Genomic DNA, 72,089 nt, shown 5'->3' on the forward strand with positions numbered 1-72,089 from the left:
GAGCGTTTCCACCGACAATTCAATGCAGCCATTATGTGCCACCCGGACTCAACCTCGCTCGAGGCCATCCCAGCCGTCATCCTCGGTCTTCGCGCCACCTTCAAACCGGACATCCACGCTACACCAGCAGAGCTCGTCTACGGGGAACCACTCGGGCTCCCAGGGAAATTTCTCGTCGCACTGCCATCCAGCACTACGACGTCAGATCCCACCGACTTCATCGCCCGGCTCCGACGCACCATCGCCGCCTTACGCCCGTCACCTGCAGCACACCACTCCAAGCCTACACCTTTCTTCTTCAAGGAGCTAGCATCGTGCACGGAGCTTTCCTCCGCGACACCGTGCGCAGGCCTTTCCAGCCACCCAACAGTGGACCCTACCTGGTCGTCCATCGCCACGACAAAAACTTCACTCTGCGCCTGAACGGGAACGATGTCCGCGTCTCGATTGACCGGCTCAAGCCCACATACATTACTGCGAACGATCCAGGCAGCGCCAGTCCACCCTCAGGCATCTATCCACAGCCGCCGACCTCGCAGCCCGCTCCGGTCACGACACGATCTGGACGTCCGGTACGCCTCCCAGATTTCTACAGGCCCTGGGGGCTCTGCATTCCGCGAGGGGTGATGTGGCAGTACACTGCGCACAAACCGGCGCAGCCTCCGCCTCGTCACTATCTAGCCCGGCGTGACACGGCTGCATGCTACACCACACCTCCGATAAGGGACGGCGCCACCGCAGCGTCTCCGGAGGCTTACGTCACCGACGGTGGCTATACACCAAGCTGCCAAGCTCTGAAGTGATCCTTCCTTCGCGACCAGACTGAGCGCTGCGTTGCTATGCTCATCGCGCAGCTGCTCCTTCGCTAAGAACCAGTTGTTACGTTTATGTTGGGATGCGTCCTTCCATCGACACGGCATCCCACACATCGCAATAAAAAGGCGAGGACGCAGACCAAGGATGTGGCCAGCGCTCGTGTCGTCACATCCTTGGTCGGTACCCTTGTCTTTTTATTCTGCTGATCATAAGTTGGGGTTGGCATGGGATGCTGACTCGGGACTTCCGCGCCGTTTGTGGAAGCCAGTTCCTCCCTCATGACATCACGTAGGTTGGCACCAGTTGGCGTCGTAAGAACCTCAAGATGGCACGGCGGAGCCTGTGCATTGCATCAAAAGCAGCTGGAGCTCGCACTCATGTAGCTCGACGGCTCGTACGCACAGTTCTACATCCAAGAATTGTATACCAGGCGTAATTTCAAAGTTTAACTTTGGCGCAGCTGGCACATTTGGAGACTATTAACCGTCATGCCATGCGCACAATAACAGCGTTACCCCGTATCACCCCGATACCAACTTTACAGGAGCACGCCCCGCTTAACGCAATTGCAGAGCTAATTTCGCAAAGGAAAAAAGCGCCTGAAATAAAAAAGCAACTTGTTCCGGTTGTTGCTGCGTTGCATGCCCACCTTCAACGCGGGTTGCCCATTGACCGCCAGTCCGATATAATGCCTCCCTGGGAATTCACCACCATTGCATCTAATAAGACAACCAAGTTACGGCGCAGCGATACATCAGCTATTATTGACGAACGCTCTGTTATCGAAGCACCATGTGCTAACGTCCGCAAAGTCTATATAGATGATACAATCCTACAAGACAGCGGACGGGCATCATTCCTATGTACCACGCATAATTTCATCAGTGGTCACCAGCATTATCTATCTGCGGAACTAGTCGTCTTGTAATTGAACTTCAAGCCATCCATGACGCAGTGCGGGATGTCACCTCTAAGCTGTCTACAATTAAGCAACTTGACGTATTCATCTATTCTTTAGTGGCTGTCGAGGAACTCAAGAAATTTCACAAGGTGATTGAAATCTGCGAGGCGATACATAAGATCAACCGTAATACAGCCACTTCCATCAGGGTACAATGGATTCAAGGCCATGCTGCCAACCTTCACAATATTGCTGCTGACGAACACGCACACTGCCTTCCTAATACAGACCTCCCATCTATTCCCCTTCCACCTCAACCCCTAAATACACTCCGTGCCCATAAAAACGTTCTCCGGCAGGATACACGCGCTCTTATCCCACCGTGTGTCTGCTCTCTTCCCCTTCACCTTACAAGGGCGGAGGAAGTCGTGCTTAGGAGGCTTCGGGCAGGGGTGGCCCTTACACCAGCTGTTATCTCAACATGGAATAGGTCGCATTTACCAGTTGGTGCTACTTGCCCGTACTGTTCTGTTCCGGTGATGCAAGCAGATGCATACCACCTTATATGGACATGCCAAGAATCACATTCGGAACGCTCCCGGCATTTCCTGCAAGATGGTCTTCGCTAAAGTAACACAAACAGTTTTGACCCGTGTATACATGGCAGAACATTCCACAAGACACTTCTTCACTTCATAGACAACACCGGCCTAACGGCGCAGATTTAACACATATATACACAACAAATATTATGCCTTAAGGGCAAGTCTATGTTGCAAATTAAAAAAAAGTAGGTTGGCCGCTGTCTAGACATATCAGGTTGCAGACGTGTGGTCAGACATGTCAGGTTGCAGCCAGTACTCATCGAGGCGCTGACAGGTAGCGACAATATCCGCTATGATCGTGGGGTTTTGCACTACGAGAGCATTGAAAGCGTCAGTCCCAATACCTCTGAACAGGTGGCGCAAACAGTCATTCTCTGCCGTGGAACTGTCGAGGTGGCGTCAGACGGCGAGTACGTCTTCGATGTAGGAAGGGTAGGACTTGCTCGTGCGGTTAACACGCCCAGCAAGCGTCTTCTTCGGCATGTCTAAGCGCACAGACGGGTTGGCAAAAATCTGGCGTAGCTGAAAAGTAAAAAAGGTCTAATTCGGGAAGTCTATAGCATGGTTGAAGAACCATGTCTTTGCGACTCCTTTAACGTAAACCGCAACATGGGTGAGTTTCGCACGTTCATCCCAGTGGTTGATGGCACTCACGCGGTCATACTGGTCCAGCCAATATTCAACGTCCCCGCCACGGAGCCCAGCGAACATCGGTGGGTCCTTTTGAGGGCTGAAGGGGTTGCCATAGCGAAAGCATTGGGGTTGCTGCCAAGGCGGGCTGCTCGTCTTGCGACATCGCCGAACGCAGAGGGTGTAAGCGGCTTCCCGAACGGAGCTCTAGGGATGTGTTCGCGGTGAAGTTGCGAGTGTCTGTTAAAATAGAAGGTGCATGGACCGGACGCCACCACCACCATTGAACAAACGATGGCTGGTCGTCCTCTTAAATTTATTTCAAAATTTTATATATTATTGCCTGATGACTGGAAAGAAGAGATCCGCAATTTGTTTTTCTGGCAAAAATTTTGTTCGAAGCACAGGAAATCAATAATGACGAAGAGGTGGAGTGGAGCGCTCATCCGCTCTGCTGTTTTGACCAATTTTCGTTATGAATTGCACAAAATATATTAAAGTTAGGTAGCTGAAATTTCTTTAACTAAATGCATGCATGTTTTTGCTTCTGCTCAGGTATTTTTAGTTTTTATACGCATGTTGTGTAGATGTTTTTATAAAAAACCCGAAAATTGGTTCAGGAAACGTTATTTTATTTAATTTGACCGTCTTCATCTCAAAAAAACCTTGTAGCAGAGCGACAAAAATTCCGCATTGCGCTCTTCGCATCCTTATCTACCAAACTGGCAAATCTTACATTTATGTAACGTTTCAGTAAAGAGATATCATAGGGCTAATTTCAAGATAACACCGAACAATGAACACTTCTGACGACAATTTAATAAATCCCATTTTCTATATTTCTTAAACTTTGTCCACTTATTCTCTTCCATATCAGCTTTCACAATCATTGAAAAGATGTTGCATAATGCCGTTGCACTAATAGTTACGGCGCCTCCAATGAGACCTTTAGGCAAGGATTGGTAATTCCGACTTCTTGCCCAGCACGTGTATAATGTGCAGGCCGGATTGAATTTCTTTTTATTCAAAGGCCAGCAGGTACCGAAAAAGGTGTCACCGGCACCGAAGACGTTAATTTTGAAATTATTTGGTCACTGCAGCGGCCACGAGCGTGGGGCTACCGAGCAGGCGCGCGGACACCCGAGATACTCGTTGTAAGAGACGGCGCAGTGAAAGCTCGTTTTCGCGTCCTCAGACCGACTGAGTTCGAAACAGCAACACATCTCGGGTGACTTGAACGCACGTGCACTGGAGCTTGGCTATTCTATCCGCCCTCTGTTCGAATCAACTTTACTAGATTAGCTTCAGTTTGCAAACTCCGCCTGAGCCGCGCGCGCGAATGTGTCCCCTTTCCGTCTCCTCTCGCGGGGTGGCGCTGCCACCTCTCTCGGCCTAGGGTGCCTTGATGCCCGCACGCTCCGCTGAGGGTGAGGACAGGCGCGTCGTCTGCTACGACGGCCGCCATTGCGAATCCCGCCGCAGCTCGGCGGCATGCGAAACGCGCTACACAAAGCGCTTGTGGTGCGCGAATACGTCGGGAAATAAGTGCACGCTAGTGAGCTTTCTCTTTTTCTTTTCTTTTTTAAAGCTTGGGCAGCTTTTATTGCTGTTGTTGCCGAAATGTTTATTAAGGAAGCATGTAATTCATGTAAGCTGACGGCCTGTGCATGTGTTAAACGCTAGGGGTAGACGTAGACTCTGTGATGTTTAAAACGAATCCTCTTCCATACGCCGGAAACTACAAACTCTAAAGCCTTACTTAATTTTCGCGTAAGCTCTGCATTCCAAATACACAAACAATCGTTTAAAGTATTTGTATACATGTCAGCAGCAGCAGCAGTATATGTATCTGAACACACACAATTGAGTGTTGCGAAGCTACCTAAGCGCGATTAAGGTGGCTCATTTTGCTAAGTTTGCTAACAATTTACTCGTTTATTATAAATGGCATCATACATATTGTACACAGAATAGAGGGCCACGGGGAAATATGGTGCGAATATCGTGCTAAAATGAAATGAAAGCTTCTTTATCATTAGTATTGCTGACATTTCTTGCTCACAATCTGTAACCGCTACTGTATCGGCACTCGAGTTGCACGTTGAGTTCTTATCAAAACGATGGATACGTTGTTGAGTAGTATGCCGTAAAACTTTGCATGCGCGCAGTATCAGTGCGTTTTTCCTTCTTCTTTTTGTATCTGCAGTTCCTTTTTCTGTATCTGCTGGTTTTCTCGCATGCCCAGTTGCATGCCCATATTAATGAGTGTTTCCAATACTGTTTTATACTTGGCGCGGCAGATGCACGGCGTCATTTATTTGTCTCTTTTACTAATAATAATACTGGGGTTTTACTTGCCAGAACCATGAGATGATTATGAGGCATGTCGTAGTTGAGGGCTCCATGAATTTTGACCATCTGGTGTTATTTACCCTGCGCTGACATCGCATAGCACACGGGTGTCTAGCATTTCGCCTCCACCTAAATGCGACTGCCGCGGCCGGGATCGAACCCGTGACTTTCGGGTCAGCAGCCGAGCTCCGTCACCACTATACTACCGTGGCGGACGTATTTTAATGCCACAGCCTTAAATGCCTCATCAAACGTGAAATTTGACCGTCGGCGTCCCGCGTCTACGGCGTCAGCGTAACAGGACATCGGGGACGAGGGATGAAGAAAATCATCGTCACGGAAAGACGTCACCATATGACGTCATCATGACTTCACAAATTTTGGCGTGACGTCATATGATGCCGTTATCACACGACATCGTAGCTTGGTCAAAAGTGGGCAGATCACAGAGGCAGTGCAAAGCCAGTTGATGTGCCTCCGATTTTGGAGGCAATGCAAAACCGCGCTAGGTGCGCAAAAAAATTAAGAAGATGGCTTTTGCCTTCGAGTCGTCTTAAGCGAACGCATAAGGGACCCTGTGAGTTTGTTTCATTAACTGGTTTTCCATGACGTACTCTTTGTACACCTTGACTTTGTTTCTTGTATTTTTTTACTGACATAGCGTGCCTACTGTACACAATGCTTCCCCATCTTCTTGTTGTTTACATGCGTCTTCTTTGTATAGACGCTTCGCAAGAACTGTTTGTATGCGCATTCCTGTATGAGCCTTCAGTGCTTACTATATTAATAACTAAATAAATAAATAAATTATGCTTGCTCAAAGAAATAAAATACTGAATGTGTGTGTTTGTATGTGCGTTTATATCCAGTTTACAGTCCATTTATTTGTGCGCATTAATGCTTCGCCGACAGAAGCAATTACACAAGTAACACGCAAATATTACAATAAAACACAACTGCCACTAGTCGCTTCACAGTGATCGTAAATGAATAAATAAACAAAAGCTGCGTAATTATTTAAGACAGGACGAAAATGTAACCTTGAAACACAGAAACAGGGAAGGATAAAAAACATGTAACTGCACACATACATACATGGGCATCAGACCAGCACAGAAGGCGTACTTGAAACACGGAAAGGAATATAAAAAATAGGAACCCGTCGTGGCTTTAGTTATGGTGCTTGACTGGTGACCCGAAGGTTGCGGGATCGAATCCCGGCCGCAGCGGCCCCATTTCGATGGAGGTGAAATGACAGAGGCCCGCGTACTTAGATTTAGGTTTACGTTAAAGAACAACAGATGGTAAAAATTTCGGGAGCTTCCAACTATATACGGCGCCTCTCATAATCATGTCGGGGTTCTTGGGACGTAAATCCTCACAAATAATTATTATTAGGAAAAAAGTTGGATCCGATCTGCAGACAAACACGCATAATATATTCCATGATACATTTGAAATCAAAGGCAGATACAGCACCAACCTAGTGCAGTAAAGAATGTTTGCGAAGAGAAATGCAGGATTCATGCACACGTGAACCAAAGCATTTTAAGCATGTAGCTGATAGTTTGTCCATTTATTACGCAAGGTTAACACCGGCAGAAGTTATCCTTGCATGTGCATTCGAAATACCAGCCGGAAACTTACCCTGCAAGTGCATCATATGTTCTTCGGATGCCGCTTGTCACGTTTGATTTTTACTGTCGAAATAAACCTCATATCTTCTAAACCGATACAGCTCCCAACGTTCTTTGAATGATTGGTGCACTGCGGCACGCAACACCCGGCCATGGTGACGGTAGCGAGCGCATAAAACTGGTGGGAAACGACCACCGAGCACGCGCGCCACGCACAAGTGACCGGGCGGGGCATTCAAAATGGCGGCCACGCTGCCGCCAAGGCCGAGGAGGCGGCAACTGCCCTTTCAAAAGCTGACACCACTCTGAGCGGGGGCGCGCGTATCGAGGCACTCTATCTCAGCTGTAAAACCGCGTTCGCTTGCCTTCGCGGCTGTCTGCGGCCGCCTGATCCGAGCGCGTTCCAGTGCGTTTCGTTTGCAACACGTGAATTTTTATTTGCTCCGCGATAAGATTGAAGTACAGACCTCAGGGATGGCGAATAAATTACATTAACTATACATCTGCGGTAATGCGAAGAGTAATGCGAGGGTATGGACTGACGTGCTATTCAGCTATAATCGCGCTAGACGTTCAGTTAAACTGCTCAACACAAAAATAGCCAATCTCGTTTGTTATTTCGGTGTCTTAGTGAAGTTGTTAATTTGACAGCATAGTGTAAGGCCAGCGATATCGTTTCCCATCTTTGCGTAAGTTACGAGACTCCGCGTTCATTTCGCGTATTCGTTGCTTGCTCGGGAGTCTGGACGAATGAATAAAAGAGAGCTTGTGTTTCGATTGAACAAGTAATTTATTCCTCTGTAAAAGCACAAAAAATTTGATGCGGCCACTTGGCCATAGATAACGCATTAATCTACAGCAAACGGGCCTTTTTATTCGCCACGGCGGCTCTCTCGCTATTCTCAAGGCGGCGATTCACATCCCTAGCGTAGAAGTACATCCTGGTAACTATAATAAAATTGAGCACCTGACATGTAAAGGCCGCCTCATGCTCTACGCATCCAAGACGGCCGATGTTCTCCATCTCCAGCTCATCAAGCACGTCCCAAAAGATGTCTGATGTGACTTGATCCCCGCTCAAAGAATGTGAAACTGCGCGGTTCACAATTTTCACGAAGTGCAGCATTTTTATCGAAGGATGTTTCAGTTATCCTTCCTTGAAGCTTCTGCAAATAGTGAGGTAAGCATCTTTGCCTACAACTGGCTCAGTGGAGCTTATGTCTCCTATGCACGAAGAGCAGGTGGTGGTCTTTGTGAATTTATGAACCACATATCCTGACAAATAGTACAGGATGCTCTCGTCTACTTCACCTTTGAAATCAGCGTGGTCGCTGTCTTCGTGGGAGTCCCCTGGCCATGTGGTTAAGTCACGCATCCTAGCCTCAATCAGATCACGCAACTTGGCCTTATTCAAGCTACCGTCTTCTTTCGTCCTTCTCAGAGTATCTCGAACACCAACGAGCACAGCACTTGGTGCAACTTCCACGCTCCCGCGCAGAGCTGTTTTGATCGGTGTATACAAACTCAGAAGCCGGAATATTTGAGTGAAGGTGACGACTGTTGGATGTGATTCATCGCCCCCAAATGAGCGCACTAATCCGAAGTGACGCTGAAAAAAGTAAAAGAAATCTGTCAGTTCTATTGAACTTGAATAAACACTGCTTTTGCACTCACCTCTAGGGGATCTTGGTTAAGCTTGGCTGTCAAAATATAGTGAGCACCCTGGCCAAACAAGTATTCAGTGATGTCAAGCGCTGACAGCAAAGTTACCCGCATAGCCTCTGTGGTCATTTGTGATGCAAAAAGCTTCAGGCCACTGCAGACAGCATTTCTCTCGGTCGTATTAAGGAGAGCCAAAAAAACTTTGATGACCTAAAGAAGAGTGGCATAAAGAGGGATATGAGCAAACGTTTTAGCAGAAATCTGAACAGATTTAACATGAGCAGAAGACATTTTAAAGCAAATATAACGAGCTGATTTATCACCTGTATTTTTTCCAAGCCAGGCCTGACTCCTTGGGACGGCAACTTGACGTTCAAGGCATCAAAAAGGTCATTGATGATTTTGGTGAATGCTTGTGTTCATTCGCTGTGTTCGAAGCCCGCACTTTTCCTCCTCGGTACACTTTGATTCCAATTGATGTAGAACGGCTGAAGAGCTGTCAAAGAAACGCTTGGCATTTCGGTTCTGTGGAACTCCGCAAGCTGGAGAAGCGTCTCATTTGAGTTGCAGCTTCGTGTTACTCGTAGGTGGACAATCCCGTATAAAATAAACCTCATAGACAGCATCGTTTGTTTTATTAAAGTTTGTCCTGGTCTACTGAATCTGCGATTCTCAGAAACTGGGAAGAATACTTTTTTTATAGTTTTGTGCTGCTGTTGGATGAATGAAAAAATTTCTTTTCCATAAAGAAACATTTATCTGTTCAGATTTGGAAGCAAATATTATGCATTGACTATTAGGCGAACTATACCTGCGTAGCAAGATAGACGCTCATTTTACGGAGATTGTCGGGAGCCACATGAGCTCTTGTCAGCTTGGGCACCACTCGCAGTTGCTTGTTCTTCTCTGTTTCATAAAGAGTAACGTAATGGTGAAAATTGATTTGATGATCACCCGCCTGAAAGAGAGAACATGTCAATAAAGGTTTGTTCATTTGTAGTGCGCCGTTTGCTCTTACCATTCCGTAGGCGTGTTTCTTTAGGTGATTTCGGATACACTTGATGACATGTGGGATATCACAGATGAAATAGATGTTCTGCGATGGTTCCAAGGGGTGCTCGATGAAGTGACATAGCGAATTCAATTTTCCCGATATTCCGAGCTGGCTCCACATGGAGCGGTTATTGCCAGCTCCATCACTTATGACAGCCAGCACAGAAGCACCATGGTTATGGAGTTGTATGACAGCACTGATTACAAGCTCGGTCAGGACTTTTCCTGGTGCAGCTCCTTTGGTGGCAAATGTAGCAATAGGTTGTACCCAGTCTTCAAAAAGCGGGACAAACATGAGTACTAGCCCATGACCCGCGAGCTCATCCATGCCTGTCGCTTGCTCATGACCATAGTCCACAAATCCATCCATTTTCTAGGAGCTTCGTTGAATGCTATAGCCTGCTTTAGTTTTATCTCATCAACGAGGAGCACACCACAGCGCCTCAGATGGCTCTTGTCATTTAGGTGCTCCTCGATGCACCTCAGTGCTACTTGGTTGTAGCCATATTTACATGGTATTCCACTGATTATTTGACGCAATCGTGCTTTAGTTGGAGGTAGCACCAGGTGCATATTAGATATCAAACTGTACGCCTTCGAACTGGACATTTGAATGAGGAGACACGTCAACAGCCACTCTTGGTCATAGCGCCTTCCAAGCTTTGATTTTGCTTTTGCTCCCATGAACACAGTTTCGAACACAAGTTGGTGCCTTTTCGGAAGTATTTGAACAACTTTATTAATCTTTGAATCCGACAGTGTGCGGAACTGCTTCTTCATTAGGAGGATATCCTGCCTTGCCGTTTCTCGCTTCAAAGTAGCACGAATAGCCTTGCGCCGTAGCGTTTTCACCAGAGTGCTCTTCTGCCTAGGTTTCCTGTGCATTTGCCTGTTCGTGCGCTGCGAAAACAGCTTGCCTAACAGCCTGCATTCATGACACGTGGAATTTAAGGACAGAGTTGCGCACGTGTTTCGTCGCCATGTGTTGCCATCCTGAGTAGCCACTGAGCTTTTCGATATAGAAGGGTACAACTTCGCAGGGCAGCCTTCACAGAACTTCAATTTCTCTACATACCCAAGAAAACACTTAAATTCTGCAAGTGTCTGCACGTCAACATTTTCATTTTGGCGTACACTACGGACGCCACAAGTCGCCCATTGGCACTCACAGAAACAGTAAGTGTCCTAGACACTACAACAGCCTTATCAACCCTAGGCACAGCATTTTCCATTTTCAGCTTGTACACAACAACACTGGCGTCAACAACTTCAAGAGACCAGCCTTCAATTTTCTGGTTTGTTTTTGCCAAATACACGAGCTCGCTGTAGAGCGACGCGACAGCTTCACACACAGGGGAGTTACTTCCATCATCGCACGGGCTTGTAACATAACCATCACCTTGCCTTTTGCGCACCTTAACGGGAGGTGCCCTCCGCACAGCTGGTCGCTTATGTTTCCTCGCGGGTTTCGACAGGTATGAAGGGCAGTTCGGGAACAAACGGGAAACAGCGTCGTCCTTGAGCGCCAAATTGTCGCGCGGAATGATAACAACGTTCCCGTTTATATTGTGCACGAACTCCTTCACTAAGTCACTGTCCTCGAAATGGAGATCGCACACAACGCAAGAACTTGTGAGCTGCTTGTCCAGACGTGGAATCGCACGCTGCCACACTTGAAGACGTGAGGAATCTCTAGGCGCCCGGAAGAAGTGCCGCTTCTCGGCAGATTTTTGAGAATCGTAACCGCTTTTGCAGCCGGTTAAGAAAAAAACGCGGCATGTCGATTGGTCACGATACAACGCCACTTAAAAAGTCAGACGACTCGAGCATGATGAACAAAGCACACGAACAAAGCACACCACCACAGCACCAACAACAACAGTTCGCGCAACGTGCTTCGACCGAGCGGCCGAGCGTGTCACTAGCGCCACCACGCCGCAGGAGACGGAAAGGGGACACGCGCCGCCGCGAGCTTTCAAACTGAAGCTAATCTAGTAACGTTGGTTCGCATCGCAGCTAGGCCCTGATAACACGGCGGAGACGGAAGCAAGATGAAAACGCTATGAGCGCTCGCTTCACGGACGCTGCTGCCAGAGAAACTGCGCTGCGCCAGTTGCGATCAGTGGAAAGCATGAACGTGGCGCTATTCGCAATGCCCACGAACTATAGGTGGCGCGCCGTGCTTTTCAAGATGGCGCCAGGAGGAGGGTCAACCCATTTGTTAGCATAGGAGCAGATAGGACGTGCGGACGTACGGCCCGTGCCACTTTCACCGGATGAAGTCATGAGCTGCGCTGAAATGGATATGAGACTAAAATACTTTCCCAATCCATGGAGAGTGCTAAGTACTCGCCACCTAATTATTTGCTGCGGTGTGAAAGGTTATATTTCAGCTCCGTTACCGTGCATAACGGTGCTTCGCGAAATCCTGTGCGTGCTACATAAAACTGTATGAACTAGAATTGACGTATGAGCTGAACGGCACTCCGAGGTATAGTATGTATCGAGCCTGCCTGACGGATTTGCGGCAGTAGTAGGCCGCCAGCGAATAGCGCTATCGCTGCTGCGCGGGACCATACGTTTAACGTGGTGATGGTTTGCAAACATAATATGCCGTCGTCATAACTTGCGCAGTCGGGAACGCGGAGGTACGTCTTCAACGAAACACAAGCATTTAGCATCCCATTCAGTAGCGCTTGTGACACAGCCATGCTGAGACGCTAGCCGTGTGCAATTCACTTCCCTCGCTTGTTGCGGGTTCGATCAGCGCGATCGAAACATGAATATCGAAAAGAATGCACACGTATGCTTTTCGCAACGTCGAAGAAGTTAGTCGAGAGGCGTGGATTGTGGCCGTGACTGCACGTTCCATCGCTCTAACCATTTCGCTTCGCAGGTCGAGCTCGGGCGGGTTGGCGGCATGCGGCGCTCCATAATATCCACAACAATTGTGATACATGCAATGCACAAGATGAACTATGCTTTTATTTTGATCTCGCTCAAGGTTATTATACATTAAATACAATCAAAGTGACTTACGAGCGTGAAAGAACATTAACGCACGAGGGGACATGAAGTGCAACTCGCTAATCGTGAGTTAGCAGCTGGTGGTTCATCGTCGCTGTCACTCTAGGTGCTTTCACAGTCTTCTACGTCCAGTGAAAAATCCTCGTCGTCAAGATGGTTTCTTTCAACATCACTGCTGAAAGCAATCTGAAGAATTTCCTCCGCCGAACGACTTCGACCACTCCGCGTCACCACGTTTACTATGAGAGAGACGTCTGGGCGCGAATAACATTTTGCTCTCAGACCGGTCAACAAGCAAATCGCTTGCAGTGTGCTGCCACCTATCAACAAACGTACAAAAACAAGCGGCGCAGCGGTGGCTATGAAACCCAACACACTGGCGAAGGACGGCGTGGATGGAAAGCGTTCGCTCGACGAAAGGCGTCGAGCAGACGCGTCCTCGAATGATTGAAACGTCGCTCGCACGATTAGTAACAGCGCTCTGCTGACAAAAGGATAGAGGCCCTATTTTAATGTATCGACAACTTGAGATCGCTCAGTTTTACAAGAGCACATCGCGAGCCCGCGCGACCTCCCGCGTACAGTGTTATGGGATTCATGCACTACAAGAAACACTGACCAATGCTATATGCAAGTAAAACAGGGTGAGCTTCAACTGAATATATCAGACGATAATATTTAACTAACCTACGTGGCTACAGAAAGCCTCGTGAAGCTGATAGTATGTGTACGCTCTGGGCTAGGATTGAAAGCGCGAGTTGCCATGTATTTTCATGAAAACTTCGCGTCTCGCAAGCACGAATCAGATTTCTCGTGTCGCGGAGGGCCCAGTTTGTCCACTGATGCAGGGAACATGCAATGTCGTTGTGTTCCTTTCTTGCCAACGCGTTAACACGGAGGCTAGCACAGCCGAACAAGGGAGCGACTGCGTAGTGCTGCCATTTTGTCGTCTACTAACCCTCCTCGAGAGGACGCTCTTGAATCCGCTTGGCGGCGCGACAGTCTATGGGCATTGCGAATAGTGGCAAAGCAAAATATGGCATGTCAAAGCAAAGAAAAGCAAAACTATTGGTAACCGCATGGGCTTGCCTATCTTAGAATCGGCAACAGACGGCCTGAACTGGCCGCGCGTTCGGTGCGCTGTTCACACTTTATTCGGCGCAGATAGTTCTTGCGCTTTGCTCTTGCACTACTCCTCCTGTGCGTCTCATGGCGAGAAAGTATAGCTCTGAATGAGTGTATTGTGGAGACTACGTTTCGAAGCAAAAGCAGCTTAAAGGAGTACTGACACGAAAAAAAAAATTCGGATAGTTGCTCTAAATAAAAATACTGGTGTCGAGTAACCTAAAACGACTATTGTGGTGCCTGGGAATGCATCGTATATATTATAATTGGCTCCACCTTAAAAAGACACTTTCAGTTTCGATACCGAGGGGGTCGCTTCTGAGTGTCGTTTCATAGCAGTGTGACGTCACGGAGATACAGAAACTCGCGACGTAATAGCGGCAAATCCGACATCTGCCCTTGGTGTACATAAACAACGATGAGTGAATTGTCCAGTGACCCTAACAGTGATTTCTGCGATTTAGGCTGCATGCAGGACGCGGAACTCGCAAACTCTGGGGAACTGCCTTGACTCGCAAAATATAACAGCACGAGAGACGGGACTGAAGACACAAAACCACAGGACGAGCGCTTTTGTGTCTTCAGTCCCGTCCCTCGTGCTGTTATATTTTGCATTGTCGCACCAACTTGCCCACACAAAGTATCTGCTATGTCTTGACTCGTCGGGATAATGTCCTTAGTAGGGCTGGCTTGCAGATGCTCAGCGACGAAAACTTCGAAGTCAAATTAAAATATTTTATACGTGTTCTCCGACTCCAGTGCATGGACAGCGTTGACACTGCATACCAACGAAGCAAAAAATGTCCCTTTTGCGATGTCTCAAAGTCGTGTCAGTACTCCTTTAATTATTGCAAAGAAGCCAACATTTCGCAGTTACCGACCTAGACAAAAATGCTTTGAAGGAACGTTTAACGCCCGAAAGATCAGTGACGGCCAGTGAGACGGACTATTGTGCTACGCGTGCTTTTGCTACCACTGCAATAAAAGACCTTCACGGAATGCACAATTTCACGATGACATTCTTATGCCCCCTGAAAATGAAATCGACGTCATTAACAAGATCACTGCGACTACCGGTGCACATGCGTTCAAGTTACCCGAGAGGTGTTGCTGTTTCGAATTCAATCGGTCTGAGGACGCGAAAACGAGCTCTCACTGCGCCGTCTCTTACAACGAGCATCTCGGGTGCGCGCGCACCTGCTCGGTAGCTCTGCGCTCGAGGCCGCTGCAGTGCCGAAATAATTTCAAAATTAACGTCTTCAGTGTCGGTGCCACCTTTTTCGGTACCTGCTGGCCTTTTAATAAAAAGAAATTCAATCCGACCTGCACATTATACACTTGCTGGGCAAGAAGTCGGAATTGCCAATCCTTGCCTAAGGGTCTCATTGGAGGGGCCGTAACTATTAGTGCAACGAGATTATACAACATGTTTTGAATGATTGTGAAAGCTCATGTGGAGGAGAATAAGTGGACAAAGTTTAAGAAATACAAAAAATGGTTTTCTTTTATTTGTCGTCAGAAGTTTCCATTGTTCGGTGTTTTCTTGAACTTAGCCCGATCATATATCTTAACTGAAACGTTACATAAATATAAGACTCGGCAGTTTGGTAGATAAGCATGCGAAGGACGTAATGCGGAATTTTCGTCGCTCTGCTACAAGGTTTTTTTGAGATAAAGACGGTCAAAGTAAGGAAAATAACGTTTCCTGGGCCAAATTTGAGGTTTTTTATAAAAACGTCTACACTACACATAAAAACTAAAAATACCTGAGCAAAAGGAAAACATGCATATATTTAGTCAGAGAAATTTCAGCTACCTAACTTTAACATCCTTTGTGCAATTCCTAACTAAATATGGCCAAAACAGCGGAGCAGATGAGCGGTCCACTCCACCTCTTCGATATATATACGAGCTCGAAAATGACAAATCCGGAAAAGCCTTATCACACGATGGCTGGGCAACTTCGTATGCAAGAGGTTCTCGGTATCTTATATGAAGATCACCCCCTTCTTTATTTGGCAGTAAGACAAAGGCAGTAAACGTAAACTTGCTTCAGTCCTGTAGCGCTCGTGAAGCAATTTCATGGTAGTTTTCTATTTTAACTAGCAGAGAAGTTCTCCTATGCTGACATTTGCAAGAACGAGTGGGGGAGTTGAAAAGATATTCTACTATTTAAATTCATCCGATGCTCGCAATAGCCTTCTTCACTGTGATTATTGTAACACTGGAGCTTTAGAATCAGCCACACCACACAAAAAGGAAAGGCATCAATTCAATTGCGCAATAGCAAAAGCTAGTTAAACGCATGCCATCACCTGCAAGCCTAATAATCGAGCATGAGACATATTGCGCAGTGTATGGAGATACTGGGTGATCACGATTTTACTTCCGGCTGTGTGCTGGTAGCACTATGTGTTATTTCGGCCCATAAATTGTAATTTTGTTAGAAACATATTTTTTTCAACTGAATAACACATTAAAGTGATCTCTTTGCGTGGAATCGTAACAAAACCAGTTGAATGGCGTTATGCAACTTAATGTATTTAAGCATATTCAGTTTGCTTGTAGACATAACTAAAATAGGCGTCCCACTTTGTCAGTGCTGCACTTACCCACAAAAAATCTGCTCTGCACAAGAGTGAGCTCAAAAGAACAATAATTATTTTTCAGTGTGTGACAGGAGGAAAGTAGGCCACTGTATATATCCTCATGGTAGGTAGTATTTCTTTACGCTACTTCTGAACTCAATCCCCGTTTCGCGAATCATGTGTTATCTCGTCTACGTCTATCGAAAAATGACTATCTGTAAACAGCTGTGCGACATATTTTATTAGTTAATGCTGCGTATTATTGGCAAGCCACTCACAAGAATTATTGAGCGCGTGGTCCTCCATTGAAAAAGCTGCTGACAACGTCGGCGTGACGTGCTTGGCAGGATGAGCAACTGGGTCGTCTGCTACGGTTGCACAAACGCGCTCTGTATAGGATGGCGCATGGGCTGTAATGCTAATTAAATAGGAAGTTTTCACGCTTATGCTGTGCGCTTGACAACACTTGAAATCACTGCAATACGCAGTAACGGTTAAAGGCGGCTTAAGGCCGAGACCGACGGCATAATTTTCCATGCGATGCGACGTCCGACGCGGCTATGTGGCGGCTGGCCTGGTGACGTTTGATCGCATCGGACCGCCACATCGCATGCCCGGCGTGCATCAAAGCGGGCAGATATTTTCGTCGGCGCGTCGGACCGTCGGACGGCCGGAGCCATTGACAGCTCGGAATACGTGTGTCATCACGTCGCTGGAGGCGCCCTCTCCCTGTCACCGCTCTCGTCACCGCGGCGAAGGCGAGTCGGTGGAGTCGAGCCGTCGGCCTCGGAGCATTTGCCGACATCGCCACTCGCGGTGGCCTGGCAAACATCGAGTACATTTTGTTTGGGACGGGAAATAATTCCTGATCGAATAAAGTACTGTTTGAAGTGTGCCATTTCTGCAAGACAGCGCCCGTTTCCAAACCACTAGCTAGATCGCGAGCAGCGATGCAAGGCCATTTCGCAGGTAAACACAGAGACACAGGCCTCTCAGCGAACCCGCCCGCTTCGCTTCCACCTATGCTGTTCACATCGATGACGTCAAGAAAGATAATAGGGCATGCTAACACATTACGTGCGAGTGCAAAACTTAATCGTGTTGGCGAAAACACGCCTTCGCATGTGATCGCGAAGAGCGTAGGCGACGGCCGGCGTGCGCCGTGCTAGGTCTAGCTATTGGAGTCGTGAGTGACGGCGGGCTGTCGGGATGTGCTTGTCGTTCGCGAACGCGTAGGTTTATTGACTATTTTCTTGTAGAACGAAGCGTGGCTCTGCAAAGTTGTTTGTTCTGTACTTCCTTATGAGGATACAGTCTTCCGAGTGTGCATGCCGAGGCGCCGTTGTGGGTAGAGCCTGCGGCAAATGGCTCGTTCGCCCCTTGTGCGCTGAATCGTCGTGCGCCACATGCCGGACCATCCGACGCCGCACGTCGCATCGTATGAAAAATTATGCCGTCTGTCTCGGCCTTCATGCGGTCGGACAGTAGTCGCTGCCGCATTGAAGGACGTGCGCAACGGAGCCCCGTGTCAGCCTTCACACGTGCTTTGAGGGTAAGAAGCTGCGTTCAGCGATCGGCTACAACACGCGGACGCAGCCAGCACTTCCGCGAACAAAATTTCTGCTTCGGCGGGGTGCTGCGATGTTCGATGCGTAGCAGAAATCGCTCAATCAGACACGGTCACCCGTGCACGCTTGCCGGCTAACGCCTTTCTCCGGCAAGCTGGCCCGTCGGCCACCATCATATCGACCCTAACATAACGTTTATTCACTTCGAAATTCGAGTTATCCCAATTCTACCTTAATGTTAAGGTGCCGTATGCATATATTGTCACGTGGTCGTGACGACGAAGACAGCAGTCAGCACGTTCGAGATGAAACTGTTTATTTGGCCGAACTTGTGGCCGGGAAACTGTAAGTCAATCTACAGCAACACACTGATAGCGGCGGACAGAGCGTCGACCGTCGATCAACTGACAAGCGGTCAAGCGCGTCGGCTTTTATACAGGCGCTATGGAACTTTCCAGCAATATCGCTGGTGGCGGCGTTATCTCTCGACAAAGCTGGAACATTCGCGTGCGGCACGCAATCTTAACAAAACGATCTACTAAAATCGTGAAGCTTCTCGAACACTGCTTCACGGCCAGCGTCGAGCGTTGATAACCGTCCTTGCTGGTCAAACTCGAACACATCAAAATAAAAGAAGAAGCGGGCGTGGCATTGCCCCCCTCTGAAAAAGCATCGTCCCGATGCTTGCAACAGAACATGCAAAGGAAAAAACAAGTGCATGCACAAATAAATTACAATAACAAAGGAAAAAGTAGAGTTCTCAGGTTCGCTAACGCGCAAAAAACGGCTTAAGGCGCACGACATGGACGACTTCAGGTCGTGCGCGGCGTCGCTGGGAGTTCGTAATGCCGTCCGGGACGACCTCGTAGTCAAGAGCGCCGTGACGTCGAAGCACCTTGTATGGGCCGAAGTATCGCCGAAGAAGTTTTTCACTGAGCCCACGTCGGCGTATCGGCGTCCAGACCCACACACGGTCACCGGGTTGGTACTCCATGTGGCGTCGTCGAAGATTATAGTGACGGCTGTCGACCCTCTGCTGGTTCTTGATGCGCAGGCGGGCGAGCTGTCGGGCTTCTTCGGCGCGTTGCAAATAGGCGGCAACGTCGAGATCGTCTTCGTCGGTGGCGGTTGGTAGCATTGCGTCGAGCGTTGTTGCCGGGCTCCTTCCGTAGACCAGCTTGTACGGCGTCATTTGCGTCGTTTCTTGCATGGCCGTGTTGTATGCGAAGGTCACATACGGAAGGATGGCATCCCACGTCTTGTGTTCGACGTCGACATACATGGCCAGCATGTCGGCGATGGTCTTGTTTAGCCGCTCGGTGAGGCCATTGGTCTGTGGGTGGTACGCTGTGGTCCGGCGGTGGCTTGTTTGGCTGTATCTCAGTATTGCCTGAGTTAGGTCAGCAGTAAACGCCGTACCTCTGTCGGTGATGAGGACCTCTGGGGCGCCATGACGCAGGAGGATGTTCTCAACGAAGAACTTTGCTACCTCGGCGGCACTGCCTTTGGGCAAGGCCTTCGTCTCCGCGTAGCGGGTGAGGTAGTCAGTCGCTACGACGATCCACTTGTTGCCGGAAGTCGACGTCGGGAACGGCCCCAGTAGGTCCATCCCGATTTGCTGGAACGGCCGGTGAGGTGGTTCGATTGGCTGCATAAGTCCCGCTGGCCTAGTCGGTGGTGTCTTCCGTCGCTGGCAATCTCGGCAAGTCTTGACGTAGTGGGCGACGTCGGCAGCAAGGCGTGGCCAGTAGTACTTTTCCTGTATTCTGGCGAGGGTGCGGGAAACACCGAGGTGTCCAGCCGTCGGGTCGTCGTGTAGGGCCTGGAGGACTTCTGGTCGCAATGATGAGGGCACGACAAGAAGGTAGTCCGTTCGAAGTGGCGAGAAGTTCTTTTTCAGGAGAACGCCGTTCCGTAAGAAAAACGACGACAGTCCTCGCTTGAATACCTTCGGAACAACGGCGGTCTTGCACTCGAGGTACTCCATAAGGCCCCCCAGTTCCGCGTCGGCTCGTTGCCTTTCGGCGAAGTCGTCGGCACTTATAGTTCCGAGGAAGCAGTCATCGTCGTCGTCTTGCGGCGGCGCGTCGACGGGGGCACGAGAGAGGCAGTCGGCGTCAGAGTGTTTTCGTCCGGACTTGTACACGACGGTAATGTCGAATTCTTGAAGCCTCAAACTCCATAGTGCGAGACGACCTGAAGGGTCCTTCAAGTTAGCTAGCCAGCATAAGGCGTGATGGTCACTGACAACTTTGAAGGGCCTGCCATAGAGGTAGGGGCGAAACTTTGACGTAGCCCAGATGATGGCAAGACATTCCCTTTCTGTTGTGGAATAGTTGGCTTCTGCCTTGGATAGTGACCGGCTAGCATAACTGATAACCCTTTCAAGCCCGTCAGTCTTTTGCACAAGGACGGCACCGAGTCCTACGCTGCTAGCGTCGGTGTGTATTTCAGTGTCGGCGCAATCGTCGAAATGCGCAAGTATGGGTGGCGTCTGCAGGCGTCGTTTAAGTTCCTCAAATGCTTGCACTTGCTCCGTTTCCCACCTGAATTCCACGTTAGTCTTCGTGAGAAGCGTCAGTGGTTCGGCGATGCGTGAAAAGTTTTTGACGAAGCGTCTGTAATAGGCGCATAAGCCGAGAAATCGGCGCACGGCCTTCTTGTCGGTGGGAGGCGCGAAGTCGGCGATGGCTGCTGTTTTCCGCGGGTCTGGGCGCACTCCAGACTTGCTGATCACATGGCCCAGAAACAAGAGCTCGTTGTACGCGAATCGGCACTTTTCTGGCTTCAGGGTCAGTCCAGAGGCCTTTATTGCTTGAAGTACTGCCTCGAGCCGCCGGAGATGCTCGTCGAAGGTCGAGGAAAACACGACGACGTCGTCCAAATACACAAGGCACGTCTGCCACTTCAATCCGGCCAGTACAGTGTCCATGATGCGCTGGAACGTCGCAGGTGCCGAGCAAAGACCGAAAGGCATGACCTTGAACTCAAAGAGGCCGTCGGGTGTTATAAAAGCCGTCTTTTCTCGGTCTCTCTCGTCTACTTCGATCTGCCAATAGCCGGTCTTGAGGTCCATCGATGAAAAGTACGTCGCGTTGTGAAGTCGATCCAGGGTGTCGTCTATCCGTGGGAGGGGGTACACGTCCTTCTTCGTGATTTTGTTCAGGCGCCGATAATCAACGCAGAAGCGCAGTGTCCCGTCCTTCTTCCTCACTAACACCACGGGTGACGCCCACGGACTCTTGGACGGCTGGATGATGTTGTCGCGTAGCATCTCGTCGACTTGTTTCTTTATCGCGTCGCGCTCTCGAGTCGAAACTCTGTAGGGGCTCTGACGGAGTGGTCGAGAATCTTCTTCTGTTATAATGCGGTGCTTAACAAGGTGCGTTTGTCGTACCCGCGATGACGACGAGAAACAGTCCTTGTATTGCAGGAGCATTGTTTTGAGCTGGTCTTGTTTGACCTTCGCAAGGCTCGGGTTGACGTCAAAATCCGGTTCGGGACCTCTATTCGTCGAAGCAGGTTCGGCAGCATCGAAGAGGGCGAAAGCATCGCTGGCGGCTACACATTCGTCAATGTAGGCAACCGTCGTACCAATGTTGAGGTGCCTATATTCGTGGCTGAAGTTTGTCAGCACTACCTTTGCTTTACCGTCACGCAGTTCGGCTATACCTCTTGCGACGCAAATTTGACGGTTCAGGAGTAGTTGCTGATCGCCCTCGATGACGCCTTCAAGGTTCGCAGGTTTTTCGGTGCCGACGGAAATAATGACGCTGGAGCGGGGCGGAACGGTCACCTGCTCTTCTATCACATTCAATGCATGGTTCCCTGGCGTCGCGTGGGGCGGGAGCGCTTTGTCTGAGGTTAGCGTTATCGACTCAGATCTCAGGTCGATGACGGCGCCGTGGTCACTTAGGAAGTCCATTCCAAGTATCACATCCCTAGAGCAATTTTGTAGGATTACAAAGCTCGCAGGATAAGTCCGGTTATTGATGGTGACTCTCGCCGTGCAGACACCAATCGGCGTTATCAGGTGGCCTCCAGCTGTCCGGATTTCGGGTCCACTCCAAGCGGTCTTTACTTTCTTCAGCTTGGTGGCGAACGGTCCACTGAAGACAGAATAGTCGGCTCCGGTGTCGACGAGAGCTGTGACGCTGTGGCCGTCGATAAGAACGTCGAGGTCGCTAGTTCGTCGTCTCGCGTTGCAGTTAGGTCGTGGCGTGGGGTCACGGCTACGTCGGTTTGTTCCGCTGCTTCCCCGTTGCGTCGTCAGGTCTACTTCGGTCCGCGAGGTTTCATCGGCAGGACTTCGTCTGCTTCGCGTCGTGTTCTGCAGGTCTCCTCGCGTTGTCGTCGTCGGCGGCCGCGGAGGATCTTCGGCATTTCGTCGTGCAGCAACCGCACCTCCATCGGTTGCTGCCCTTAGTTTTCCGGATACGGGCTAGGCGACCGGCCCCGGTTTGGGCCAGTGTACTGCCGGCGGTGCGGTGACATGTAGCGGCCGGGCGACGGCGAGCGGGAAGGTCGTCGTTCTTGCCACTGTGTTCCGGTGAGGAAGTCGTCGATGTCGCGAGGCCGTTCGCCTGGCTGGGGGCGCGGCGCGTTGACGGCGAATCCGCGTAGCCCCATCTGACGGTACTGGCAGCGGCGGTAGGTATGGCCGGCCTCCCCGCAGTGGTAGCAGAGCGGGCGGTTGTCAGGGGCGCGCCAAACGTCGGTCTTCCTTGGGGCATAGCGCGGGGCATAGCGCCGGGCGACAGGAGGACGGTAGGGCGTTGGTGGTGGTGGCGGCGGCGGCGTCTGGCGGCCGAACTGCTGCGGCGGCGCGGCGTCATGACGTGGACGAGGAGCGGGGGCGTTGCGTCGGGCTGCTGCAGCATAGTTCATTGCTTGCAGCTGCGGCTGCGCTGCATCGGGGGTGCCCAGCGACTGCTGGATTTCCTCGCGGACCATGTCGGCGATCGAATCCACTTGAGGCTGCGCTGAAGGCAACAGCTTGCGCAGCTCCTCCCGCACTATCGCTCTGATGGTTTCCCGTAGGTCGTCGGTGCCTAGCAAGTGCGCTTCTGTGTAGCCTGTCGACAGGGTTGAGCGGTTGTATTGCTTCGTCCTAATCTCGAGGGATTTTTCAATTGTTGTAGCCTCCTTTAGGAATTCGATGACAGTTTTCGGTGGGTTCAGCACCAATCCTGCAAAGAGGTCTTGTTTCACTCCCCGCATAAGGAAGCGGACCTTTTTTTCCTCAGGCATCGCAGCATCAGCCAGGCGGAAAAGTCGCGTCATCTCTTCCGTGTAGATGGTGACCGTCTCATTCGGTAGCTGTGCTCTTGTCTCCAGCAAAGCAGCGGCCTTTTCCTTGCGGACGATGCTCGCGAAGGTATTAAGGAACGTCGTCCGAAAGAGGTCCCAGGATTGAAGGCTCGATTCATGGTTTTCGAACCACGTCTTCGCGGCGTCTTCTAAGTAGAAGTAGACGTGGCGCAGCTTCTCTTCAGTGTCCCAGTGGTTGAAGGCGGCGACTCGCTCGTACGTCTCCAGCCAGCTCTCCGGGTCTTCAAACGACGATCCACGGAAAGTCGGTGGTTCCCTTGGCTGTTGCATCACTACCGTTGTAGGTGGCAGGGGGTCTGTCATCGTCTCGGCGGTCGATGTGACGGTCTTCGGCTGCCTGGTGTTTTCGGGAAGGAGCCCGTACTCTGGTTGTAGTCCCTTCTGCCGGCGGCTGGTTCGAGGATCCGGGTTGTCCTTAGCGTCGTCTTCTTCTCGGCTTGGGCTTGGGTCAGCGCCCCGCGGTGGCGTCCGGATCATGAAGCAGCACCTCCACCAGATGTCACGTGGTCGTGACGACGAAGACAGCAGTCAGCACGTTCGAGATGAAACTGTTTATTTGGCCGAACTTGTGGCCGGGAAACTGTAAGTCAATCTACAGCAACACACTGATAGCGGCGGACAGAGCGTCGACCGTCGATCAACTGACAAGCGGTCAAGCGCGTCGGCTTTTATACAGGCGCTATGGAACTTTCCAGCAATATCGCTGGTGGCGGCGTTATCTCTCGACAAAGCTGGAACATTCGCGTGCGGCACGCAATCTTAACAAAACGATCTACTAAAATCGTGAAGCTTCTCGAACACTGCTTCACGGCCAGCGTCGAGCGTTGATAACCGTCCTTGCTGGTCAAACTCGAACACATCAAAATAAAAGAAGAAGCGGGCGTGGCAATATGCTTGCCCGTAAGCTGCCGCGACTCTTGCGTCATCGACACGATTTTACTACCAAAATTGCTGGAGAACTTACCACAAAATGCTGCGCATTAAAACTTTACAGTGCGGTCTCTAAACCTTGTTTTTAAGACCCTTTGCAGCTTTACTTGCTGGAATAACGTCTTACTTTTTCCGCGCATTTCCTAGCTCAAGCGGTTCCTTGTGTAGCGCTGCTGTTTGGAAAACAAGTCCAGCGAACGTTTTTGTGGGACATTTGTTCACGTTCCATTCGCGCGATGCCACATGTTTCTCCTCTTACACTTCTCGTCCTTCTACAGCAATCGCAAAGCCTACGGTCCTTTGCTTTGGTCTATGCACGTTTTCATTCTATAGATACTGTCAACTTGAATGGCATGGAAAAAGAGTGCTAGGAACCGTGTTAAAGAAGAATGCCTGCTGGACGACATATGATCATGTTTTTCTTAGCACCAACCAGTGAACGTACTAGGTTAAAAAAAAGACAGTAACGGGACATCGCTTGTTTAGTACATCGAGGAAGGTTCCCACCAGATTTCCATGGCTCGTGAATGAACGAATACCTGCGCATGAAGAGCCACTTTAAGCAAAGGTGCAACGGAATTTCTCTTACTGGCCGATGGTTTAAAGATCAGATATATGCTGCACTGCGAACAATTCATGATCTCAAGTCCTGATGATCTCACCGACTTTGATGCTCATCAAGACGCAATTCCTTCTTCTATTTGGTGGAACGACTGAAGTACCTTCGTAGCGACTATTTCTTTCTTATAAAGCTCTCAAGTTCCATATATATTCGCCTAAGACGACTCGAAGATGACAACCGTGTTCTTCCATTCCTTCTCAGTTGATCTATCGAACTACGGCCGCCTCCTTTGAAGATATATCTGCACCTAGAAGATATATCTGTACATTTACCTGGTTGAGCACTGCCTCCGTGATCGGCCCACCTTTGACTAAGTGACGATATCTCTAGCAAAGCGGCGTCGCCAGGATGCTGAGCGATGTGCCCGATCACCTCTGCAGCAGCAACAACAAGACGCCGTCGATGACGTCAAGGCTCGCCTGTCGACTGCCTATACTGTGGAACTTAGCGAAAGCGCCAGTGCGGCTCGGACCTTCGAGGCGCACTTCGTAAACAATCCGTTTGGATAGGTGTGCGACGTGTGTGAAAGACTATGGCGCATGAAATACTTGACGCCGCTAAGTAGTGCCATGCGTGAAACGTTCAGGTTAGTGGCGGCGCCTGAGTAGGGTGAAACCGTGGCGCGGGTTTAGACAACGTGCAAGAACTTTCTCGTTATGCACAACATTCCGCTATTTAGCGTTACCGATGGGTATCGTTACCCGGCCATGCCGCCAGGTCTACCGGTTCTGAACGATGTGGCCGAATGTGTGTCATTGGGGCAGCAGTAATCATGACAATCAAGCTAATCCTAGACAATCTGGAAAGCTCAGAATAATCAGCTCAACCTTTGCTAACGCTACGTATATCCTGGCATAGCCGAACTTTTTCTTAACGCTCTCGCATTTAAGTTACCAATGTATGTTCTTGCCGTTCCTGGGTAGATATAAATTGTCAATCACCTGTGGCGCCTACCCGTACACCGCGGCCCGTGGTAAACGCATATGTGCCACACGTGTCTGGAGGAAGTTTTGACGACGTACGCGACAGCATTTCCACGTTATTCATATCATGAACCGAAAGTCTTATTCGTCAAATCCGCTTACCCTCCCATGCCAATTTTGGTGTCCACCAAGATAAGGAGGCGATCATGAGAGCCCCCAAGCGTAGGCGGCTAGATTGATAGATTGATAGATACGTAGACAGAAACGCTCTAAATGCCAAAGTTTCGTCAAGAAATGCTTCGCATTTAATAAAGGCCTGCCGTTTGCTCCTTCTGCTGAAGGCTGCGCTCTTCGACACCGCTCGCCTCCTATCCTTACCTCGCTTCATTGCAAAACGCCCACAATGATGCATAGAATTCACCTCGTGCTGTTGCCCTAGCACTCTATGGTACTCGGCGGTGGTGTTGCTTAACTGTGATAACTGCGTTGGTGGTCATGCTTAAAATTTTGTCGTATACGACAAGGATCTACCCGGTAGTACGTTGGCAATACAGGACTTGTTCTCTTCTGGAAATCAATGCGACTAACGACTTTGATGCTTCTTCACCTCTCCTACCATCAGCATAGCTCCCACAACCACCACCCCGCCCCATAGGCTATCGCGTGCGAAATAACATGCGGTAGAGTTTGGAGGGCAAGCAGCGTTACTTGCAAAGGCTGAGATTCTTTAACCTACTTGGCCCGAGCAGTCGGATATCCCTAGTTTAGCTGCTGCCCTAAACTACGTTTTATAGTGGTTGTCTAGACGACATATAAAATAGAAAAACAATCATTTATGAAAACAATGCATCTTTTGTGTTAAGCGCGCCATATTTCTTTTAGCATAAAACCGCACTCGCCAAATTTGGCATTTCTTGGCTTGTATTTACTAATGATTCTAGGATACGCTGTTCTTAAAAAAAAATGTAGCAGCTACAATGATTTTAGCAATCGAATTAGAACTTGAGGCATAGTAAACCACACTACGTCATCTATTTTACAATGCGTCCATGCTTAAGTGATAATGAAAATATATTCTATTGCACTTATAATTCTTTATTGCAGCTGGACGCACACATTTGTATTTATATCGCATGTCTGGCTGAGAGTAATCTGCAGGCATAGCTTTGCAAGTTCCTGTTTATTATCTTTAACAGAAATTTACAAATTGCAAAAATAAGCCCAGATAGAATCTGCATTGAGACGAAATTATATGAAATCGGGACCAAAAACTAAATATTTTATCTCGACCCTGGAATGTAATTAATATAGCTTTTCGAATTTTAGTTGACGCAACAGCTAGTCTGGTGCGAAATATTGGATAAAAATTTGGGGTAAAATATCCGTTCATGTACTGGGCACAAGCAAGCCGTCATCCAATGTAGAGTCTAAGCTAGGTAGTGAGTAATAGTACTGGTCTCTGCACATAGGAACGTTCTTCACTTCCATTTTAGTGCTTGTAAAATCGTTTGTGAACAGTGTAATCCTAAGACATTTAACTTGCCTGGGAAGTATTCATGAACTGCGCTAGTGATACATTTTTACGGATCAAAAGAAGCGATGAATGCGTAAATATTAAAAGGTTGCTTGAATGTTTATCCATGGTGTATAAAAAGATAAGTTCAATCACCATGAAATACAATCATATACGTTTCGTCGTTGCTGACAAAAACCGAGCTTATTGAAATTATTTTGGAGTTGCCTACAGAGACGACACCTCTAAACCTTATAAAGACGCCCATCAATATAGAATTGTTACCTTTAAAACACCTTTATATGCGTCATTACTTTGAATATACCACCAGTGAAACATTAGCCTTTTCAGTAAGTTGGTGTGTTTGTGACAGTACGTGCTATTCCTTCGTATATAGGACTATAATATATACTAGAGTCATCATATGACATCTCTAACAGTAATTCGACCAAAAAACTGCGCCATCATCTCCGAGGTTATTATAGAAGGCTGCTACCTATCATTCTGCATTGAGAGGTTGGAAACACTTGTACTGATATTATCACCATATTGTAATTTTTATAGTTTCCTTTATACTTCTAATACCCGTTCTTCATTGTGAGTAGAACTTTTAATGTTGTGAGTTTAATCGTAAAGCCAAGAAAGCGAATTGCGCAGAGAATAAATCACCCCACATTCATATGAAAAAGGTCATATTTCTTATTTCTGTCCCCTTTTTGTATTCGTTGCCATGCCAAATTTGATAGTGTGTATTTATTTGCTGCGTTACTATTTTTGCTGTTCTATTTTACTGATATAATATTCATTTGTATTTATATTTCGTTCCCATTATGTTTAGTATTTCTTTTATTTGTGTAATATTTGTTCTTTTATTTTAATAATGTCCATGCATATTCCCGCCAGACATGCAAAATTGCGCATAACCATACCCCGCTACAGATTATTGGTAAAAGAGGCCTATGAATATATTGTTTGCAAAATGCACTTCTCCACCTTGTTAGTGACAGTCTCGCACTGTTAAACATCTAAGGGCAGGTGCAGTTCACGGAAACAGCGGCGGTATTTTGATGCAAATTAACTACAGCTATTTCCTATATTTATTATTGCTTGCACGCTAAGGAACGTGTGTGGTAGAAATTTTTCCGCAGCATGCAACTGCAGCGTGCGTCATACATACATACCTATTCTTCGAGGTTTATTGATGTGTAGAGAAGCATTGGAACGTTGTAATTGGCCGTCCTCTTCAGCGCCTTCAAGTGGGTCGCCCTCTTCGCCTCTTCTCGGAGAGCACGCCCCTCGTGCTCGTACTCGTGAGTCTGCGCTGTCTCGTGACTGTGGTGCATCGTCGCCGTCAATCCAGCCGTCAATAAACGCCTTTACAAAGTGGTGGAGAGTGCTGTACCGTCACCACAACTTCGGTCTCCATTCGATGCCCCTGGAGCTCCGATCCCGTACCGTGCCATCTACCATGCCGCAAGACGCCGCTCTGCAAACGCCGCCTCCTGCCCCGACCGCTTGTCCCGGCGTCCCCCGTATCCGCGACCCTCCTGTTTTCACCGGCGCGGATGGCACTGACGTGGAGGACTGGCTCGCGATTTACGAACGGGTAAGTGTTACCAATAAATGGGACGAAGCAGGCAAGCTGACCAACTTGGTTTTCTACCTCGCGGGTGTGGCAGGCATGTGGCACAACAACCATGCATCCGATTTCCCGACGTGGTCCGATCTCAAGACCGCCATCGTCAACGTGTTTGGCCGCCCTGCCGTTCGTAAGCTTCAAGCCGAACAGCGCTTACGTGAACGAGCTCAGCAGGCAGGGGAATCGTTCACGAGCTACATCGAAGACATCCTTGACCTGTGCAAGAAAGCCGACGCGAGCATGTCGGAGTCTCACAGAATCAGGAATGTTCTGAAAGGCATCGACGACGATGCGTTCACCATGCTGCTGGCCAAAAACCCTCGCACAGTGGCAGAGGTCATTACCCTGTGCCAAAGCTACGAGGAGCTCCGCCGGCAGCGCTTGATGACCCGTCGACCGCCATCACGCGATGCTGATCTCGCAGGCTTGTCGGCAATTCCTGACCAATACACCTTGCTCGCCGAAATCAAGTCGTTCGTGCGTGAGGAAATTGCCCGCCAGGTCTCTCTACTGGCTTTCACTCCACCGCAGCATGTTGACCAGCCGCCAACTACACTTCTGCCTCCTCTCCGCCGAGCGATTCAGCAAGAAATCGCGGAGGTCATTCCCGAATACCACCAGCCGCCTCCAGTGCCTGCACCACAAAGCTACGCGCAAGCTGTAGCCAGGCCGCCCCCAGCGATTCCTGTGGCTGGCCCGCGGAGTTACGCCGAAGCCGTCGTCGGACCACAGGCCTTCGACGCGGCTGTGCCGCCTACATACGTCGACGTCGTCCCCAGGCCCCGACTGCTGCCCACAATGCACTCATATCAGCAGCCGCCTCGTCCATCCCGTTCTGCGACATGGATGGGACCTGCGAACCGCTGGCGCACTTCCGACAACCGCCCCATGTGCTTTGCGTGCGGTTGCGCCGGTCACGTCGCACGCTACTGCAATCGCGTGCAGCCGCCTCGGGTCGCATCAACCCTGACCAGCTCATCAAGCAGCCCTTATTATGACCAAGCGCCGCCTATGTCACCGACGTCCCGCCCCGCACCATCTACCCGCCGTTCACCGTCTCCACGACGTCGCTCACTGTCGCCAATGCGGCCACGTCCGGGCTCACGCGACCAGGAAAACTAGTCCTCGCAGTCCACGAGGCAAGGGCTGCGACGCTATCGAACTGCGAAAGCCCTCAGCGAAGCCCCTCGAACGTGATTGACGTGCTTGTGGACAGTGTTCGCGCATCTGCCCTTATCGACACTGGAGCCGCCGTATCCGTTATGGACGCCAAGTTTAGCCGACTACTGCGAAAAGTGACGACGCCGCTTTCCGGGCTCTCCCTCCGTACAGCCAGAGCCCAAAGTATTCACCCAACAGCGGTGTGCACAGCTCGCGTCATTATTCAGGATGCTCTGTACGCCATCGAATTGATCATAATTCCTGCCTGCTCCCACGACGTCATCCTAGGATGGGATTTTCTCTCCCGCCACGACGCCGTCATTCATTGCGCACCAGCCGAAATAGAGCTCTCACCATTCTCTGAATTGGCGCCGGCAGACAGTCCATCGGCTGCGGGCAAGCTACTTGTCAAAGACGACACCAAGGTGCCTGCAAACTCGTCGACGGCGGTGTCAGTGTACTGCGCCAGTCTCTCCGACACCGTTGCACTTCTCTCGCCATCTGACCGTGTTTACACGAGGAAAGGCGTGTTGGTGCCTTTCGCGACCGTGCAAGTCACTCAGGGCAGTGCGTCAATTTTTGTTATCAACCCATCTCCGTACAGTGTTATGTTGGTCCGAGGAGAATGTCTCGGCAGCGTCGAACCCCTCGAAGACGCACAAGTTATGGACGAACCAGATGAAATGCACTGCCACAGTTCCAGTACGCTCGGCTCTGTTTCGACGTCTGGTTCATCACCCGCTGATGTCTTTGTTTCCTCCATTGCTGACGACCTTACACCGGTCCAGCGTTCCCAGCTTCTGGGCCTGTTGGACGAATTTCGCTCTTCTTTCGATGTCGCTCAAACTTCTCTCGGCCGCACTTCCGCCGTTACGCATCGCATCGACACTGGCGCCCAGCCGCCACTGCGTCAACGTCCATATCGCGTATCTCCCACAGAACGCCGTGTATTCAACGAGAAAGTCGACGACATGCTTCGACGAGATGTTATTCGACCTTCTAACAGCCCCTGGGCGTCTCCTGTCGTTCTTGTTGCGAAGAAGGACGGTTCTGTGCGATTCTGTGTGGACTACCGACGACTCAACAAGATCACTCGTAAGGACGTGTATCCACTACCGCGAATAGACGAAGCGATTGACAGCCTGCAAGGAGCAGAATTCTTTTCATCTCTCGATTTGCGCTCAGGGTACTGGCAAGTACCCATGGCTGATGACGCTCGACCGCCTTTGTCACGCCCGACGGCTTGTACGAATTCAACGTCATGCCGTTTGGGCTGTGTAATGCGCCCGCCACCTTTGAGCGCATGATGGATACCGTTCTGCGCAACCTGAAATGGCACACCTGCTTGTGCTACCTCGACGACGTCGTTGTTTTCGCTCCGGACTTCTCCACGCATCTTCAACGCCTGCGGCATGTTTTGACGCGTTTGAGCTACGCCGGTCTACAACTGAATCTAAAGAAGTGCCGATTTGCAGCACGGCAGCTGACAATACTCGGTTACGTCGTGTCCAAGGACGGTGTTCTTCCCGATCCAGCCAAGCTTCGGGCCGTGACCGAGTTCCCCAAATCAGCGTCCGTCAATGAACTGCGCAGTTTCGTAGGACTGTGTTCCTACTTTCGGCGCTTCATTCGAAACTTCGCGACCGTCATATCGCCGCTGACGAAGCTCCTCGGAAGTAACGGGTCCCTCAATTCATGGTCGTCAGAGTGCGACGACGCTTTCGCGAAGCTCCGTCGTCTGTTGACGTCGCCTCCCATACTACGCCACTACGAGCCTACGGCCCCTACACACAGACGCCAGCGGTGTTGGCCTTGGCGCTGTCCTTGCGCAGCGCAAACCAGGGTTCCCTGAATATGTCGTGGCATATGCAAGTCGTACGCTCACCAAAGCCGAGACCAATTACACCGTCACCGAAAAGGAATGCCTGTCGATCATCTGGGCCCTTACGAAGTTCCGACCTTATTTGTATGAATTAAATAGTCAACTTCGCGCCAAATTCACATTCACACAGAAGAAGAGACACAAGACAGGACGGGCGCTCCATTTGTATGGTCGCCCATTTGATGTCATCACCGACCACCATGCACTCTGCTGGTTGTCATCATTGAAGGATCCATCAGGCCGCCTCGCCCGCTGGGCACTTCGCCTACAGGACTACGATATCCGCGTGCTGTACCGCAACGGACGCCAGCATGCTGACGCCGACGCACTCTCGCGCTCCCCCTTGCCTGACGACAATACCCACAGCTCAATGTTTCACAATGCCGTTTGTTCCATCGACGTTCACACTGTCGCTACCGAACAGCGCAAGGATCAATGAATCGCTTCACTGCTAGACTTGCTCACTGATCCTTCGGCAACACCATCCACTCGCGCGTTGTGTCGTCAAGCCCACCATTTCGCCATTCGCGACGACCTCCTCCACCGACGCAATTACAACGCCGACGGCCGCCAGTGGCTACTACTAATACCCCGCAGTCTGCGTTCCGAAATATGCGAATCGTTCCACGCTGATCCGCAGTGTGCGCACTCTGGGGTATCGAAAACATACCACCAACGGTACTTCGCCAACGGTACTTTTGGCGAGGCATGTACCGCTACGTGCAGAAGTTCATTCGCTCCTGCATCGATTGTCAGCGCCGCAAAACTTCAATGCGCCAGTCACCACCAGGTCTGCAACCTTTACCTTGCCTTGACCGGCCGTTTGGGCGCGTTGGCATCGATTTGTATGGGCCACTCCCTCTGACTTCGGCTGGTAACCGCTGGGCCATCGTCGCTGTAGACCACCTTACGCGATACGCCGAAACTGCCGCCCTCCCAGCGGCTACAGCGCGTGATGTAGCCTCCTTTCTGCTCCGCCGGTTCATGCTGCGCCACGGTCCACCCCAGGAGCTGCTGAGCGATCGAGGCCGTGTCTTCCTGTCGGAAGTCGTCGAAGCCATCCTCAAAGAGTGCAACGCTGTTCACCGCAAAACTACTGCTTACCACCCGCAGACGAATGGGCTCACGGAACGCTTTAACCGCACGCTCGGCGACATGCTCTCGATGTATGTCGCCGCCGATCACACAAATTGGGATTCGATTCTGCCTTTCGTCACCTACGCCTAAAATACCGCCCCTCAAAGCACCACTGGTTTCTCACCATTTTTCCTATTGTACGGCAGGCACCCGTCGCACTCAATCGACACAATCCTTCCATACAAGCCGGATCGATCTGAGTGTGCGCCTATTTCTGCCGCAGCCAGACTTGCTGAGGAGTGTCGCGAGCTTGCGAAGACCTTTACTACGCAGGACCAAGAGCGGCAGAAAAGCATCCGTGGTGAGACCAACACTTCTGCACCCACGTTCCTACCTGGAGCACTCGTATGGCTCTCGGTCCCTACCACTGCAACTGGCCTCTCTTCGAAACTGCTGCCCAAATACGAAGGCCCCTACCGTGTCGTCGAATGCACATCCCCTGTCAACTACTTGATTGAACCCATCGACCCATCTTCCGACATGCGCCGTCGAGGGCGCGACATTGTCAACGTGGAGCGCCTCAAGCCCTACCATGACCCGCTCATAGTGACCAGCTGCTAGATCGCCAGACGGCTCCCTTTTGGTACCCGGGGTAATTGTAGAGAAGCACTGGAACGTTGTAATGGGCCGTCCTCTTCAGCGCCTTCTAGTGGGTCTCCCTCTTCGCCTCTTCTCGGAGAGCACGCCCCTCGTGCTCGTGCTCGTGAGAGTCTGCGCTGCGTCGTGACTGCGGTGCATCGTCGCCGTCAATCCAGCCATCAATAAACGCCTTTACAGTTGCAATATTTACAAACGTATGCAACTTTTTTCAGGAAGCAACTATATGATCTGGATGACGTGTAACGTGATTATTGCTTTTAAGAATGACTCCACACCAAAAAGTGTGGCAATACTTCTTAAGCGAATTTTAGCATTTAAATGGAAATATGTTGTAACACAACGTGCCACACAGTATCTTGTACTGCATTAGTCGCATTCTGTCAGTAACGTCGGGTCGGGAGTGCTATTTTAGAGGGCTCTAATCTCTCCATGCTAGGAAATGATGAAGCCACTGAAGTCAATCTTTGAACTGGATTCCTATTTTTAAGCCTGCCGATGCGACCCCAGATTGCCCTATGGAAATCGGTCCATGAACACCTTTTACTACAGCGAGCGGAGCTTCATATGTCCTCGCAACGGGTACGAGTACAACTGCAACGGATTCTCATCGTGGAGGATGTGTGAGGTAGCCTGCCGCCCTTGACTTGGCCGGCATTACTGTGTATTGCTCCTATTTACCTAAGCAGACCTGGTAATAAATTTATTCATGCTAAGTCAGTGGAGATGGTGCCCACTCGTACAGTTTTTATTAATACACCGCGAGAACATTTAGGCTGGAGGTATTGCACTGCGTGAATGCGGCAAAAAAAAACTTGGAGGACACTTGAGCTTCGCCTTCAAGGGTAGAATGCGATAGCGTAATCGAGCCCCGTGCGCACACCTGCTGAACTGCTAGCCTGGATTCAGTTCTCGGTGCATGCCTCAGTCGTGCCGCAAGGCAACGAACCTCTGCGCGCGTAACATTTGCGATTCAAGCTATCCTTGAACGCCTACTGCATGTACAGTTGCGCAGTGCCCACAACGTCATAATTCTTCCATTGCTGAGGTACACTTGAATGTGGCGCAATATACGTTTCGTGAAAAAGGGGCGTCGGGAAGAGAAGCGCTTCACTTTCTTCTCTTCCCTACTCCCCTTTTCACGAAATGTATTTCGCGCCACTCTCAAGTGTACCTAAGCAATGTAAGCACCAACTAGCCCAAAAGGAAGTCATTTTGGAACATAATTCTTTTCTTTGCGGGACAGTGAAGGGACCGCTACGCATCCGCAAGGCAACACGCTAACCTATGCAGATGCTCAATTGGTTTTGGCTTTTGCTGATGACGATGTTTAAATATTTCTGAGCGCTTTGTAATGGGTGGGCCTTTAAAATCGCCGCTCGTTGCGTAATTCATATGTATTGACGCATGGCCTGATTCAACGATTCTTCCACGCAATATTCCAACTACATGGCATTCATATAGTGTTTTTTTTTTCCGAAGCTGTTTCAAGGAATAGCGTACCTTGGTGGTAGAACACCTGCTTGCCGTGCAGACGGCCTGGGTTCGATTCCCACTCAAGCGAAGATTTCTATTATTTATGTTATTTGAATATATCTCGGTTATTCGGTCACGGACAAAGCTGAGTTTTCGCTCACACCAAACGGCGCCGAAGCCGACTCAATACCGTCTTTGAGAAACGAGCTCTTCAAGAGTGTTGCATTGAAATGTTATATGTAAGCAACTGTTGAAAGTGTTAGCACGTACGCCTGCACGCACCTACGTGGTCTGAAATGTATGATAAGAGATTGAAAAGACATGAATTGCACAAAGCTGCATCCCGTAAAGCATTACACCGCGTTCGCAATGCTTGCAAGAAGGAGCCTAGAACAAGCAAACATAACTTGTCGTTATTACACCCTTTAAGCAGGTCAGAAGGGTTGCTGATCGGGCGAGTTGTTCATCCAACTTAACCTATGTTAACTCGCTACATAAAAGAACGGAACACGACACAGACGTGGATATAGGTAAGAGCTATACTTGCAACTGTTGATTTCATGCCATTCAGATTTATTTTATACATCCGCGAGAAAGCACAGTGTACCGATCACGGAGGCACTGCGAAACGACGTGCGGTGACTCCAATCACCCGATAAAGCTTCCAATTCTTCCAGTACCTAAGGCAGTGCAAAACCACTTTAGTTTCGGAAAGATTTGGAGCGCGAACAATACAATAGACGCAGATGAAAAAGAATGTAATTTTTGGCTTGCAGTGTTCTCAAGAAATGCACACAAGACCGTTCGACGTGCCATATAATTACCTGCCAGTCATCTTCGTCAATACAGGGCTGGGTAGAATCGCGATGCTCTTGTATCCTGTGGTATTGTCGAGATACCATTGAGTATGCGTATTCCTGTATTGCGACACTTTTGAAGAATGTATTTATATTTCATAGGTTTAACCGATTTACGATGTACCGATTATATCGCGGTACTGCGCAGCAGGTGGTATCGACAAATTTTTTTGTCGGAAATGACCTGACGTGTTTTCAATGGGAATGAAATACTTGTATGGGAAACCAAACAAATGCCTGCCGCAGATCGACGACACACAATGGGAGGTGAAGGGTTGGCCAATGCGGTAAAGTGCCCGACGCCGCTCACGTTAGTATCCCGAAGGCAGTATTGTCAGCCTCGTCCGACGAAAGTCGCTGTTTCTGAAGGACGGTGCAGCATCCGTAATTTCTTTTGGGAGGCCAGCCATTTCTCGAGTTCGCGGCTCTTGCCTTGAGGCGAAACCGACGCTGTCTAAAGACAGTCTACTTGAGAAACGGCTGTTAAGCGCAAATAACCCAAGAAATTTCTCAGCACAACAAATTTCTTCCGCAAAATAAATGTGTATCTTTTCTTCACTAACTGGTGCTAGTTAATGATTCGAGAAATATGCTTGACTTGCGAGTTTCAATGCGCTGTAACGCTATATTGATTCTTATTCTGCATTTATCATTGTGTTTCCAGAGCGTCAGCATGCCTGAAATAAAAAAGTGTTCTAGTATCACTATTTTTACCTGTATTCCTTTATCTGTATTCAGGGTTACTTTTTCCTTCTTTACGCAAAGGTTTCTCCTAAATATCCATTTACTTCACTGTCAAATGTATCTCAGTATCTGCATTCTATGCCACCAACATATCTATTTTGATATCTGTATTGCGAAATACTTTTCTGACTATTTCTTCGCCGCCCTGTCGGACAAACACTCAAGTGCTCTTACGCCAATTAGGGCACTTTCAAAATTATATTTAACCCTATTTTTTAAAAGCGTCTGATATAACAAAGAAATTACGATGCCTCGGCTGGTACCCGTATGTTTGAATGTCTTCTTCAACCTTAACTATCACAATTAAGTTGGTAGCAAGCCCGATTTAACAAACATTTTCTCTAATGTATTACTCAAAAAGGCGGTGGATTTTTTGTTATAATTCTGACGCCTCCCGAAAGAGATTACGGATACTGCACCGTCCTTCAGACACAGCGACTTTCGTCGGAAAAGGCCGACAATACTGCCTTGGCGATCTTAACGTGAGTGGCGTCGAGCACTTTACCGCATGGGCCAACCCTTCACCGCCCACTATGTGTCCCTGATCTGCGGCGACACATAATGTATTTCATTCCCATTGAAAACACGTGAGATCATTTCCGAGAAAAAAAATATCAATACCATCTGCTGCGCAGTAGAGTGATATAATCGATACATCGTAAAACAATTTCACTTATGAGATAGAAATAGATTCTTCGAAATGATCTCAATACAGAAATACGCATGGTCAAAGGTATCTCAAAAATTTTGTCACGATACAAGATTATCGCGATACTACCCAGCCATGTATTGACGAAGATGACTGACACGTATGGAATGGAACCTTATAACCGTCTTTTGTGCATTTCTTAAGAACGCTGCACGCCAAAAACCACCTTCTTTTTTTCTCTCGATCTAATGTATTGTTTGCGCCTAAAAACGTTCTGCAACTAAAGTGGTTTTGTACAGCCTTAGGGACTGGCGGAATTGGAAGCATGATCGGATGAATTGGAGGCACCGCACGTCGTTTCGGATTGCCTCCGTGATCGGCGCGCTGTTGACAAAGCGATGGTCTCACGCCATGGTGTCATAACCTGATGCCACAGGACGTGGTGTCATAGCGACGTCACGATTACGTCATGGGGATGTTAGAGATTGTGGTGACCCGTGACGTCACGATAGTGTTACAGGGGGACATCATCACATAATCATTTTTCCATCGGTCATGTTCATCCCACGGTCTCTTTTAGCGCATAATGAGACATCTAAGTTTTAGCATTATTGATATGACATGCCTGACGCGTACACTACGAAACATCTTAAGCCTGGTCCCCTGTCGCGCACAGCTGCACACAGCGGCCGATGTTATGCGCGTATACTCTACACGTGTTCCTTAGTCTAAAACATCCGAGTACCAGTCAAACTACATTTAAACCCTCACAGGCATTGGGTGGGTAAAAAAAGAGAAACACATAGCATTATCTTGTAGGCTAAGTTGTGTAACACGTGCTGCAATCGCCTTAGCTAGGATCCAAACGGCACATTTGGTAAATAAATGAATTAAATTAACTTCGATTCAAGTGCGAATTTAACCCAGGCTGTCCGTGTGTCAAGCAGGTCTTCTACCACAGAGCGACGGTATTGCTTGAATCTAACTTTGGAAGAAAACATTATATGAATTGCATGTAATCGAAGGCGCCTGCTTAACACATTTAATATTGCATCGCAGAAGAGTAGAATCACGCCAGGTTTCAAAACATGTGAATTGAGCAAAGAGTGGGTGTTTTCATGGTCCGCCCATTACAAAGATGTTTGCGTTGCGGACGCGTAGTGGGCCCTTGGATGATTCGCAAAAGGAAGAATTATTTCGTAGCGGGCGCTTAACATCTGTACTTGCAGTAGGCATTCTAGGATAGCTTGAAACGGCCAATGATACGTGCACAGCCGTTGGTGTCCTTATGGCACGGTAGATGCATACACCGAGAACCCAAGTTATGCTAGCAGTTGAGAAGGCGATGCGAACGGGGCCCGATTACCTTATCATGTTCTACTCCTTAAAATGAAGCTCAAGCTTCATCCATGTTTTTTTTTCTTTGGCGCAGCTCAGGTGGTTGAAGTTAATTAATCAATACCAAATAGTAGTGAAGAAAGCATGGCAATGCGCTCTCGAAAATTTCTGGACGACCTTTTGTCTCAGCATATTATGTGAGCCCCAAATGCGATTTTTACGCCTATCCAGTAGTGGCTTCTTGGCATGCAATCTTATAAATTCTTGAATCGTGTAAATATTTTACCTTATTTTTCATGGAAGATTCAAAACGTTTATCTTTCTGGGTGGAAAATATGATGAAATAGTAACAGCGTGAAATCCTACACGGGGACACACAAGAGAAGCAACACAGACAAGCACTGACTTTCAACTGAACTTGTATTGAACACGAAAGAAAAATATATACAGAAAATAAAGAAAACATTACAGCACGACAGAAAATCAAGGATGATCACACGTGCTCTTCCAAAAAGCATAATTGTTTCGACGACAAACAAACAGATGCCGTGCTGATGCATGATAAACCTTATTGTGCAATATGGGTGGCTTCAGGTATTTCGCGAGTGCGCTGGTCCTGATGTCTGCCGATGATCGTGGTTTGTTCAAACAGGGGAGTGCACCCGCAGGAACAGCAATGAATGGCTAAAAAACCTTCTTTCCCTATTGCCAAAGCCAGCGCCGTTCCAGTACCCCCAGCGTGACACCAGTACGTTTTTTGGTGCTGGACCGCACTGGGAACACTGGTACACGCTCGAATTCACTGCGACTCCGGTCAAAGCACCGGGAAAGAGCTGGGTCGCACTGGTAGAGACACTGGCTTTGCCGGTGTGACGCTGGCGCTCACTGGGAAGCGCTGGAGACGCTGGAATTCTCACTGGCGTGCGCTGGCACATACTGGAGCCTACACTGTTCTGCCAGTGCCGCGCGCTGCTTTCAGTATCGTGCGCGGCGGAATGCTTTGCTATCGTTGAATATCGAATGCCTGATTTGGTGGTACCAATAAATGCTATCCTAACGCGTCCGAAACATGTTATAAATTCTAGCTTGGCACAGAAAAAAGAGGAGATGCGCACTATTTTCATCGTGATATGATATATGTGAAATCACGGTCACTTTTATTGTTTCCCTGTCGAATGTGGAGAAAAATATGTTAATAACCCAAAGCAGCCAACACTTATCAGTTTCCTTTTTACCGCGCTTTTTTTATTCATGCAGTGCCAATAACGTCGTTAATTTTTGCGGAGCATGTAGCCGCAATGAACACACCTTTTGTGCATGCCGCGCATATATACCAGTTTTGCATCCGTGATCTGTTCCGGTAATGACTTCATGTTGTAATGTTTAGAAGTCTGGAGGTGTTCGTATGAACATACAGAGCAAACCGTTCCATCGCCGTGGAGTTGGCAAGAAGTAAATGAGCTCTGGCTTCGCGACCGCTCCCAACGGAGGCCAGAAAAACAGCCGTCGTTCGATATCGCCACACCGGAAAGCCGTTTCCGGCAATTCTTGCGCTTCCACTTACCTCAGCTATAGTTTAGGTAAGAGTTAAAACGGTTTCGAGGCTAAAATGCAGAAATTTCAACCATCGCAACTCATCTGCGCCTAGATCGGTCCCACCGAGTGCGGCTCCCAGCGAGTGTTAGGACTATTGTACCGGCCGAGCCCGTCTACATGCCACAGGCGCTTCTTGGTTTAAGTACATGCAATTCCAATGTGTAAGATTTACTGTAAAATATAGTCTGAACATCCGTTAACCTAAATGATCATTTTTTCTTGTGTACGGTGTCCGCACAAGGAGCGATGACCATAGATGGGACGCGCTTTCAGCAACAAACGCAGGCTCACCGAAAACAGCCGGCCGCACTCGCCGGTACTTCTCTGACTCATACGTCAGAACACATACCTGTCAACTGGTACGCGTTAGTGAACTAATACACCGGCATCTCTTTTCAGGTAATTGTATTTGTTTTTGCGGAGCGGTTTTATAGTTGTAGGTATCGATATAGGTAACCCAAGCTCAAGTTTGCGGGGCGACGACAGCGCCGCGCAAGCCGCGCTGCGGCTCTGTCGGAAAGCTCTGAACCTTCTGTGCGGCCGACTCAGCCCCTTTCACGGTAGCGGTAGCGCACGTGCACACGCGTTCTTCTCTCGGTGCGGGTAACTGGGGCGCCGTCAGCTGGGTACGTTGAACCGAGAGGCTTGCTGTGCGAAGCTGCGCATTTCCGCGATGGCAGAAGCGACCCCGCGGAAGCGCAAGCGTGGTCCGAAGTATTGCGGTTTAGCGGCCAGCCACAACAGTGCAGACAACACCAAGGCACACGATTCACGTGTTAAACTGTATCGTTTCCCGGACGTGTCGTGCGAGAAATAAAGGCGGCAAGCGTGGATAGCTGACAGCGCTGTCTCGCCTTCTATTTTGGCAGTCTGAGTTCATGGCTTTCGGTAAGTAACGCGGCACATGCACGCAGCGACTACATTAATGATTATTCGCTGTCTTCTCGTATTGTTAAAGTCCAGTTATGGTTGTAGGTTAAGCAACTTTGTGTTTTGATTCCCCGTGTTCGTGAGACCTACCCGTCGTTGTTGAACGTTCACATTCGCGTTATACCGTTAGCATTGCGCGGTTGGTTGAACTCAACTGAACTCGGCACATTGTCAGAAGTTCGGCGCCTGCATTTCACGCGTCGGGAAGGCTGCTTTATCCCGCCGGAACGGACGTCTGTGCATTGTCGAACCCCAGGACTCTACTGCGTAGAGTCCTGGGGTTCGACGTATGACTCTTATCTTGAGCCTGTACGACGGCTGCAAAAACGGGCTATAAGCACGATAACGTTCTCACATTACTACGAACATAGCAAACCACTGTTTTCTAGGTTGAAGATCTTACCGTTTGATTATGTGCGCGAACTAAGATTAGCTACATGTATTAACAGTGTAGTTAGAAACAAATAACCGTTCCCTATTTCATTACTGATATACTTTGGGCTGTAATTTTCCATCATGTATATATATTGCCCTTTATGTGTTTTGTGCTTTCATTGAAAGATGTTGCAATACCCTTGTTCTCTAAATTAAGCTATATTTGATACTTGCATTTACAAGATCCATTCTACAGTTCTGTACCCAGCTAATAAACAAGTTTCTGTGTTTAAAACAAGTTATGTACTTCTCTTTCCTCCTTCTTCAATCGAATTCAAGCGACTATTGTTAGCAGAAAAACATTACTTCTTGTATGAAAATATCACATTTGAGTTGTTTACTTCTATTTATTTTATTTATAAATATTACAGTTTCAGTTATGTATACTTCAATGGGACCCGCACTAGCCTTTGGCTATGGGACCATACAGTTTGTGCTTGTTTTGTAAAAGATATGTGTGCAATAAAGAACATTCCATTCAATTCAATTAAATTTTCAGCAAGCTTTGACATCGTTCTGCAGGTTTGCTTTGTTTTTGTCACTTTATTAGGGTGATATATATTTAAGCCGCTATATATAACTGGCACTTAATACATGCTTTGCAATTGCAACCTTGAAGTAACCACTTTCTGACTTTGTGCGATTTTCTAGCCGCGTTCACGCAACAGGTTTTATACGCCTGTCAAGTCGGTATCATAAAAAGGGACTGCAAGCATGACGCGAGAGTCGAAAAAACGAAGCGAGCAGTTCATCTTGCTTGACAGTGGTTAAAGCTCAGCTTGCTGCCTCGCGTCTTCATAGGCCGGTGATTCTCCAGCGGCACGGAGGACTTGACTCTAACCTTCTCAGGAAGCAGTGGCATGGCCGTGTAATCTTTTTTTCGCACGCCGCAAACGTTTGTTGACGAAAGTACACGGCTGCTAATGTAAGCATGCCATATCAAAACAACAATCATATGATTCGTAGTCCACGCCGCATAACGTCGATAGCGTGTACGTCTTCATTTCGGAATGCCTTTCCGAATGCATTTCGGAAACGCTTTTTCAAAAAATGAAAAAAGCCTTTCCTATAACCGCGTCGATGCTTTCCCGAGCAACAGAAGCGGCTTGCTAATCTCTATCTGTGCAGCGACTTAGCGCGGTGTGGTGGGATTTTGGCGCGTCTGAAGGCTGTTGGGCGCGAGGACATACCGTGGCGCCGCCATGCGGAGGCATCCCTGTGACGTGCAAGGTTGGATTGCTCCGCCAGCCCCCACCCGCTCAGCGCGCAGCCGCTTTCGCGTCTGCTTGTTTATTATTATTGTTGTACCTCACTTTGAGGAAGACAGTAAAATACTGCTGCGGCTTCGTCACTGACTGTACGAAATGCTAAATAACTGCTCAGAAAAAAATATTACGTCCTCATAATGCCTTAGACAGCGTCCTGATTGCCGGCGTCGTCTTCTATGGCCACCGATATGGAAACTACGAGGGCCGCACACGCTGATTTTGTAAAAGGTAACGTTGCGTTGAATGGCCTTCAGCGCGTGCTTGCGAGAATGACACATATTTTTGCTGCAAGAAATGCGTGTATCCGTGCAACTTCACTCATTGTAAGTTTGCATTTAAAAAGGGGCCGCGGTTGACACGACAAGCATGGGTAAATTTACATTCCTGCTTAGTACATATAGCTCTATGACGCACGACGACAACGGTTTCTCCGCTTTGTGGGAAGCAATCTAGTCTGATTAAAGATTCAAGCAGCTGCAACCTTTCTCGTATGATTGGAGACAAACGCACGAGTGCCATATGTACGCGCACGCCTCATTCAGTGTTGTGGCTAGATAACATTCCACATGAGTTTGTCTGCGGCATTATTTTAATATCTATCTGTTGCTTCTCATTGCACGAATTTTCTAAGGTTGTCACACGTACGGTGCATTTTCGATCGCCACCGAGCCACATCGGGATGAAAATTTTCCACAAATGACTCCGTTACACAGCTTGCACAAAGGGGAAAATCGCGATCAAAAAATACAGTCCCGATCGGGCTAGATTGCAATAGCAAATGCACCCTGTGCCTGCCAGCCGTATTACTTGCGCACTTGAATGGCCATGCTGCAAGGTGTAGCTTACGGTGGTCTAAATGGAAATTTCATGTTGCAGTGAAAACACCAGCGTCCAGCATTTATAAAGCTTCATTGATACGCAGTATGACACTTCGCGGCTACTGTGAGAAAGTGAATCAGTGCTTGAAGCTGGCCATGTTTTCGCCTGTAGCGTAAAAGAACATCTATAGAGAAGAATAAGCGCCACTGGCTATGGGCTCATTTTACAGAAATAGTCTATAAGCAAGGAAACCCATGGGCTGAAGTCGAGAGTCTGACGGAAGCGCCTGTGGTCGGAAAAAGACGCGAGGACAATTAAAATGGACACGAGGGCGGGGAAGGGGGGTGGTGCAAACTGTGGTGGAAGTTACGTAGGCGAGACAGGTAACTTTAAGCAAAGACTCAAGCAGCACATGTATGACGTAAGAAATGCTTCACCGAACGCGCTGGCCGAACACGTAGAAGCAACTGGCCACGAAATAGACCGGGATAAGACAATGATAACGGAAAGACAAAAGAAGTGGATTTATCGGCTTTATCTTGGATCTCTGACAATCTAGACAACGGCGCACACGCTTAATCATCATGACGACAACTTTCCAGACAAGTCCCTACGTTGCTTACGTCAAATTTTAAAACATACATAACCGGACTGCTTGCGCATTCATTTAGTAACTGTGAACAAGGCTCCCGTGCGGGAGCCGGGACGTCTTGCTTTTATGAATATTCGTGGTCGGTGTCCATTTTGACACCATATACTTGAAATAACAAAAGAGAAAGACAGGTGACAGCGGCATCATGCTCGTGAAAAACAGGGTAGCGATAAAAGTGAAAGCTCACGCCTGGCCCCTTCGCGTACGTAGTGCACTGTGGCGCGGAGCAGAAGAGTATCAGGCCGCCGATAATATTTACTGCACTTTTCAGGATTGTGTAGTCTCTGGGGGTGCACACAAAAGAAGTGAAAGCAAAACAACGCTGTTCAAAAGCGAAAGCGCCGCGAAATCATGGTTAAAACAACGAATTCAACCGTCCACTTCCCTTCGCCAGAGCGAGGCGAGGCCATGTGATCCAACCCTGCACGTCACAGCGATTGCAGCGCCCGCGTATCCAGTGGTGGGCCTCGCGTCCAATATGAGTACGTGCTATTTCTTGTTTTTTTTACCTTCTGTTTTCTTTTCTGGCAAATATTCTTATTCATATTCCTATTATTATTATTATTATTATTATTATTATTATTATTATTATTATTATTATTATTATTATTATTATTATTATTATTATATTATTATTATTAGTAGTAGTAGTAGTAGTAGTAGTTGTTGTTGTAGTATTCGTGCTACTGTGATAGCGACTCACAGCCACATTGCGGAAAGCAGCGGCCGTCACCAACGTAGAGTAAATGATGCTGAAGTAATAATATGCTCTCTGCGCACTGGGCACAAACACTTGACAAAACAACGTTTTGCTCACAAATGATGAACATCTAACATGCTAAACACGTCAAGAACCGTTAAGGCATTCACATCCTAATCGCATGCCCCAACGTTGCAACACAGAGACAATAATATTTCAGCGAATTATACCAAGAACACAAATGTTCACGCCGTACTTAGTTTTTAGGAGATCGCATCCTTGTACCCTTGTCTGAGGTGCCCAACATTTCTAAGATAAGGTGGATATTTAAGAGCACAAGGTGAGCCCTATAAGTCCCATACATTTTTGGTCATTTTAAGGTACCGTTGTCCCAGTGACTGAAAGCGATACCCACATAATGCATATATCATTTCATTCGAAACTTTCCGCTCTTCTAAGTGAAAAAAGATTTATTTATTTTGGGTAATATGGGGATTTCGGTGAATTTTTTACCACTAGGACCTAAATTTAGAGTTAATTTGCATCTCCGCACATTTCTAATGTAAAATTCTAAATTACGCGATTTCATTTGTGTTTCAGTAGTTGTATACAGTAGAGTACGTGCTATTTCTTCTTACTTTTACCGTTTGTTTTCTTTTCCGAGCAGTTATTCGTATTATTATTATTATTATTATTATTATTATTATTATTATTATTATTATTATTATTATTATTAGTAGTAGTAGTAGTAGTAGTAGTAGTAGTAGTAGTAGTAGTAGTCGTAGTAATAGTAGTAGGGGGAGGGGAGGAGGAGAGGGAGGGAGAGGAGAGGCTTGCTGCCGGCACGAGACGAGCCGAGCATGCGAAGTGGGGCTGTGGGGGTGTGGACGGCGCCACCGACGCCACAGGTGCGACTAAGAAATTCTCCGCATTTAAAACTGGAGTTTTGGTTTCTTGTTTGACCTCCATTCTAAAGAACCGTTTTCATATAGCATTTATTGCTTCACGTGCGGTAAATGCTGCATAGGACAAACAGGCCGCTCTCCGAAAGCGCCTCTGCAAGATCGCCGTCAATCATTGAGAGGTCAGCCTTCGTCAAATTTGGCCCTGCACTACCGTGAGTGTACGTGTACGCCTCTCTTGGCTGATGCCAAAGGGCTCGCACATCAAAGGCGCCAATGGGCACGTGAACTTGTTGAATTTTTTTTTTTAATTTGAAAGCTAGAGATAACAGCGTAGCAAAGCCTTCCCTTGCGTTAAATAAGCCAGAGTTAAGGTACCTGAGTGCGCATATCTGAGTTTTTCCTTCTGTTTGCGGTGAACATCTCGCTTGCGCTTCCTATATATTTCCGTTCTTTCTAATAAAAGCTCATTTTTAATATGCACTTGTGCTGTAGCTTTCTTCGTCTCGTCCTTCGATTTTTTTCGCGCTATTTTCGTTTTACATGAATTACCAACTCGCCCAAAAGTCTATTCTTGTAAGAATAAAGCAGAGGGCTTACTTTGGCAGGACATCACATATTACAAAGTGCAGTAAAGAGACGGCTAATGCAATACAGTGGCCTATTCAATATACGGGAATCAAAAGAAAGACAGCCAAAAAAGATCTTTTTTTGTCAAGAAATAAATAGTCAATTTACAAACTATTTCAGTACAGATGGTGGGGCAAAAAGATACGGCAGGCCAGGATACATTCTGTTAGGTAAGTGATCGTGCTATTTGATACAGCATCGGTACCGGCGGTAGAATAGTTGTTAGAAATAAGCGAAGAAAAAGCAATATCATGGCTTGTTTTTGCTGTTAGACACAACAAGACATAACTCGAGCGACGACACAAGCACAAGCCCTGCCAATCCCGCTTATACTGGTTTGCCTCATTAAACTACTCCCTTCCACTTGCAACAGTTGCACAAAAATAATGGGGGTGTGTCCCGCCGTCTACGGAGAGAAAAAAAGTCACAGTTTCGCCGCAAGGCCGAAGCAATGAATGCGATAGCAAGAAACTAATGCTGTATGAGGTGAGGCTCGCCAATGGATACTTTCAGTTTGAACGGCGCTCCTGTTGCAAAGGCGGCCCAAGCAGCGAAGGAAACTAGCGTGCTTCAAGTCTCGAGCTGTGATACTGGATAGTTCGCGCTCATCTTCTGTTTGTTCGTTTAGCGGCGTCCCTTGAGCTCGAGTGGCTTTCGTACGCTCCGTAACATGAGCGCGGACATCACGGTGAAAGCGTGAAACATCCCTCTTCCCCTCAGCACAAGAAAACCGCGCGAGCAGACAGCGGAAGGGCAAGTATAAGGAGAACATCAAGTATATACATCAAGTATAAGGAGAAGCGAGCGAGCTCGCCGACGACTTTTAAATGCGCCTGTCGCGCTCCTAACGCCATCTCGCTGGTAACGTAGAAACGCTTATAAGCGCAGCCGTCTCTGAGTCCGTCCAGCGGTGAAGGGTGTGTATATAACGCTCGCCGTTAGATACGTGGAGGATCTGCCTATCGTGGCGTAGTGGCTAGCGCCACTCGCTGCGGAGGAAGAGGTCCCTGGTTTGATTCCGCGCTTCGGAGGCGTTTTTCTGAATTATTTTTCTTTGGGGCTTTTATGTATATATGCATACTTATACATATACGGTGCATGACGGCGGCGACGGCGACGGCAAAATCCAGCCGAGACAGTCCATATAATTGCTATCGCAATAATATAAAGAAATATAACTTGTGAATTTCTTGACAACAAGTGGAGCGCACGATCCTACATCACTCTCGGCTCTCGTCTCTCTGCCAGCGTCACAACAGCGCATCCATGCTGAGTCAGCGTGCCATGTGCGCGCGCTATTTGACAGATGATAGAATTGGAGAGCTCTTGATGATTACTGGCTCCGAAAAAAAAACATAATTATTGGCTCCCCCACTCTGAATTAAAAGCTAATTATATCATTTGGATAAATAGTGTATTGCTTGTAATTTTCCTGTAATCGTTAATTTGTGAGTGCTACTTTTTATTCGATGATATAATCCCTAATGAAAACGTAAACATGTCCTGAAGGGTATCCTACTGCATTGGTCAGACGGAAATTCTACATAACGCGCAAGAAAACGCCTTCACGGAGTGTGGTGTAGTGCCAAAAAGTGGTAATGAAATGGTTAATGAAAATCGACAGAGAGTGAAGGCGAGGAAGTTTTGCGGCATGTTATGTGTAGGCTTTTTACTGAGAAACTTATATGCATATACGTCAATCTCATCATGTGTCTGATACATACATCTACGAGATCCTTGAAATCGCTCCCATGTGAAAGGTACGAGAGGCAAAGCAACCCCTTTCTTACATTATTCAGGCTTCGTAGCGAAGCATCACGCATGAAAAACTTGGATACCGACATTGAAGCGGCATCAGAATGTATGAGATAAATGCCACACGGATTGCAGTACGCGGCAGCGGACAGTGGCTAAGAGAATGTGCGATGGTCCTGACAGCATTGAAATACCGACACAAAAAGTTGGGCTGGGCGTAGACCTTCGCGCGCTTGTTTTTGTTGAGATGGTGCAAGTGCCACGACGTGACTTCTCTCCACCAATGAGGACTCGGAGAGCTCATCTACTGCCATCGCTGGAAAACTCTGGCAGAAGCACAACATAATCTCACTGCCTTTCGTTTTATTTAGGAGGCTTCGTGCAGCAACATCAGCTTGAGAAGCGGAGTTCAGCCAATGTTGTTTCACACATTCGCGTTGCGACCGCATTACGGACGGGTTTCATTCAGCCTCGGTGTCCTAGCCCGAGCGCACTTCTCTCGACATCCATCTTCTACTTGAACAAATTTTAGCAGACGCTCTAACTCCTGCTCAGGTGAATCTGAACCGATACGTCTGACCGCCAATGACGCTGCGTACTCTATATTTTGGCTCTTGTAATAGGCTACTGCCATATCCTGGGGGTTAGTCTGCACGAGTAGTTCGCCAAACATTGAAGCGTAAGGTCAAGCGCTCACCACAAGGTAGGTGAGTCCCCTTCGGTTGAGTTGAATGTCGTCGAATGTCTTCCACAACGCTGTAACGTTGTTCGATGAGGTTACAGATCCGAGCATGCGCAGGCTCTCCAAAAGTCTCTGCTCCATCGATTGGCGGTTGCCTTAGCGCTGCTTCTAGATTCCAAGGGCGTCGTTGTAGCTTGATTTCCCTCACTTGGGCCCAGCGACGGCTTAGGAGCAGCTCCGTGAAGCAGAGAAACCAGGCAATGGAAGCGATCCGTGTACGACTGCCTCAAGTTCTCGTGGACACAATGTAGAAACATGTCCCAGAACGGCTGCCATATCGCGATCGTTCCGTCGAAATGCACAAGTTCTAACTTCGGCAACCTGGCACCAAATTCACGTCGTGAACGTGTCGTGCTCGTTGAGAAAGCAGCCGATTGTTTCCCGTCAGTTGCGGTCGGTATCTTCGTTGTCGGAAGTGAAGAGGAAGTCTTGAGCATGTCAATATTGTGGTCGAGCGAGGGCAAAGCGCTGATAGCAGCTTCCTCGTATTCCACGACGGAATCATAATCTTCTCTTGCTTGCTCGTTGGTCATGACTGCTTCCAACTCGGCGTTGAGCACTGTCAACTCCGACTTCGTCGCCTTCAACCGGCTACGTGACACTAAGGCTAGAAAGATCCAACTGGTTATGATAGGGACGATGACAGGTGAGCCGAGTAACTGTGAATGCTTGTACTAAGCGGATCACATTGCTCTCGCAGAGGCCTCTTTTGCGATAGGCAATACGGTGGATCATGTGTGTGATTTGTGTAATCCGCTGAGTCAGAAGCTCTGTAGTGCGCGAGGCCTCTCCATCAGACTGAATGTGGTGGCCTAGCATACGGAGTCGAGGTACCTGGGGGATAGAACGGCCATCAAGAAACTGTGAAATATCGAGCTAATCGTCTGTTTGTGGCGCCGCTTGTTTATCAGTGACAACTCAGACTTTTCCACTGAGCAAGTAAAGCTGGCGGTAGCAGCATAGTCTTTTACAACAGACGCAGCTTCCTGGAGAGCGTCCTGAATGGTTCGGTCTGACCCTTTGGTTGCCCAAATTGTAGGAAGGAAGGAAAGAACGAGCAGAAAGGCATGGGGTTACCAGTTCTTAGACCGGCTGGCCCAAATAGTACTATCTGTATAGATGACATGCTGGACGTTGGAGAATTGCTGTTACAATGGAGGTAGTTTAGCCAAAGGCACGTTGAACGAAGCGGGCGAAATGACTGAGCCCTGCGGTGTTCCTCTGCCTGAGAGACTAATGACGTCTGACCGAAGGTCTCGAAACCCAGTAGTGATAATGCGGTCAGAACGAAAGGCCCTGACATAATTGCAGATACGTGCGCCGCACTGGGAGGAACCGAGGTTGTGAAGATCTAGGTTGTGGGAGACTTGCCAAAAGCGCCCTGGAGATCCAGGGCCAGAATTGCCTGCACCTGGTTTGAAGTAGGGCTATCCAACACGTCATCCTTAGGATGTAGTAAAACGCCCTGTACAGAAATACCAGGACGGTAGCCGAAGAGTGTATGTGAAAAAAAAATGAGTGTCTTCGAGAAATGGCTGGAGTCGGGAGAGGGCGACGCAACCAAAGAGTTTAGCTACACATGGAGTTAAGGATACAGAACGAAGATTCTGGAGCGATAACGGTTTGCCAGGCTTTGGAATAAGTATGATTTCTACGTGTCGCAATACTGTGGCAGCGTCTCGTTATTCCAATGTTCGTTGTAAAAAGCGTTTAAATGCTGCATGACAACCGCCCCCCCCCCGGTCATCTAAATTACGCAGAACTGTGTACGTAATTGTAAGCCCCGCGTGATGTGTTACGCTTAATGCTTTGCAAGGCCGCCTTTAGCTCTGTTTTTGTAATGTTGTCATCCAGAGGAGTATTGCTACGTGTGGCCAATCGCGGTAGGCGGTAAGGGCGCCTATGGTTACATAACGTTGCTGTAAGATCTGCGTTGCTGTAAGATCTGAGTCCTGATTTGTAGAGGATGGTGCCAATTTTGTTAAATGTGTGTATTTTTGTTTCCGTGGGACCTAAGAGAGCACGGAATATATGCCACGTTCCAGGTGTGCTTATTGAGCCAATGAGGCGATCGCAAAAGTTATGACAACTGTTGCTACTGAGGGTGTTCGCGCAGTCGTTTGCCTTAAGCTTGTTGGGCGATGTGGAAACAAAGTTTCTGGTCATGCTTCTGCAGGCGCCACCGCTGTGTCAAGCCTGTGTAGGCATCCCACAAATTCGGGTTTTCGCCACCGGAAAATATGCAACAAGGGTGGCATTCATGTTCGTCCGTCGATAATGGTTCTCCACACATTCGACAGTTCGTTGTGTCAGGAGGCTTTAGTAAGTCTTCTGGTGTGGTTTCGTGTCCTATTCTGTAGAGCACACCTTTGCAAGACTTATTTGTGCAACTGTGTGGTCACACACTAAAAGCACTACTATAAAAAGCACGGCTCATCCCTTTGACTACACGCACTAAAGACACTACTGTAAGAAAAAAAGATGGCTTATCCCTCTGTGTTAGGAATCGGTTAACATGAAATTGAAGCCTGTCTTCACTTACACGCTTTCCCTTGCATTCTTTCACCACAAGGAATGAATCCTATAGCAACAAATTGTTATTTCATGCGGAGAACGGCAAACAGCTCGAAACTTGCAACGCGATTTTCAAGTAGAAAGGACGCACGGAAAGAGCACAGACAGGATTAACGCGAACTAATAACTGTCACAGCTCGGTAGTTAAAGCGTCCTCCCCTCAAACAAAAAGGGGGACGCACGAAACGAACGCAGAAGTGTACACAGGATGAGCGCTAAGTGACTGTCGCAGTTGTAACTTATTTGTATGTGAGCAGCGCGCTCTTTTAGCAAAAGCGGCGACTGCAGTAATCGAAGTGGCATTCGTGCTTCAACGCAAGGGGCGCCACCTGGCGATTGAGTCCTACAATCCCGATACACATTGGCTTCGTTCTCAACTCCATTCTTCAAGGAGAATTTCTCCATGGTGACCCGAGCCCATGATAGGAACTTGTTCCTAACATCACCGCAGTCAAGCCTATACCGGACCTCAGTCTTTGAGTTAACTTTTCAGCGTCTTATAGGTTTCAGAAGTGGATAGGCGAGGTCCCCTCGCTAACCCTAAAACGGTGCAGACGTGGCTACGCCGAATGCTGCCCTGCTCTACCGTGCATGGCGAGCGTCTCCGCAAGCCGGGACTTCGCGATATTCGAGGAAGTGGGCGAGGAGGGCCACCATGAAGAACTATGAACTACTATAGACCCTTTTCATAAATACGCCACCTGACGGTGGGCTTTTCGTCAGTTTCGCTTCGCAAAGGAGCGTGGGATAGCCAGCGCCATCGTGAGGGCATGGAAAGCGAGCCGTCAAATGCGTGAGTGCTGTGATGTTTGTGTGGGCGGCTAGTTCTCCGTGTCATCCGCTAAAATCTCACCGTTTGCGTGCTTGAACGAGCTCTTAGTACTCTCCGTTGGTCTTTCTGAGGTGCTTCTGCTGCACAACGAGCAACATTTTGTACCCTTCAACGGTTTGGACGAGCAGTTTGGCTCGACTGCCGCGGTTGCGGGACCGTGACCACAACCAACTCGCGTGCGCGCCCGGACCGGGAAGAAATGGCTCGCCGAAGCTACAAACTTCTCAGCGAAGGAAAGCAAGGACGTCACTGTCGTGGAACTATGCGACCGCAACAGGTGAAAATTCTTTCTGCCGCAAGCCACACCATGCAACTATTTTCCGGACGCCACGCGTTGGGTATATTTGTATGCATTGGCGTAGCCAGGGGGTGGGGGCACACCTGGCCCGTGACCCCCCCCCACCCCAGAATTTTTTTTTGTCATGGCACACAGAGCACAAAATGACACTCGACCACATCTGCCTGTCCAGCCTCCTCTTCAGATCAAGGTGGTGCCCCCCCCCCACACACACACGAAAAAAATTTCTGCCTACGCCCCTGTTTGTATGTACTAAAAAATGTTGACACGTGGCTTACGATATGCTAGTACTGTCGCTACTAAATGAACGGTACGCAACATCATTTTTTATTTTTCTGACTGACCTTACGTACCCTCGCAGTATTTCTGCACAAACAATCTATCGCAATCACCGCATACAAAACAATCTATCGCAATTCACCGCATACACGCACTCGGAAGAAGACTATTCATTCGTAAAAGCAAGGCTACACATGGCGCTGTGAAATAAGCACGCCCGTTTCTGTAGCACGTTTACAAGACGGCGCCCTTCCGCACGTCCGTTTGACATCACGTACGGTGAGAGACCACGTGCGTTTGGTGTTCAAGTTTTATCGCGTACCTTATCGCTGTTCTCGTCGCGATATCCTCGATCGTGGCACATGGGAATGCAGCACGTCTGCACCATTGCAGCACGCCGTCTCTACGAAAAACGTTGATGACAGTTCACGATTCGGCGGTGCTGAAATGTCACGCACTGGCACGTTGCCGAAGCCTGCGTCGTCTGCTGCGGGGCCCTCACAATGGCGGCAGACTGTAGTTTGCGTGCGCGGCGCTAGAGGCGCCCTTTTTCGAAAAGGGTCTATTACCAAGAGAGCAAGCAAACGCCGATAGCCCTAATCCCATTCTGTCTCAATACTTGTCACCGTAACTTAAGAAGCAGCGATACCAAGTGAGAAGCCGAATATACAGCTCTGTGTTGAGAAAAATCAAAACGTTCTCACAATAACCTCCTTGTAATAATATATGGTGCTCGCGGGTTAAGATAGGCAAGAACAAAACAGTGCGCCGTGCGGTGGCGACTTGTGTGGCGACTTGTGTGGACGTTTGGATGTGTGCGCCGTGCAGTGGCGAAGATGATGACAATCGTGTGCGCGGCGAGCCTCGAGACAGCGTGACCAGTGCGTGGGCCGTGCGCGAGAGTCTAATTCCAGGGCTGGGATCTCCTTCGCTGGGCGTCTGGTTCATGGGAGAACTCGCAGCCCTACCTCCTGCTGCCTCGACAGACCAGAGCGCTCCCGCCTGTTCCGCTACGGGAAGATCGGGCCAGGGACCGTGTACGAGGCCGGTCCAAGCGTCGACACCGTGTGCAGGCGGGCACCCTCAGGGTTCGGCCCACGAGCAGGCATGAGCCGTGGGCGTCAACCGTGGAGCGGGTCCTTTGGGCGCGGAGTCCCGGCATCAACGGCCGCGGAGTACACCTTCTAACTTCACGCACACAGACTAAGCACCGAGCTACGGCATCGGACAGACGGTCGATGCACGACGCCTTCAACTCGGCAACGTCGTCGGCTCCGACAACAAACTGTACGCCACTGTTTCACTATTTCGCGTAGCAGCCATTATGTCAATGTAACTTTCCCTATTCGTTGAGTCCTTTCGTGTGGGTAAAGATGTCTTACGTGTGCTTGTCCACCTGCGTGCTGCGTCATTCTTTCTGGAGCGAATCCTGAACCCAAACACAACATCACAAACTGGCGAGCCTGCAAGGATTCGCTCAGTAACAGTGAAAGAAGGCAGTTTCACACGTGTACCAGCATACGTTCGTACTCGAACATGGACTTAGAGAAGCTTACCGCTGTAGGTATTCAACTCGGGCTGACAGGCGCATAACTGAGCAGGTGGATCGAGGCTCAGCAGGTAAAGCAAAGGATGAGAGAGCTGCGGAACGAGAGGCACTGAAAGAAGTTGCGGAGATAGCGCGCTTAGCTGATGAGAGGCAGCGTGAGATCCTCCAGCTAAAGCTACAGCTTCAGGAAGGAGCTCGGAATGTACCTTCCGCTGCTAATGACGTTCTGCCTGTACCCAGCACTTCATCACCGCTTAACCCACAGAAACTACTTCCTCTTTCTGACGAAAAACTCGACGACTTGCACGCGTACTTGCAGAGATTTGAGGGAGTAGCAAGCGGTCAGGACTGGCCGCAAGAGAAATCCGCCCTTGCTGTGAGCATGGGCTGTAAAATCCGAAGACTTCGTTCTAATATATACCGGGTTTAAGGACAATACGCCTGAAGATATAGAGCAGCGCGTTTCAACGCTGCCGTTTATTCCAGTCCAAAAAAACCAAAGCTTCGCGTGCCACGCGCCGTTTCTCTTCTCTCTCTTCTTCTAGCGCGCGCTATGTTTTCTGTTATTAACACAGCCGGCCCACGAATTGCTACGGGGCATTTCTAGGCAACACAAATGCTGTATAGGCCGCGTGATTACTTTGCCGACGGCTAGCTTTAGGCGACATGCACGCACAATGCCGTCGTTTCCGGTAATGTTCTTCAGAACACGTGTGAGTTTCCGACACAACTTGGGCAAGGCATCATCACGCACTATGACTATATTGCCTTCAGCAATACTAGTGATGTCCACCACTGGCCTATTATGGGCGCTTCTAAGGAGTAATAAATATTCCTTGTACCAGCGATTGCAGAAGGGTTTTTGCATCTTTTGTCTCTGTATCCATGTTTTAAGTAGCTCAGTATGGGAGCTAGGTACCACGGCTACAGTTTGTAAGTCAGGAAGTGCCGTCAGTCGCTTGCCATGCAAGAAATGGGCAGGTGTCAAGACTTGTGGTTCCTCTGGGGCAGTATATGAATACGTCAGAGGTCTACTGTTAATGATGGCTTCAGTTTCTGCTAGGACCGTGCTCATTTGACCATAATCTAGAAGTGACCTTCCTAGAGCTCTCCTCAAGTTTTCTTTCACTGACCTCACCATACGCTCCCAAAATCCTCTCCAGCAAGGAGCGCGGTCAGCAGAGAATTTCCACGTAATGCTATGAGCAGAAAGATAATTCCCAACATCACTTCCCCGAATAGTGTCATATACAACACGAAGTTCGCGAGAAGCACGTTTAAAGCACAGAGCATTGTCAGAGTAGATCACTGACGGAAGTCCACGACGTGCAATGAAGTGCCGAAAAGCTTCCAAGAGACTGTCGCCTGTTGAGCGCAAGAAAAGCTCCAGATGAACAGCACGTACTACCGCGCAAGTGAACAGTACGATGTAGGATTTTTGTGCCGGCTCACTCTTCAGGTACGCTGGTCCAATAAAATCTACACCAGCAATGTCAAATGGTTTGGACACATTCACTCGGTCAGCAGGTAGCGCCGCCATCGGAGCCGTCGCAGGTTTCACGCTTAATCGCGCGCACCAAGTACACCGCCCGATCACTCTTTTCACGCACTGCTTCCCCATTTGTCACCTAGAAGCGCTCTCGGAGTTCTGCGATGGTTGTTGCGATTCCTGCGTGAAGAAGCCTCCGGTGCAAGCCGGTTGCGATGAGTTCAGTGGCGATGTGGTTACCGGGAAGCAGGATCGGGTGTTTGATGCCTTCGTGGTACACGACGTTCCGAAGTCTCGTTTCAATTCGCAGCAAGCCATCCTCCTCAGAAAGAAAGGGGTGCAAATCCCGAATGGTCGACGCCTTGGGGAGATCTCGTCCTGCCTGGAGGGCTGTTAATTCAATGCCGAATCGTTGCTTTTGGGTAACGGACAGCCAGTACCTTTCAGAAGCGGCAAGCTCCACAGTCGTTAGGTGTCCTTGAGGGGTTGGCCGGGCACGGCAGGCTGCGACGAACCTCAATATCCAAGCCGTAACTCTAAGCACCCGCAACCAAGAACTATGTCTTGATAGGTCAAAAACAGTGTCCACCGATGTCGAGAATGCATAGAGCGTTACGGTATCTACTGCCAAATCCTCTTTTACATCATCTTTTACAGGAGTCGGATGCTTGGGCCATTCTTTGCGTCTTGCCAACCAAGGCGGTCCTCGCCACCAAATTTTGCTGCAATCAGGGACTTTATCGACGTGCCTCGGGAAACTAGGTCCGCGAGGTTTTCTTTTCCAGAACAATGATTCCATTGGGAAGAGTCGGTAGTACCTTGGATTTCAGTGACCCTGTTTTTGACAAACTCTTGCCACTTTGAAGGGACGCCTCGGATCCAACCAAGCGCCACCATTGAATCAGCCCAAAAATAGCATTTGGAAGAAGAGATTGCCAGTGTGTCACTTATGAATTTCGCTAGTCGGGCACCCATTAAAGCTCCAATAATCTCAAGCCGTGGAAGGGAAAGCTGTTTTATGGGAGCTACTCGGGCTTTCGCCATGACCATCTCAACAGGTGCTTCATCGTGGTTGTGCTGCAGGTAAGCAACATCACCGTAAGTGGCCTTGCTTGCGTCGGTAAATACGTGGAGCTCATAATCCAAGTCTCTAATTGACAAACAAAACCTGGGTACTGAAAGAGTCTTGACATCACAGACTTCTCTGCACCACATATCCCACTCTTGAGCAAGCTGATTTGGAATTTCACAATCCCAATCGAGTTGTAGCTGCCAAATACGCTGAAAGGGGATCTTAGCGCGGATAAGAAATGGAGCTGCAAGACCGAGAGGGTCGAACAGGCGACCGGAGGTCTGCAAGATGACCCGTTTCGTAGGCTTAGCTCCTTGGAGACGTTCAAGAACAGGGTCTACGTTCAAGCTTAGTTTGGCTGATCTGGTGTTCCACAGCAGTCCGAGTATCTTTGTGTGGTCTGGCTGTTCTATGCGGTTTTCCATGTCAGTGCAGTTAGTTGACCACTTCTGCAATTCATTCCCGCCTTGGCGAATATTTCTGCGGCATGATCGTATAACTCGCAGGCGTCCGATGCGGTAGCTACACTGGTAATTATGTCATCCACATAGAAGGAACTCCCCAACTCCTCTGCTGTTCGGCGATACTCTCCAGGTACGCACTGGAAGTGGTACTGCAATGTCGCACTCAGTAAAAAAGGGCTTGCCGTAGTGCCAAAGGGCACGCGAGTCATGCGGTAATCGCGAAGGCGATTCATGTCATGTACTTCTGTTGGTGTTGTCTTAAACCAAAAGAATCAGCGCGTCCCTATCACACGGCTTGATTCCAATCTGCAAGAAAGCTTTCTGGACGTCAGCCGCGACTCCAAACTGATGCTGGCGAAAGCGCAGCAACATCTTCGACATGTCGTTGCTGAGGTTGGGGTCCTTTTCTAAGTGGTCATTTAGCGAAGTCATTCCCGTGGCATGGGACGACGCATCGAAGACCACTCGGAGTTTCGTCGTGGTGGACGATTCTCTCATTACTTCTCGGTGGGGCATGTAGTATTTTGTGGTGGTCGCATCCTCGACGAGGGGAACTGGATCCGCATGACCATCCTTAATATACTGTCTGACTGCCGCATCATACTTGAGCAGAACTTCTTTGCTCTGAGATAGCCGATGAAGTAGGCAGCGAAGTCGTTTTACAGCTACCGCACGGTTATCACGCAGGCCTTCCAAGGCAGACAGACCTCGTATCGTTGATCGCGCAACTCAATGGTTTCGTTGAAGTCTTTCAAAACCTTCTTATCATGGGTGGATGGTTCATCCGCATCTGTGATCCCTAAGCTTTCAAGTTGCCAAAACTTCCGCACCTCTGAGCCTACGCGTTCTTGCAGCATCAGTTCATCGTTCATGCAGCAATTCGTCCGAAGTACACAAACGTTTGAGTTTGTGTGTGGATGAATGGTATCATCGTTGTCAAGGGGTCCTTGGAATGTCCAACCCAGTGCAGTTTCAATTGAAAGACCTTTGTGATTATCATGCCAAGCGATGTCTCTTCCAAGCATCTTCCACAATTGGTCTGAGCCAATTAATAAGCTAAAGCCTTCTTCTTGTAGAATATGCGGAAAGCAAAGAGCATCAGCCAATCGTCGACCGCGATTCTGTAACCCTTTCATGAATTCATGGTCTTGGAGTACTTCAACAACGACTTGACAGATGTGCTGTATCTCTATTGCTTCAATGATATGCTGAACACCATCGTACTGGCTCTGTAAGGTTACTTCAACTAGTCGTCGACGCGTACTTGGCCCTCCACGTTTGTTTCCAAACACGTTGACGGTAATGTCAATTTCTCCTAGCACCTTGAGGTTCATTTTTCTTGAAACATCTTCTTTAATGAAAGTGCGCTGGCTACCATTATCCAGAATGCCTCTTATATAGCAGGAATCTTTTGCGCCCTTTATCTATCCTCTGGATGTTTGCAAAGGTGTGGTATCAAGGTTACTCCGCCTATTTCTATCTGACACAGCGTACATGGAAGTACTGCTCGTTGCTTGTTGCGGTGTCGTTGTTATGTGAGCAGCTTTAGCATTCTTTCTGGAAGACATCGAAGAAGCGTGTCTTCCTAGGCAATACGAACAGCACACCTTACGTCGACCTCTTGCCCGATGTCCCTTGGTTGTACACCTGAAGCAGCAGCCAGTTGTCGACAGAAGACGCTTTTTTCTCCGAGTCAGGAATCGATGCGTCGCAATCCAGCGTCGAATGTGACTTCTGGCAGAAAAGGCATGCCTCCTCCTTCGTTAAGGCACTGTTATTGAGGACGGCAGCTGATGCCGTTGGCAGATTCTTACGGCTGCCGGAAGTCTGCTGTTCACTGCTGTACGACACCCGTCGCTGGTAGGTGGTCTGCTCCCTGCACTCGACCCCGATGCGAAGGTACTTGAGCAATTGCTGAAGTTCTTCTTCTGAGCTCGGCGGGTTGTTCGAACTTGACGCTTCAAGTCGCCGCCGTCGGTAATATTCCACCATTATGTCTCGTGGAATCGATTTCATCATCTGAGCGATTTCATCTAAAGGTCCCTCGTTCGTTCCCGGGTTTCGGCACCAGTGTAAAATCCGAAGACTTCGTTCTAATATATACCGGGTTTAAGGATAATACGCCTGAAGATATAGAGCAGCGCGTCCCAACGCTGCCGTTTATTCCAGTCCAAAAAAAACCAAAGCTTCGCGTGCCACGCGCCGTTTCTCGTCTCTCTCTTCTTCTAGCGCGCGCTATGTTTTCTGTTATTAACATGTGCCTCACTGGCGACGCTTTACCTGTTATCGGTAGGATGACTGCCGTTGATTCATTGGACTACCAGAAGGTGAAGAAAGCATTGCTGCAGAGGTTCCAACTTACGGCGCAGGGTTACCAAGACAAGTTTCGCAAGTCAAGAGCTGCGGATGGCGAAACTGAAACGCAGTTAGCCGTGAGAATTGCGAGTTATTTTGATCATTGGATCAACATGGCCAACGTGTCGAAAACGTACGAAGGGCTACGTGATCATATAATCTCCGAGCAATTCCTACGCTGTTGCCAACCGAAACTAGTTATCTTCTTGAAGGAGCGAGAGGGCAAATCACTTGACGAGCTCGCTAAGCTAACTGATCGCTTCCTCGAAGCACAGAATTTGCCGAACATTGGAAAATATCCCGACACCGAGAAGGATTTCGGTGAGAAACCTAATGAAGCACCCCGGAAACCTCAAGTGAAGTGCATCCTCTGCAATCGATTCGGCCATTCAGCTCCCGACTGTCGCAGCCAACCTAAACAAATGCTAAAGTGCAAATTGTGCGGCAAACCGGTACACACAGCTGCAAATTGCCGAGGTCAGCGCGCAGACAACAGAACGACTGATCGGCCCCTTTTCACCAATGTCAGACCGGGGAAACCGATACGTTCTGACCTTAGTTGATTTCGCAACGAGGTATCCGGGTGCTGTAGCACTTCCTGCAATTGATGCCGTTCATGTTGCTCATGTTGCCGAAGCGCTTATAGATATGCTTTCTCGCATTGGTTTGCCCAAAGAAATAGTCACCGACCAGGAAGCAAGCTTTACCTCCGACTTAATGAAAGAGATCAGTCGGCTTCTCTCTGTGAAGCTCCTCAAGACGACTCCATACCATGCCAGGGCGAATGGCCTCGTCGAGAAATTCGATGGCACCCTGAAGATGATGTTAAGAAGAATGTGCCAAGAGAAACCACGATCATGGGACAGGTACCTCGCGCCGCTGCTTTTTCATACCGAGAAGTACCACAGACATTCCTCGGGTTCTTTCCCTTTCAGCTTATCTTAGGCCGTCATGTCCGAGGACCACTTACAGTATTAAGAGAGCTGTGGACGAATGAGTAACTCGACGGAGAAACACGGACGACATGCACGTATGTTTTTGACTTGTGGAATCGGCTGGAGGACACGCGCAAGATCGCGCACGAACAATTAGAGAAAGCTCGCGAAAGCAAAGAACCTACTACGACAAGAAGAGTCGTCGTAGGAAATTATTTTCAGGCGACAAAGTTCTCATATTGTTGCCTACTGACTCCAATAAGCTTCTGATGCAATGGAAAGGACCATTCAGAGTAATTCACCGAAGAAATGACGTGGATTACGTCAATAACGTCTTCGAGAAAAACAAGATATTCCATAAAAATATGCTCAAGAAGTGCGAAGAACGGGAGCCTAGCGAGCCACAACAGGTGTCAGTTGTCACAGAAGTTAACGAAAACACCAGCGAAGGACAAGACGACCAAGTGAATCCTACGCCAGTACTGAACCTGCATCGCACGCAGTTTTGCACCAATGTCAACCTACCCACAGACCTTATTGCTGAACAGGTTGAAGAAGTGGAATGCTTATTGGAAGAGTATGCAGACATTTTTTCAGACCTGCCTGGAAAGACTGCGCTCGTAGAGTGCTCTCTTCGTCTTACATCCGATAAACCGGTGCACGTCCCTCAGTACCCTATACTATTTGCTTTGCAAGAAAAGGTCGAAAACGAAGTGCAAGAGATGCTAAAGTTGGGTATACTTGAGAAGTCTAAGTCGCCGTACCACGCACCCATTGTTGTGGTGAAGAAACCAGACAACACGCTTCGGCTCGGCATCGATTTCAGGGAGCTAAACAAGATGCTCATCCCATACTGCGAGCCAATACCACGCATTGATTTCGTGCTTGCGCTTGTTGGTCAAAAGCGCATTTTTTTCAAAATTTGACTTTACAAAAGAATATTGGCAAGTACCGATGCAACAGAGAGCCGGGAGAAAACAGCTTTCTCCAGCATGTATGGTCTCTACCACTTTATTTACATGCCTTTTGGTATCAAGACGGCGCCGGCCATATTTGCGGGCCTGATGAGAAATGTACTGGGTGGTGTCGAAAATGTTCATCATTACTTCGACGATGTTGTCATTGCGACCGACACATGGCAAGAACACGTAGACACCCTCAGGAAAGTGTTTGATCGAATCAAACGAGCCAATCTCACGATCAAGCCAACGAAATGCGAAATAGGAGAAAGCAGCATAGTCATCAAATCCCATCGGGAAGGCTACAGTCGAACCCCTTCTCAAAACACTGGAGAAGATTCTGGCTGCTAAACGTCCTACAAGCAAGAAGGCAGTACAGTCATTCGTGGGCTTGACTGGCTATTACCGGAAGTTCATACCGAACTACGCCGACCTAACAAAGCCATTGACAGTCCTCACAAGAAAGGGACAAAGTAACAATGTAACGTGGGGCCCAGCTCAAGAAGAAGCATTCACAGCACTAAAGGAGAAGCTCGGTGATGCGCCCAACCTCCTCGCTCCCGACCTTTGGAAGGAGTTTGTACTTCGCACAGACGCCTCGAATACGAGCCTGGGTGCGGTATTGCTTCAGGTGGGAAACGATCAAGTGCTACACGCTGTCGCTTACGCTAGTCGTGATCTATTGCCCAGGGAGACCCGCTATTCTACAATCGAGCGAGAAGGCCTCGCACTTGTATGGGCCATACAGAAGTTCCATATTTACTTGTATGGAAAATCTTTCATTGTGCCGTCAGACCACCAGCCCTTACAGTACTTGAATTCTGCCAAACACCTCAACAATAGAGTGTTGAGATTGACTCTCGTTTTGCAAGAACATTCCTTTTATGTAGACTACATAAAAGGCTGTGACAACGTAGGAGCGGACTACATGAGTCGTGCTTGACATGTTGCAACAAACTGAACCGCACAAACTCGAAAGCGTGATGTGCACTAACTGTTTATTCCCGCGCTTTTCTCTTGGAGTAGTTGTGAACAACTTCCTTAAAAAAGGGGGTATTGTAATAATATGTGGTGCGCGCGGGTTAAGATAGGCAAGAACAAAACAGTGCGCCGTGCGGTGGCGACTTGTGTGGCGACTTGTGTGGACGTTTGTTTGGATGTGTGCGCCGTGCTGTGGCGAACAGGATGACAATCGTGTGCGCGGCGTGCCTCGAGACAGCGTAACCAGTGCGTGGGCCATGCGCGAGAGTCGAATTCCAGGGCTGGGATCTCCTTCGCTGGGCGTCCGGTCCATGGGAGAACCCGCAGCCCTACCTCCTGCTGCCTCGACTGACCAGAGCGCTCCCGCCTGTTCCGCTACGGGAAGATCGAGCCAGGGACCGTGTACGAGGCCGATCCGAGCGTCGACACCGTGTGCAGGCGGGAACCCTTAGCGTTCGGCCCACGAGCAGCCATGAGCCGAGAGCGTCAACCATGGAGCGGGTCCTTTGGGCGCGGAGTCCCGGCATCAACGGCCGCGGAGCAGGCCTTCGTGACTTCACGCACACAGACGAAGCACCTAGCTACGGCATCGGACAGACGGTCGATGCACGAAGCCTTCAACAAGGCAACGTCATCGGCTCCGACAACAAACTGTACGCCACTGTTTAACTATTTCGCGTAGCAGCCATTATGTCAATGTGACCTTCCCTATCCGTTGAGTACTTTCGTGTGGGTAAAGATGTCTTACGGGTGCTTGTCCACCTGCGTGCTGCGTCATTCTTTCTGGAGCGAATCCAGAACCCGAACATAACGTCACACTCCTAATCGAAAAGTATCGCCTCTACGCTTGCAAAAATTACCAAAATTGCAGTCAACGCAGGAACCTATGGCATCACCTCATATGGTATTGCTCCTAATAACTTGTGCAAAGGTGTTGTTTACGGAATATGACACGAAACCACACCAGAAGACTCACTGAAAGAAGTTGAAGCACCGGGCTATAGGGTGCATAGGCTGACGCCTCGGCGACTTTGTAGCAACGGTGATCACATTACGTGGCAAGCGGGTCCCATTATTCGTCATCGCTTACGTGCAAGCTCTGTGCTGCTACCTCTAAAAACGGACCATTCAACACTGCAGAAAGTACAACAAGGCTCCGTGATGAAGAATGGCCAAAGCCTCCTCACACACAAAACTGTCTAGTGTGTGGAGAACCAATATCAGCGGACGAACATGAATGCCACCCTAGCTGCATATTTTGCGGTGGCGAAAACGCGACAGCTGCCAAACCGTGCCCAAAGCAGTATGTGCCGCCAGTCAGCCGACGCGAGCCATTTCAGCCTGTTTCTTCCAACCGGGAGGTCCAGTCCCCATCCCCGAGCACCGGAGGCCATAGTCCACCATCGAAGAAACGGCGGAGAAGCACGTCCAGGAGTGAAGCCAGCCGAAGGAGCCGTTCCAGGAACCGGTTGGGGTGTAAGCGGGGAAACTCGTCGTCGCGGAGTGGTTCCGTTAGCCGGCAGAGATCTCCAGGCAGGCACACGGAAGGGACAACGCAGAATTTTGGCCAGCAAAGCGGTCCACGCAAGAAAGGACAAATGGTCTTTCCCACTCTCTCACACAAATTTCAGTGCAGCAACATACACCGCAACCTATGTCAATTGACACCCAGCAACACCCTCACGTGCGCCCGACTGCAGCATGCGCAGACTATTCCACACGAGAGGCCTTGAGCGAAATGGCTTTTCACTAAAGAAAGAATTTGCCGCTATGATGGAGGTAGGAATGCAGAAAACGAAGGATTCCATTACGGGCGAACTAACAGCTCCGCTTGAACATATAATACAGCGTGCCCTACAACTAGAAGTGTGCATCGCTGCACCGAGCCACCGGCGCCTGTTTTTGGTCACCCCGCTCGCGCCGCCGCAGAAGTCCCAAAAGAGATCAAGCCGCCGCCGCCGCCTCGCAATAATTGCGGCGCGCCGCCGTTACTAATAGATGTGAAGCATCTTATAGCGGAGTTCAATCCGGTGGTGGTGGTGGTGGTTGTGTGCGGCGTGACCACACTTACTGCGCATGCGCAAACCCTCTCAACTTACCCTCTCCACTCCCTCTATCCCCTTTCCCTCTCCCCATCACCTCTCCCCCTCCCTCTGCCCCTCTCATATTGAATTGAATTGAATTGTGTTTATTCACAACAAGGTTGCGAGGATGACCAGGCAAAAAAGCTGCATTGAGCAGCTTGAGGGGAACCTGGCCACCTTATACACTGGGCGGCTTCACAGTGGTCAAACACGCGATATACATAATGGATGGACTAACTAAAACAGAGAAACAATAAACATCCACGGTCGGAATAAATAAACAAGGTTATTGTGGAAACATATGAAAACAAGGGGAAGAAATTAGGCGAAGTGCTAAAGACATAGAAAAAGACAAACAAATGAACCCATGGCAGCACAAGCAATCACAAAAATACATCGCGTAGCCTTTTTAACTACCGAGTTGATACACTGAGACCATTCTGTTTGTATAATTGATTTAGAACAGTAGGTAAACAAAACTGTAGCATTTGGTCACCGTATTTAGTTGTTTTTGTTAACGATCCAAGGTTCTAAATGACGAAATTTATAAAAAGAATTATGTTGCTGTAAGGATGCCATTTTTGTTAAAGCGTTATCATTCTTACTTTTTTTTCCATTCTATACATGCGGCAAAGCCTATATGTGTACAAAGATTCAATTTTTGTAGTTCTAAGCTTTGTAAACAAAGGAGCAGTATGCCAAAGTCATACTGCTCCTTTGTTCATATCCCTTTCCCACCCCTCTCCACTCCCCCTCTCCCCTCCAATCTATCCCCCTCGCTCCCTTTTCCCCCTCTCCACATCACCTCTCTCGTCCCCTCTCCCTCCCCTTTCCCCCCTCCATTTCTTTCTCCCATTTGCATCTCCCCTTTCCCCATCTCCACCTCCCTCTCCCCTTTCCCCTTCACCACTCCACCTCTGAAACGCGGGCTCTACATGCCGAAACACTGGTTCGCATCGCCTCATGGTCCCCTTTAGCGGGAGATGGTGTGATTTTTTTCTTTTAATTCGATTGGAGAATGTGGAAATAGAATACAGCACTTCGCCGGAGGAGCTCTTCTCGATGTGTCCATGTAATGAACTGTCCATTTCAGCGAGTGCTGAATAGCGGGAACTCGGAAAGAAGCGCGCCCCCTGTTTCCGGTTCCTGTTCTGTAGCGCCATCATGACATCACAACGCTTTCAAACACGTTCGACACAAATGATAGGGACGGAATGCGCTTCAATGCACCGAACGCAGCCCTCAGAGATCATATTTTCGGTGCGCATGTCTTTTGATCGTGTTAGTCATCGATTTTGGTTTAATGGGGCCGCTCGTCTAACGCAGCTGTAAGGTCGGTACCCATTCCCTGCATCGTTCTCAAACATCTGGGACACATTCATATGCAAATTCAGAATTGAAAAGTTCCTGTTTCTGTGCATTTCGTCCACTCTCTTCTTACGAGGAATGTGCTGGCGGGTTCGGTGCGGCGACGTGGTCAAGAGCGAGATGACATCGCGGCTTACCGCTTTTACAGCGAAAGCTGTTATGAGATCATTTCAACGGCCGTTTTTGGTGCCGTAGTTGTCCGCCGCCGCCGCCGCCGGTATCCGTAACCACTATCGCGCAAAATAAAAAAAAAACAAAATAAGAAAAAAATTCCAGGGTTTAACGAGGTTCGATCCCGGGCCCTCTGCGTGGGAGCCCAGTGTTCTACCTCTGAGCCATGCCGGTGATTGAAACTGCCTTGCAAAAAGACGCTATACAGGCTTCATGTGCGGAAGGAACCACAGTACTCTACGTAATATAGCGTGATAGAAAAGTGAAATAAGAAACAGCCGTCACACGACGTGAATTGTGTAACCGCGACTCACACAATGCCAATTGCGCAACGAGTAGGTTGTTGAATGCTTCCAACCCATTACGAAGGGCTCTGCCATAATTCTTCATCGTCATCAGGCACCACATCAACAAAGTGCGAATAACGCCTTACATGTTTTTAGCGGCTACCACGGCTCTCCGTTGAATGACGAAATATGGCATAGTGGCTGCTTCCCTACATTACAGAAATTATGATGAGTTATAGCTTAGTGGGTTTCTCTGAAGCGCACTTGTATTGGTTGCCAATGAAGCCCATAAGCCCATGATCCATTTCCTCAAGGTCTCAATAAAGCTCTCCCCCCCTCTCTCTCTCTTTCTCACGTCAACGTATGTTATATTGCATGGTGGGAGAGGGAAATAGCAACCGGTCATCACACTGTGCGAATTACGTAACTGGTGAGCCGTTTAAAGCTTCCAACCTATTACAAAGGGCTGAGCCACAATTCGTCGTCGTCATCAGTCGTCACGTGAACAAAGTAGACGTAATGTCTTACAGAAGTGTAGCTGGTACCTCGTTTCTGCGCAAAATGAAGAATAATGACGTTCGAGGTGCTTTCGAACTTCACAAATATTGTGATTTATGGCGTAGTGCGTCCCTTGCTATTGTACTTGTATTAATAGCCCCAAGAGAGTTTACAACGAGCTCTCAAAATGCCGCTCTTCCAGCTTTCGCTGTGACTGTGCTGCGCTTTCGGCGCAGGCCTGGCGTTTTTTTCGAATCACTGAATGCGCTTTGCCGAAATGGACTGTGGACATCTCCTTTGGATGAGCACATCGAGAATAGCTCCCCACAAGTTGTAGTACCTTTTTCTTCTCCAGAAATATCACGAGTATTGCGAGACCTTAACGCTGCCGCGTCCTCCAGCCCTAAAGGGACACTAAAGAGAAACAATGAATTGGCTTAGATTGATAAATTGTACTTTGAGAACTATATTGTCGTTAATTTCACCATCATAGATGTAATAATAATGAAGAAAAGTAGGTTCAAAATTTCACCTTTAAATTTCGCGCCAAAATTTCCACGCCTGAAGTCACGATTTTCAAAATGTATTTATCGTATTTTGGCGCCATTGGCTCATCAAAATTTCCTCAAACTTGGTAGGTTATTTCTATGGCCCACTGAGTGGCAGTGTGCTTCATATTGTTACGTGAATGAAGACTCGGTAGACTGTAGTCCGTAGATTATCTACACGATATATTTACAGGAGTGGTTGCAGCGCTGACCGGTTCAGCCAAGAGCCCGAGGAGAGAGAGAGATCTTCCTTCTCTTCGTCGGGCGCACACGCGCAAGGTGCAAGGGGCTGGCAGTATGCATGTAGCAATATTTACCGTTTAGGAACTACGTTGGCCCTAGTATTCGCCGTCCAATTATGTGACGTCACGGCGAATAGTGCGGACACTACAAGGTGGCGTCGCCATCCACATTTTCTTTTTGCGCGATTTCTCGCTTACTAAGCGTCTCGTCGCAGCAAGCGTGGTGTTCTTGGTATCGTGAAAGATTAGTATGCTAATACGAGAAAAATCATTTTGCTCTGTAGTGTCCCTTTAAAGAGCGATGACTCAACTGGGTGGTTCTTGGGGTCTTGGACCTAACACACTGCGCATATATATATATATATATATATATCTATATATATATATATATATATATATATATATATATATATATATATATATATTGTGGCGAAGCAATTGGTACTGTCGGCTCCTAGTGGGTCGTCCTCTTCTAAACGCCGCTCGCGCTCGGAGCCCGTGCCTTTGCCTTGACTGTCGCCATAGCTCATTGTCGCCGAGTGCTGTCCAATAAACAGCTTAACAATTTGGTGGAGAGTGCTGTGCTCCCATTCGATGCCCCTGGAGCTTCGTTCCCGTACTCTGCCGTCTACCTGCCGTCGCTCTCCATCACGCGACGACGAGCTTGCTGGCTTGGCGGCCATACCTGACGAGGCCACGCTGCTGGCAGAAGTGAAGGCATTCGTGCGCGAGGAAATCGCACGCCAGTTCTCTCTCCTGGCCTTCGCCCACCCGCCGCACGTTCAACAGTCGTCGACGACCCTTCTTCCTCCCCTCCGACGAGCAATTGAGCAGGAAATTGCCGAGATGATGCCTGAGTACCACCAGCAACCTCCGACTCCTGCGCCACAGAGTTACGCTCAAGTAGTCGCCAGGACGCACCAGGCAATCCCTGCGGCTGCTCCATTGAGTTACGCCGAAGCCGCCGCTAGACCTCCGTCCTTCGAAGCGGGCGTGCCGGCTCCGTATGCTGCCGTCATCACTAGGCCCCGACTGCAACCCACCATGCAGTCGTTTCAGCAGCCGCCCCGTCAATCGCATCCTGCGACATGGGCGGGACCTGCCCCGGCGAACCGATGGCGCACACCCGACAATCGGCCCATCTGCTTTGCATGCGGTTATGCCGGTCACGTGGCACGTTACTGCCATCGCGTGCAGCCGCCTCGAGTCGCGTCACCCACCACCAGCCAGTCCAGCCGTGCATTCTACGACCCGCCTATGTCACCGACGTCACGCCCAGCTCCATCCACTCGCCGCTCTCCGTCTCCACGACGTCGCTCACTGTCACCAATGCGGCCACGTTCTGTCGCACGAGAGCAGGAAAACTAGTCGTCGCAGTCCACGAGGCAAGGGCTGCGACGCTATCGAACTGTAAAAGCCCTCAGCGAAGTCCATCGAATGTCATAGACGTGTTTGTGGACGGTGTTCGCGCATCTGCCCTTATCGACACTGGAGCCGCCGTATCCGTTATGGACGCAAAACTTAGCCGCTTACTCCGAAAAGTGACGACGCCACTTTCTGGGATGTCCCTCCGTACCGCCAGCTCCCAGAGTATTAGGCCTACAGCAGTATGCACATCTCGCGTCGTCATCCAGGACGCTCTGTACGACGTCGAGTTCATCATAATTGCTGCATGCTCCCACGACGTCATCCTGGGATGGGATTTTCTTTCCCGCCACGACGCCATAATCCACTGCGCACCAGCCGCCCTCGAATTCTCACCGTTTTCACATTTGACGCCGGCAGACAGTCCATCGGCATGCGCCAAGATCCTCGTCAAAGACGATACCAAAGTTCCCCCAAACTCGTCGGCGGCCGTGCCAGTTTACTGCGCCGGTCTCTGCGACACAGTTGCACTCCTTTCGCCATCTGACCGCGTTTGCACTAGGAAAGGGTTGCTGGTACCTTTCGCGACCGTGCAAGTCACTCAGGGTAGCACCGCTATTTTTGTTACCAACCCATCCCCGCACATTGTTACGTTGGTGCGAGGGGAATGTCTCGGCAGAGTGGAGCCCCTCGAAGACGCACAAGTTCTGGACGCACCCGATGACTGGCACTGCATCAGTTCCCGTACCATCAGTGCCGTTTCCACGTCTGATTCATCACCCGCGAATGTATTTGGTCCCGCCATTGCTGACAACCTTACGTCGGTCCAGCGTTCCCAGCTTCTGTGCCTGTTGGAAGAATTTCGTTCTTCTTTCGATGTCGGGCAAACTTCTCTCGGCCGCACGTCCGCTGTTACGCATCGCATCGACACTGGCGCCCAACCACCACTGCGGCAACGTCCATATCGCGTGTCTCCCACAGAACGACGGGTAATTAATGAGCAAGTCGACGATATGCTTCGACGCGACGTTATTCGACCCTCCGACAGCCCATGGGCGTCTCCTGTTGTTCTCGTTGCCAAGAAGGACGGTTCTGTGCGGTTCTGTGTGGACTACCGAAAGCTCAACAAGATCACTCGGAAGGATGTTTATCCGCTGCCGCGCATCGACGACGCGATTGACAGCCTCCAAGGAGCAGAATACTTTTCATCTCTCGATTTGCGCTCGGGGTACTGGCAAGTACCCATGGCTGATGATGCTCGACCGAAGACTGCCTTTGTCACGCCCGACGGCTTGTACGAGTTCAACGTCATGCCGTTTGGTCTGTGCAATGCGCCCGCGACCTTCGAGCGCATGATGGACACCGTTCTGCGCAACTTGAAATGGCACAACTGCTTGTGTTACCTGGACGACGTCGTCGTTTTCGCTCCGGACTTCTCCACGCATCTTCAACGTCTGCGGCATGTTCTGACGCGTTTGAGCAACGCCGGCCTCCAACTGAATCTGAAGAAGTGCCGATTTGCAGCACGGCAGCTGACAATCTTAGGCTACGTCGTGTCTAAGGACGGAATCCTTCCCGATCCGGCCAAGCTTCGGGCCGTGGCCGAATTTCCCAAACCCACGTCCGTCAAAGAACTGCGCAGTTTCGTCGGACTGTGCTCATATTTTCGACGTTTCATACGCAACTTCGCCACCATCATATCGCCGCTGACGAAGCTCTTTGGGAGTAACGGGCCCCTACATTCGTGGTCGTCCGAATGCGACGACGCGTTCGCCAAGTTCCGTCGTTTGTTGACGTCTCCTCCCATACTACGTCACTACGACCCTACGGCCCCAACGGAGGTACACACGGACGCGAGCGGTGTAGGCCTCGGCGCTGTTCTTGCGCAGCGCAAACCAGGGTTCCCCGAATATGTCGTAGCATACGCAAGTCGTACGCTTACTAGAGCCGAGACCAATTACACTGTCACGGAAAAGGAGTGCCTGGCGATCATCTGGGCTCTTACAAAATTCCGACCTTATTTGTATGGTCGCCCATTTGATGTCGTCACCGATCATCATGCACTATGCTGGCTGTCGTCATTGAAGGATCCCTCGGGCCGTCTTGCCCGCTGGGCACTTCGCCTGCAAGACTACGGCATCCGCGTGCTGTACCGCAACGGACGCCAGCATGCTGACGCCGACGCCCTCTCGCGCTCCCCCTTGCCTGACGACAATGCCTCCTGCTCAGTATCTCACATTGCTGTTTCTTCTATCGATGTTCACACCATCGCTACCGAGCAGCGCAAGGATAAATGGATCGCCTCGCTGATAGACTTGCTCACTGATCCGTCGGCAACACCAAGCACTCGTGCGTTGCGTCGTCAAGCCCACCATTTCGCCATTCGTGACGACCTACTGCACCGACGCGTTACAACGCCGACGGCCGCCAGTGGCTACTTGTGATTCCCCGAAGCCTGCGTGCTGAAATATGCGAGTCCTTCCACTCTGATCCGCAATGCGCGCACTCTGGGGTATCCAAAACTTACCAGCGCATTCGAGAACGATA

The 72,089-nt window shown here is 49.1% G+C and overlaps 1 pseudogene; it reads right to left on the minus strand.

Moving 5' to 3' along the window:
• Positions 1 to 7,794: 7,794 nt before the first annotated feature.
• Positions 7,795 to 59,741, minus strand: LOC119375310 (uncharacterized; annotated as a pseudogene).
• Between the last annotated feature and the right edge of the window lie 12,348 nt (positions 59,742 to 72,089).

This window comes from Rhipicephalus sanguineus, chromosome 11, assembly GCF_013339695.2.
Source record: "Rhipicephalus sanguineus isolate Rsan-2018 chromosome 11, BIME_Rsan_1.4, whole genome shotgun sequence".
Lineage (NCBI taxonomy): Eukaryota > Metazoa > Arthropoda > Arachnida > Ixodida > Ixodidae > Rhipicephalus > Rhipicephalus sanguineus.